This window comes from Lactuca serriola, chromosome 9 (assembly GCF_051521515.1).
Source record: "Lactuca serriola cultivar US96UC23 chromosome 9, Lser_US96UC23_V15, whole genome shotgun sequence".
In the NCBI taxonomy this organism is placed as follows: Eukaryota; Viridiplantae; Streptophyta; class Magnoliopsida; order Asterales; family Asteraceae; genus Lactuca; species Lactuca serriola.
In genome coordinates, this window is record NC_136416.1 from 215,721,998 (window position 1) to 215,794,086 (window position 72,089).

The 72,089-nt window shown below is 35.1% G+C and overlaps 4 protein-coding genes across 4 annotated transcripts; 2 read left to right on the forward strand and 2 right to left on the reverse strand.

The window, feature by feature from the left end:
- Positions 1–31,225: 31,225 nt before the first annotated feature.
- On the reverse strand, positions 31,226–32,451 carry LOC145076554 (protein FAR-RED ELONGATED HYPOCOTYL 3-like). The gene is made up of 2 exons (XM_079022385.1): positions 31,945–32,451; positions 31,226–31,840 (listed from the first exon to the last, which is right to left on the reverse strand). The coding sequence occupies exons 1-2, from the start codon at positions 32,449–32,451 to the stop codon at positions 31,226–31,228; spliced, it is 1,122 nt and encodes a 373-aa protein (XP_078878511.1).
- Positions 32,452–33,834: 1,383 nt separating this feature from the next.
- Positions 33,835–34,670, reverse strand: LOC145076555 (protein FAR1-RELATED SEQUENCE 5-like). The gene is made up of 2 exons (XM_079022386.1): positions 33,997–34,670; positions 33,835–33,922 (listed from the first exon to the last, which is right to left on the reverse strand). The coding sequence occupies exons 1-2, from the start codon at positions 34,668–34,670 to the stop codon at positions 33,835–33,837; spliced, it is 762 nt and encodes a 253-aa protein (XP_078878512.1).
- Positions 34,671–48,970: 14,300 nt separating this feature from the next.
- LOC145075160 (uncharacterized) lies at positions 48,971–50,690 on the forward strand. Its single transcript, XM_079021455.1, has 2 exons — positions 48,971–49,179; positions 49,572–50,690. The coding sequence occupies exons 1-2, from the start codon at positions 48,975–48,977 to the stop codon at positions 50,579–50,581; spliced, it is 1,215 nt and encodes a 404-aa protein (XP_078877581.1). The 5' UTR covers positions 48,971–48,974; the 3' UTR covers positions 50,582–50,690.
- Positions 50,691–53,360: 2,670 nt separating this feature from the next.
- COBL6 (COBRA-like protein 6 precursor) lies at positions 53,361–55,983 on the forward strand. Its single transcript, XM_079021454.1, has 6 exons — positions 53,361–53,623; positions 53,743–53,822; positions 54,188–54,626; positions 54,860–55,013; positions 55,227–55,498; positions 55,586–55,983. The coding sequence occupies exons 1-6, from the start codon at positions 53,554–53,556 to the stop codon at positions 55,864–55,866; spliced, it is 1,296 nt and encodes a 431-aa protein (XP_078877580.1). The 5' UTR covers positions 53,361–53,553; the 3' UTR covers positions 55,867–55,983.
- Positions 55,984–72,089: the final 16,106 nt, after the last annotated feature.

Below are 72,089 nucleotides of genomic sequence, written 5' to 3' on the forward strand. Positions count from 1 at the left end.
ATAGTACCCCCACCTACATGTGCATCATATGCAAGTGAAGATTTCTTTGGTTGGTCCAAAAACAAAAGAGGAAAACGAAATGCACCCACAGAATCACTTGATGATGACATAAGAGAGGTTGGAAAGGAAATTATGAAGGCGGATCAGGCGTTCCTGCAAACTAATAATCTTGACAAGGAGATGGATGAATGTATTGAAAAATTGAAAGGCTTGGAGTGGGGAAATTCTAATCCAAAATACATCACTGCACTTATGTTGTTTGCTGAAAATGCTGGTAACAGGAAAATTTGGTTACGCCTCGAGTCTTCGACTTGTGAGTTGTGGGTGAAAAGTGCGGGAAAGAATTTTGGATTACTTGGTTGACTTTAGTATGACTTTAGGATGTTTTGGCTTTATGCTTTATGGATTTATATTATGGTACATGTTATGCATTTTTATGTGTAGGGTTGTTATGTCTTATGTTTAGGATTTTTAAGTTTAGGTTGTTTATGTGTTATGCTTAGAATTGTTATTTGGTATTGACTTTTATGTTATGGAATTTTTATGTGATGGATTTTTATGTTATAGAGTTATATGGCATCCATTTTAATGTTATTGATTAATTTTATGGTTTATGTTATAAAATTTATTTGATTTGTATTTAACATGTAACAGGTTACTTATGGATAAGGAGGGTGAGTTTTTAGGTTTCCTTATACTCTCATGCTATTGGTTGATGTTGGTTCGAAAAAGGAAAAAAATAAATTGGAAGAATAAAAGCTAACGAATCGGAAGAAACCGCGCATGCATATACACAAGATTTGATATACGGATGTCCTATACAATGTTTTGATATGATACGTCTTTCACAAGATGCATTTGTATTATTATCATTTTACTCAAAGAAATTGGTTGCAACATAGTAGGACAATAAGCGTTGAAGAGAATATGGCTATATTTTTACATGTTATAGGACATAATGAACGTTTTCGAGTTGTTAAAGAAATGTTTCACCACTCCATACAAACGATTCATCAATGTTTTCATGAAGTGCTTAAAGCAATAATGTGTTTTGCAAGAGAAATTGTTGTACCAACATCTTCTAATACAACAAGAAATGCCTCAGAACGACATAGACGGCTAAAAAAACATATTTCCTGGAGCATTAAGTGCACTAGATGTAACACTTGTACATGCAGTTGTGCCCGTTGATGAGCAAACTCACTATAGAGGAAGAGGAAAAGGTGAATGTTATCAAAATGTAATAGGAATTTGTGATTTTGATATGATATTCACCTTTGTATGGGTGGATGGGAGGGCATATCACACGATTCTAAAGTTTTGAAAGAAGTTGCATTTAATCCGACTTCTGGATTTCCATTCCCTCCACCAGGTTTGTCATTTTTCTATAAGTTTTATCATCTATATTATTTATATGATTAATTGGTCACCCATCTACAGATGAATATTACCTTTGTGATGCCGCATACACCAACACCCGTGGATTTATGGCTCCTTACCGCAATACTAGGTATTGGTTAGCCGATTTTCGAAGAAACAAAGCTTTAACTAAGGAAGAAAAGTTCAATCATGCTCATGCACAACTTAGAAATATAATTGAATGTGCTTATGGTGTATTGAAGGCGAGATTTCCAATTTTAAAACGTATGGCTCCTTATCCTTTTCCAGTGCAAAGAGACATAGTCATTGCCTATGTCGCGGTCCATAATTTTATAAAGAAATATGTTATTCAAGATGACCTATTTACAAAATTTGAACAAAACACTATGGTTACTCCTAATGTGGGAGGTGGAGGAAGTGAGGGCCAAAACATACAAGGCATAGAATGGGGTTCAAAAGTCGTTGAGTATATTACTACTTTACGTGACCAGATTGCTACTCAGTTACTTTCAAATGGTTCACGTTAAATGAAATAGTTTTTTATTAATATATGACATTGTGTATTTGGGTTTTGTATTACACTTTGTATTTGGATTTTAAATTGTATATGTTTAATTTGGATTTTATGTGATAATTTTTATTTTTATAATTATTTTATACGGCACAAAAGGACAACATAAGGATAATATGGTCATTTTTATCATTCAGCACAATCAGTCAGATAAATAATCAAACAACATAAATTCAGTCAGATATGGACTCAGTCAGCATTTCTAACCCAGTTAGCTTCTAACTCAGTCAACTCTAACCCAATCAGCAACTATCAAACGACCCCTAAACAAAACACTTCCAACCTTGATTATCTTGATGCTTCCATAGTAACAAATTTACTAACCATAAATAGCTACAAAACACTTATACTTGACAGAAGGATCAGATAATCCTTCGAATAGAAGATCCATCCCTGCGACGGTTAAACTCAAACGAGAGTTGCGCAAAAAGGTCAAATAAGTTACTCTGAGATTATTTAATCCAAAATGCAAGTGACTTAGCATTTTTCGAACAACAAGCTGCTCCACCTACACAAATCGCAAATCACTAATATTGCCCGAAACATCGTGCTGCCTCCCAGCCGCTTTCCAAAAGCAGCCGAGACCTCCCTGGTCCCAACTTGTCTACCAACTATCTGAACTACCGGATTCCTGCCCATGCTGAGCCAAAAGGCATGACAATTATCCATCAAAATATTTATTCAACTCTTGACTATAATGATTTTATGAACACAATGAGATACAAAATGCTGACTTCCTCAACTGTCGGACTGCTACACTACTGCTATGAGCCTGAAACCTCATCACTTTCCTGAATTTCACAAAGGTAGAACCATCCTGGAGCACAAACACATAAGCTAAGTCATGAAGCCTCCCGATGATGCCTTTGACATACAGATTTCTTAACCCACATCATTCTGGATACAGACCTTGCACGGATACACTCGCGATTCCTATAGCGAGTTCCCACCAAAAGCCCACTCGAAAATGGCCACTCATAAAACCTTCTCAAAGAACCTTCTCTAAAATTGATGAGTATCCATTTGAATCTACCCCCAGTCTCTAACTGGGGCACTGCTAGAAACATGCAGAATGACCCTCGAAACACACTGACCGCAAACTTTAACCAAAAACCAACCATATGATAAACCAAAACCTTAACAACCCTTGACTCTTTGCTATGAATTACCAACCACTGCTTCGATGAGCAAAGATGATCAAACCATGAATTTTCGTGATACATCCAACCCCTATCGGCTCAGGTGTACCCCCACCTGGGCATCCACTCAAGACAATCACTAAGAACTTTATGAATTACGACCGCATAAGCAATTTCCATCTTGAAAATCACAATCTGAACAACAGATTGCAAACAACTGGAAATATAATTCATACAACCCATAGAGACTTTCTGATGCCTGACTGATACTCCCACAACCCTTACTGCTCCCTTTAGCTTACCAATAAATTTGTGGCTCGTCTGATTCCCATCAGCACGTCAACACCGATAGCACTACAAGCAGAAGAAATGAACCACCATGATCACTAGGCCCACATCCTATGACTGGAACACCCCTACCAGGTCCTCAGAATAGGTTTGGATTGCCTCTGAGCCCACAACATGAGTCTAGAATGCCCTCCCTGGCCCTTAGGCCATGTCTGGAATGCTCCCGATGTAACGACGCAGAAATCAAGGGGTAAAAATTTCATTTTTAATATAATCAAACATTGTTACCATTTATTTCAAACATTTCAAATCATCATTGAATATAACATTTATCAAAGTTCATTCCAAAATCATTTATTGCAGAAATCGTAGGTGTGTGCGCTGCAATCCTTCCGAGCCCTTCCCTTCCAAAATGCTAATACCTAAAACCATAAACAAACCTGTAAGCACGAAGCTTAGTGAGTTCCCTAGAGCATACCCCACACACAGTCCACATAACACATATCATATCAGTTATAAAAGCTATTTCTACTGCATACCACATATTAATTAGCTATAAAATCTACCTCTACCACATAAGACAGATCAATTAGCTATAACAGCTACCTCTACCACATAATACAGATTGATTAGCTAAAAAAGCTACCTCTACCACATATCACACATCCATTAGCTATAAAAGCTATCTCTACCATTAGCCACAAAGGCTATCTCTACCCTTAGCCATAAAGGCTATCTCTACCATTAGCCATAAAGGCTTGCTCCACCACTAGCCCCAAAAGCTATCTTTATCATTATCCATAGAGGCTATCTTTACCATTAGCCACAAATGTTATCTCTACCCTTAGCCATAAAGGCTATCTCTACTACATATCACTTCATAAATATGCCACACACCTCTACACATCAAGTATACCAACTAACATAAAATGGGCCGGCCTTGGTGCCTTAGACCCATTGGTGTGGCGAGAAGACTCAACACGAATGCAAAAGCTTCCTGAAGTAATCCTTAGCGGCTGCCCTGTCCACTTTCTGAATCATCAATACCGATCCATATACCCAATTAGCAATTAGGTCCCATACCATAATCCTTAATACATGCCGCAATTAGGTCCCATACCATAATCCTTAATCCATGCCTGGGGTAAAATGACTATTTTATCCCTGGCCCAGTATGTTCCAAAACTAAGGCCCAAATCTCAAAACAAGACCCAACATTAGGTAGGCTTTCCAAGCCCACTAGTGGTCCACTAATGGCCCATTTGCTCAATTTGGCCGAATCCCTCTAATGGGCCTTACCCTAAGCCCAAACATATTATTGGCCCAAATTATGCGTATGTTGGGTGTACCTACATGTACGCTTAGTGTACTCCCTTGTTAAGCCACTTTCCCATTAAGTGCTTAATACTCTACTCTAGAAGCTACAATCACAGATCCATGTCCTTTTCAACGTCTTAAACCATAAAGTTGCTTACTTGATGGCTTTGCATGACCCGCATAAGCTCAAACGCCAAAAATGATAATCTACTTCAAAGGAAACGGTCTTAAATCATGCATGAATCCATTAAAACATCCAAGATGGCAACTTTCTACCTTAGGGACTCATTTAACACTGAGAGTGGCAACTTAAAGCCTAAGAATCAGATTTCAACCATAAAGTTCCATCCTTGGGACCAAAATGAACTTAAAATCACAATGGTAGATCTAAGAGATGAATGATCAAGATCAAAGCTTTATACCTTCATCAAGCTAAGAATGAGTCCCAAATGCCAGATTTACAAGCTCCTCCTTGATTCCTACCATTGCAACAAGTTCCATGTAACACCCATAAAATTCAAGCCAAATTTAAACTTTTTAATACATTTTAAAACCATTAAGTTATTACGGTTTGTTTTCAAAATAGTTCATACATCAGAGTATCCCTAGAATCAATCATGAAAATATAGGTGCACGATCACGCCTTCGCCTTCTCGCGATCATCGGAAATACCTGAAATAAAATCAACAACTATAAGGCCAAAGCTTAGTGAGTTTCCCCAAAATACCAACACCATACAAACATAACCATATCATATAACCAATACAGAACAACATGCATAATGAGCCTTCAGCCTGGCTGGACCACCTCGCAGGGCCTACAACCTATCTGGACCGCTCCCGAGCCTTTGGCCCGACTGGATCGCTTCGCAGGGCCTACAACCTATCCGGACCGCTCACCGGGTATGTTGGCCTACAATACAAAGCAGGACCGCCTCAAGCCAACCCCCAATCGAAAAAACATGTGCACATAAATATCATACGCTAACACATATCATATAACAGTCAAACCGATCTAACAGATCACTAATCATTGCAACATCCCAATAATGGGGATACAGACCTAACCAGTCACTAACATAGCATTATCTTATAACTAGGACAATCATGTGCACATAGATATCATATAACACTAGCATGTATATGATGGGTTTGAGCCATAAGAACATTCCTATGTGCACATACAAACCCTAATGCTTGGATCTAGGTTTCTCTAATTGAACATGCAATGTATCCAAGATTTTGATTGATAGATCTAATGAAAACATTCAAATCATAACATATGAAATCAGATATGAAGGAATACCTTGAATTGCTTGCTTGAATCTTCTTGCCTTTGGAGCTTAGAGTCACAATTGTCACTCCTCTAATAGCTTACAAACACCAACTAGCAAGAGGATGATAAGAGAGAGAGAGAGGAGGGTGAGAAATCGGCCAGGGTTACTCCAATAACAAGGGTGCCGATTTCCTCAACCCTATGGCTCTATTTATACTAGTGAGCTTCCTAGGGTTTCACCCTTAAAACCCTAATTGGATAACTTAGGCCCTAAGCAATCCAATATCCCTTATTGATAAGCTTTTGGACGATTTCTAGGTGATCTATATCCCTAAAATCGTCCAACCCCTTATCCATAAGGATTCATAGCCCAAAAATACAACTATCACACATTTGACAGTTTATGCCCCTTTATTTAATTAATCTCTTTAAGTCACCAAATTAATTCTCAATTAATATATGACTTATATTAATCAAATAACAATATTATTATATTATTCTCATAATATATTAATCATATTTCTTCTCTCATTATAAATCATCCTGTCAAGTTGTTATGGTGAAGGCAACCCAAAAGGACCATGCACAACCGGGTCAAATACTTGCCAAATATAGTTGCAGTCTTAGACACTATTCTAACAGTCTCCCACTTGGATAAGTCTAGTAACTATATATATACAAGCATAATCCGATTAGCAATCGTAGCTCTTCAAAGACGCTATCAAACTCTGATCTTATCAGTCCTGTCCTTTAGATAAGGGATCGTATAGTCCTCTGTTCAGACATCACGCAGACACAATCATAGTCCAGCGTTTTGTTTCTCGATCTCAGATTTATTCGACATAGAACTTAATCGAACACATCAATTCAGTTCTGACCGGTCCCGGCACATAAGTCAAATCAAATCATCGAGCGGACGAGATATCGCTTTTACCTTCTTAGGATAAAAGTAACAGATAAACTTCGACTTATATGCATTTACTTATTCACTAATCAATTATACACAACAATGCGTTTTATAACATCAATTTACTGATGCGGTTTCGCATCATCAATGTACAACCAATTAACAAATAACAAACCATATATCTAGGTTTTAAGACCATATGATATTATCATCTTGCGATCACTTACAATATATATATATATATATATATATATATATATATATATATATATATATCTTAAAGTGATTCCAGCAAGTGCGGGTTTGTTCCAATGCTCAAAACTAGTTCATAAGCACTCATGAACATTGTAGCAAACTTTTGCTATGTCTAACACCATTTAGACAATCTACACACCAATTCATGACAATCTTCTTTCATATCTACTTCCAACATATGAACGATTGTGGACTGTTCGAATAATTCGATTATTCTTAATAACTCAATTATTCAGGAAGTCAAAACATGCAAAGTGAAACAATAGTTAAACAATTAACATATGACAGTAACTTTACTCATAAATAATACTCCTTTATTTAATCATTAAATGTCAATTACATTTATCTATTACAATTTTCTAAAACTATCTAATCTAAACTAATATCATCCTTCAGTCCAATACTCCTAGCATGCTGCAAATGCTTAACCCTACTCAGTCCCTTCGTAAGCGGATCTATTGGGTTATCTTCTGATGATATCCTCTTAACCACAAGGTGTCCTTCTTCTACTCGATGTCTAATAAAGTGATATTTTTTGTCGATATGATGAGATCTACCATGATCTCTCGGTTCCTTGGTCAAGGCAACCGCTCCTTCATTATCACAGAAAATTTCCATAGGCTCCTTTATGGCAGGTACAACTCCAAGATCACAAATGAAGTTCTTCAACCATATTGCCTCCTTCGACGCTTCGCTCACTGCAATGTACTCTGATTCGCATGTTGAATCAGCTATGGTTTCCTGATGAAACAGAAATATCCGCATCTCTTTCCAAATCCAGGATTTGTATTCCATGTTCGAATTTCGGGACGAAATTCCCTCTAACGAGGGGATGATGTGACAACCCAAAACTTTTTCCGTTAAAATTTGAGTTTTACTGAATTTCGTCAAATTCCTTGGTTTGGGAAAATTTTTACGTTTTATACGAATCGGAAATAAACCGGAAATCATGTGAAAACCTCAAACTTTACTCGAAATCAACATGTTCTCAGCCAGGACGAGTTTACGGTTGTAAACTCGTGTACGGTCGTAAACCCGTTTGCGGTCGGTGCCAGGTGGACCCACCACCGACCATACCCTCCAGCCAATAAATATAGGACCCCCACTCTCATTTAAACCTTCTTGGCCGAAAACACCCTCCTTCTCTCTCTAACTTTCTTGACCGTAAACACCTAAAACCCCTCATTTCTTCCTAAAAACGCCAAAAATCGCCATTTGGGACCGATTGGGAGCATCTGGAACACGTTTTTGTCGAAATCAAGCACCCTTGTTCTTGAGTTTACGGCCACAAACCCCTCGGTTCTTCAAAGGCCATAAACCCTTCAAAGGACAGTTCACGACCATAAACCCTATTCACAACTGCAAACCCAGTTCTCAGTCGTAAACCCTATTCACGGCCACAAACCAAGTTCATGATTGTAAACCCCCATTCACGGCTATAAACACCTCTTCAATGCTTAGAATCCTATTCCCTCGATTCAACCAAGTCCAGATAACATTCCTTAACCGAAAACAAGTGTTTTTCTAACACTTTATAACGAAATCGCTAATTTAGATACATATATGTATTTATTGATCTTAGGATTCCGCTAAATGCCATGTGTGTCGACTTAAGGATCTTCCAGTTCAATCATTTGCATCCAACAAACTGTGAGTTCATACCCTTACGCTTTTATGATTTTTAAACGTTTTTAGGGGGAGTACAAGCCAAACACAACAGTTTTCATCAAGTCAAACTTATGCAATTGTACCAACCAACGAGTTCCATCAATTATTTAGATATTTTATCCCTTTTGTATTATGCGGAGCATAAGGGGCATTTTCTAAACATAATTGCATAGTCTTCGGAACCATTCACGAACATAACATTTCAGTCAAACTATAATAGGTATAGTTTGGGGAAAATTCATTACCAGTTTTACCAATACACACTACCTACTTAGTCAAACATATAAACTATGACAGATTTAGTTTATGATATTCATTTCTACGTTCAGAAAACAAGAGTATAATACTAAATAATTATTTTATGTATAATTATTTATACTCTACCAACTATACAAACAATTTCAATTATGGGAACACGATATAGAACTACCCGTAAACTAGTTAATACAGGATTGTGAGACATCTCTTCATTTGTACCCTTTGATGTACTGGTAAAATCCTCTACATTTAGTATAACCAGGGTCTCCTGGAGGGAGAGCGTGAGATTTGTGAATAGATCTATTCAGGACTGACAATCCCACACCAAAAATGCTAGCTACAATTAGGCAGGCATGCCTGGGGTGACAAATATCATACCATACGATGCTTGAAGAAACGTCCCTGAGGTCATGAGTCATATCAAGCATGGTTATACGAACTCACAATAGTATAAACTAACCTTTGTTTATGGGATTTCATTCTTCGTTAGTTTTATTTTATTTTATAAAACCACTATAAATACTGGTTGTAGCCAGGGTTTTCAACAGAACAGACACTTCATACTGGTGGTAGCCAGGGTTTTCAAAACAGAACATACACTACATACTGGTGGTAGCCAGGGTTTTCAAAACAGATCGTACACTACATCCTGGTGGTAGACAGGGTTTTTCTAGCGGAATACATTTTACATACTGGTGGTAACCAGGGTTTCGATACAAACGATATTTACCTATAATGAAAATGAATTAATTATACAAATTCAGTGACTAGTTTTCATTATAAAATGCTTATGAACTCACCAGCTTTATGTTGATCCGTTTTCAAAAATCGCTTGTATTCTCAGGACAACAATAGACAGGTACCCTTGCCAGATTTTGGAGAAGACAGAGCATTTTGGAGTCTCGTCTTTTACTTTTGTTTCGTTTTGATGTATACAAACTATGTTTTCAAACGGATGTAAATATTCATATTGCAATGTAATGGTTGAGTTTACTTTGATTACTATGATACAATTGTTGTGATACTACGTATGACGTCATCCACCCCCGGACGTTTCCGTCATTTGTACTACGATTCGGGGGTGCGACATGAATCATTTATGTGTGAATGTGTGTATTAATTTTCTTGTAACTATATTTATTTTTTATGTTATATAAATATATAAGAATTCATAATGGTTTATAAACTGTGAATATAACATTTAAGCTGTGAATCCATTATTTTATATGCATATATGATTTGGAAAGAAATATGGTTGTGGCGGTGGCAGGAAATGCTTTGTGTGCTGGTATATGATAGTTGATGATGGTGGCGCCGATGGTTGAATTCGCGTTTGACTTCTCGGAATATGTGAATTATTGTATAAAGGATTGTATTAAGTTATAAGTTTTATGTATTAAACTGATAATTGACTGTATTAAATTTAGTATTTTATATAAAATTTGTATCAAAATATGAATGAAGATATGCATCAAAATATTAAACTGTGTATTAGTGAATTACTATGTTTATTAAACTGTGAATATTGTTTTTAAAACTATTAATATTTCTTATACACGATACATTTTTTTAAAAAAATCTATAATTTAGAAAAAAAAACTCGATTTTTCAAGATATAATTCTATTTTTATACTAAAATTTTGTATATTTTTGCTGGAAAAATAAAAAGTATTGCCAAAGAAATAGGAGTTATAATGTTTATTCTATTAAGTTGTGAATACGACTGAAAAATGTCATTGAATTTAATGTTAGTACGATGACGGTCTGACGGTGGCCCGAAGACAAGTGGCTAGTAGTTTGTAAACAAGGGAAATAAAATGTTTGCTTAATCAATATAAATGTTAGATTTGTTAAAAATATTTTTAATGAAAACATTTAAAAAATAGTTTCTAGAATACTTAACCTTTTTTTGTTCTCATTTGAACCAATATATATATATATATATATATATATATATATATATATATATATATGTATATATGTATATATATATATATATATATATATATATATATATATATAGATGTTGGTTCCCTTGAGAATAAAAAAATTTAGAGATTGTGAGATATGTGTATAACTGTTTGATTTGCCTATGTTTGTTTTTGAAGCTATGCGGTGGCATATTTGTAATTATGTTGGTAACTTATTAAACTAATGCCGTTAATTTACGATTGTGGGGTTATTGTTGTGATTTTACAAAGATTGATATGAATTTTGCATGCTACGATACTGTAACCGCCTATGGTTTTCTTTTCTTTCTCGATCGAAGTCTTAATTTGAACTCTCAGGAAACCCTGTTTTTCTTTCTTTATCTCATTTTGCCCTAGTTTTCGTTTCTTACCTGTTATTGAGAAATCAGTAAATGTCTTCAGGAGAAAATATAAATGAAGTTGCATCTTCCTTAATCGAAATGAAAGGTTAGAATGCGAGTTATTTTTCATTTTATTGATACTGCATGTTTTTATTAATTAGTTAACTGTCGTTTTATGTTGATAATGGTATTTTTTTGTTTTGATTCAGTAGGTTTTTGTCATTTTAACTTGATTTTGATGATTGTCTCATTTAGAGTTGATATGTTTTTTATTATGTTTGTTTGTGGTGGTTTTTGATGTAAGTTTTTGTTTATATTTTCACAGATAAGGATTTCAAAAGAAACGATGTTCGAAAAAAATCAAAAATCAGAAAATTTTCGAATGCGGTAGAAGTGTTATTATTTCTGAAGGTACAGTTCAAAAAAATCAACTATGATTAGAAGTAGAAATAAACATATAACTTAATGTTTGAAGTTATTTGTTGTAATCATAACTGATTTTTTATTTTTTCAGTGTATTGAACATAACATTTAGTTATATGTTTATTTTTACTTCTAATCATAGATGATTTTATATGTTTGTTTATAATTAATCATTGGTAACTAGTAATGAAAATGTATTTTTATGTATCAAACATGAATATAAAGTTAGTTTTGTAATCATAACTGATTTTGTGCTTCTTTTAAGTGGATTGTATATATAACATTTAGTTTGTATTTTTATTTGTTGTTCTGTTTATAATCATTAGTGAATAGTAATGATAAATGCATGTTTTATTCTTTACTAACACTATTTTTGTAATGAAAATTGTAGTTAGAAAAGGGAACGTAGATAGCTCAAGGAAGACACGGTCATCTTCCAAAAGAGAGAAAGCGAATAAGGTGTCGCAAACGCGTTCAAAGACATCCAAAAAAAAATAGTTATTGAACAATCAAAAGTGAAGCTGAGGGTTAAGGTCAAAACTGTAAGTAAGAAATGTAAACTATCTGATGAAGATGATTCAGATTTTCAGAGTCGTCCTGGATCTTCAAAGAAACCAAAGAGAGAAACTAAAGTTTTGAAGAAATATAAAAAAGCTGTTGTTCTAAAAGAATTTCCTTCATTGAAGAATAGATGTTCACCCGAGTCATTGTTGGGTGTTATTCAAGGTTTAAGTAGAGAACAAAAGGATTTTGTTAGGGCTATGGGATTTGGGAGTTTGTTAGGGATGAAGATGATTGACATACCGTTGAAGATTGTTTATTATGTTCTTGATCATTTTAATTTTGAATCTTTGAAGGTGGAGTTTGATAATTGTGAAGTTAGTGTTGATAGTAAGTATGTTCAAGAGATGTTAGGATTACCATCTGGTGGCTCATTACTTTCAAACATGGATTACATTTTGGAGAATAATGAACAGAGTTGTATGTTTGAGTGGAAGAAACAGTATGAAAGTATTGATAAATTGAGATTGAAACAGCTGAAGAATGAACGTGTTCAAACTAGTGCTGTGGATGATAACTTCAGAATCAATTTTTTGGTTCTTTTTATTAATACTTTCTATGAGTCTACAAGCATGGGTAAATGTAATCTAAATCCATTGTATTTAATCAGAAGAGATACTGATTTAAGTAGCATCGACTGGTGCGATTACATTGTTGACTGATTGGTAAGGACGAAGAAGGTTTACAATCCAGAGAAAGAATATTCTTTCTTTTATGGACCAGCAGCATACCTTATGGTACGTGAGTTATTTTTTTATATTTATTATTCTTGTTAGTTGTAAAAATATGTTTGTTTTTATAATAAATCATATATGATTTTATTGCATATAATCATATATGATTATGTAGTATAATTTTTTTTAATTATATGTTACACATCAAAATCATATATGATGTTATATATGTTATGATTTTATATATATTTTTTGTAGTTGCTTTTGATCATTTGCAAGTCACACGTAAACGTCCAACTATTTTTTATTGGATGTCAGAGAAGATAAGGTTTAAAGAGAATTGTTATCGAGATTTCAAAAGCAATTATGATTGAATGAATGAAAAGTAAGAACATAGAGAGTAAATATTAATCAGGTCTTATATTGATGAAGAACTGATTACAGAGTTTAAGCAGAATGAATACTTTCGTTACGAAAAGTTACTTCTACTTCTAACCTCAGTCCCTATTTATAGGAAACCTGAGTGTACAAAAAATATACTAAGTCTATAACAATACGCTTCGCACAAAATGAAGACTTAGTAAAATAACTAACATGCGAAAACAAAGAAACAAACACTTCGACTTTTACAACACTTAGACTCTACATTCTCCCCCTTTGTAAAAAGTCGAAACTATTCAGTTTGTGAGTCTCTGAACAGCTGAGTGTATTGTCTTGCGTATTTCAGCATACCAGGTGATAATCTTTTTAAGCTCCTTCTTGTCTCCTTCGTTATTCTTCTTGCAGTTGTTCATACGAACAATGAAATTCGTATATTGCGAAGAAGTATATCTTTCAATCTCTGAGACTTTAAACAAAAACTTATTGGGCTTTCCCTTCATATCTTTCCCTGAAAACACCATGCCGAAGGGTTTAAGGCATATCTCTCCATCAGCATACTTCGACAATGCTGATTGGGTCAAAGTAGTCTCCCAAGGAACACTCACTTTCCTTCCTAAGCCTGTTGCAAGTTCTTCATCGGTTAACGCCAAGCAATCATAGTAGTTATCTATGAATATCTTGATATGTGCGAAACCAAGTCTGAACACTTCAGTCTCAGATCCTTTCAGCTTGTTGTCTTGCATGTGTTTCAAAATCAGAGAAACTTGAATGAGATCATTGCAATTCATCAAAGGAAAGTCGGCTATAGTGAAGTCATAGTGCTTGTCATCAGCTCGAATCACAAAATATCGAAAATTTTGAAGCATGTTTTCGAACATCATATCCTTCTTGATTGTTAACACCTTCTTAATCTTCATTAAGGACCAGACTTCATCTTGATTCTTTGCCAATACAGCATGAAATCTGATTTTCATGTGTATATAATCATCAACATTTTCAAATTTCTCACTGATCTTGTACTGAGCCGTAATGAACAACATTTCGTTGATCGGAAAATCCAATTGGCATTTATCCGAATTGGCAATATCATAGCTCCTCTTCGGCTTCTTCTCAAACTCATACATTTCACTCCCCACCACCTTTGATTCAATTGTTTCATAAGAGTATAGCTTCGCAGGATCACCCTTGTTCATTGTTGGTGGATCGCTTGCCCTTTGTCTCATGATACTCTGCACTTGCCTCAACCTTTCAATTTCAGCTTCTGCTTCTGCTTTCTTTTCCTCCTTTGATTTTTCATATGCAATCCCTTTCCGTTTACCAACATCGTCTGTTAGAGGTTTCGCACTTGAGCTTCCTCCTTCTTTTGAACCAATTGAAATCCCTTTGGCAATTGGTCTTGTTGTCATTACAGTTAAGGAAATTGGCATTGTGAACACAGGCAGAGTGGTTTTAAGTTGAGTAGAAATCACCTTTCCCACTGTTTTCGCATCATCATCTTTACTTCCTTTTCTTTCTCCCCCTTGCACCCCTGTGAAAGCAGGTGGGGCATTCTTTGGTAACAGGGAAGTAAAGTTTGCAATCGGGGCCAATGCTTTCTAAATAGCTTGCTCCAAGGCATTGACTTTGAGAGACAAGAATTCAGGAGTCAAAATTGACTGATGAGAAGTTTGCGAAACCAATGTTTTTAATTCAGTCACCAATTGAATGAGTTTATCAAACTGCTCCTTATTCCCCTTTTGTTTGGCTTCGATAAGTGGAGCAGGAGATTGAAAATCAGCGAGAATTTTGTTAAGATCAGTGGCAAACACATCAACCTTCTTTCGGACCTCCAAATGTTGAGAATTAATATCTTGAAGCTCTTTCGCAATTTCCTTCTTTAACTCTTCCACCTTAAGATTAACATCGTCCCGAACCTTCTTGACATCCTGTACAGAAAGAACATGACGTTCTTTTGTAACAGTTTTCAATTCAGAAACAACTCCATTAAATGACTTTCCTTGAGCTTGAATGCGAAGCTCATTGTTTTTGTCAGATTGATCAACTTTTTCAAGTATTCTCTTCTCAGCTTCTTTAATCATATATTCCACCTCCAATCCCGACACGGATGACTTTGTACCAGAATCAGCTTGCGACTGAATAATGGCATTCTATTTTCGATTCAGGATTTTAAACTGCTTACCTGACATAAGCATATGATCAGGTATCTCCTCCTCCTCTGAATCAAAATGTAGGGCCTCAAAAGTCCCTCCAAAACCTCCTCCTTTAGTTTCATCATCAGACATTGGTTGCGAAGGTTGAGGAGTTACGGGTGATTGTGATGGAAATAAGGTGGTAAATGGATGTTGTAAAGGATGGTCAAAAATTGAGAAAGTAGTGATAGTAGTGGTTGGAAGAGAAAATGGTGGTAATGAAGTAGAGACATTCGTAAAAGAGATGGGTAATGAAGCAGATAGGATGATAGGCAGGGTAGTTTCGACACTTGTGATAGGTGCCCCCGTATCAGATACGTTGACAACCATATCGGAAGTAGGTACCTCCTCAGAAACTGATTTGGTAGTGACTACTTCAAGTGGAATAGATGTTGTGGTGGAAATTTGCGAAGTAAGAGGAAGAGAAACAGTTACCACAGTGGAGAAGGAAACAGGTGGAGTCTCCGTAATAACTTCTTCATCGGAGGATTCGTTGTGAATGATCATCTTGCGTTTCTTGGAAAGCGTTTGTTTTATATGCTTCGCAACCTCTTGAGCTCTTTTGCGCTTTGAGCTAGGAGAAACCGGATCTGGAACATCTCGAAACGCTGCCCCCTTACTACTCACCTCTGTCTTGCGAATATTAGGAGAAGAAGTTGTTGTCTGCAAAGATTTGCGAAGTTTCTTTAATACCCCATATTTTGAGGGTATAATCTCCTTCTTCGTTTTTGTAGAAATCTCTTCTTTCTCAACCTCTTCAGCTTGTGAGACTTTAGAAGACTGAAGTTTTTCTTCCTTTTGTGTTTTCTTCTTCTTCTTCGATGATTCAGCACTAACTTCCAGTAACACTCCAGTTTGCACAGCTGGATCAAAAGTTTTCATATATCGAACCAAAACTTTGTGAGTTGAGTGCACTTTGCGAAGCATCGCATCCAGAATGCGAGCTACACTGGTGAAGATATTTTCATCATCTTCAACCACTTTTGGGAATTGATACAATGAAAATTCTGCAACTTCTCCACCTTCTGGAACTTGAATACCTTCTTTTGTGTACACCTTTTCCAGAATTAGACTCCAGTACCTTGCACACGAAATACCCTTCTCAGCATTCGTGTTTTCAAAACTTTTGACGAACTCCTTCCACAATTGAGTTCCATAATCAACACTAATGTCATAGTATAGACCCATGACCATTGCATACACTTCCATCCGACCCCTATCTAGATCAACGGTTCTTCCTGTTAAACACCTTAGAAAAATACCAAAGAGAAAGTTCCACATGCAGGGTAAACCAGATTTCCTGAAATCACTGATCGTTTCAAGAGATGGCTGGTGTGCCATCTCATTGAACATGAAAATAATTTGGGAATTGATGGGTTTAAAGAACGGAGGGTTATTGGGAATGTTCAAGAAGTCAATGAACATTTTCTTGTTAAGACGAACCCTCTTGTTGTTCATCATGTTGAAGGTGATAACATCAGTGGCATAGTTGTATGATGTTGTTGATGCCGCCATGGACAACCAAGTCATCAGAACTGGAAAAGAACTGAACATTGCGGTTGATAATGGTGACCTTTTGAGTGTAACGATCAACATTTTCAATGCTTCAGGCTAGGATGAAACATTCAGATCAACTTGGTAGTTTGTGCTTTGGATCTTCATAAGAGCCTGTGAGAGAACTTCTTCGGTGTTGAATTGAGTAGCAGCCATTGTTAGGGTTTGAAGAAGATGAAGAATCAGAGAATTTAGGAGTATTTGAGTTTGTTTGCGTAACCGTATACAACACTATTGAATCCCCTTTTATAGGTAACCCGAATCGATCTGAATTTGAAGCGGGATGCATTTAATGAGATCCGACGTGGCACCTTGAAAATCGGACCATTACTGTGAAAAGGTAGCCATGCGTCAAAAAGCAACAGTCGCTTCACCTACAAAATCGGGCAGAATTCCATACGTCACGTATACACAGCCTGTCAATATCCCCTTTATGGAATTGTAACCGTTATGACCCTTTGCATGGAGGCTGGGCTCTTCACTTTTGGGATGAAAAGCGAAGTCATATGCCGGATGTTTGAAATCATCAGCCTGAGTTGGTATTACTCAGAACCTCAAGGATTTCGTGAGTGCAAGTGAATCAAATAAATAAGATAAGAAGCAAGTTAAAAAAAATTGGGAATTCTGTGATGTCAAAAATGTATTTTGACACGAAGGCAGTTAAACCCCGGGCAAAGGTTGCTTCGTTAATCATCAAGAGAGATGATCAACTGCTTGTGAATGTTCCTGTGAATTACAATTGAATACTTTTTGATAAGTATCAAAGGAATTCCTTTGAAAAGTGAGTGTTAGGTTGGTTTAAAATTTCATTACATATCAACCTTAACATAAGGTGAGAAATTGTAACTAAAATTACTTGTATGACCAGTGTAGTCAGTGACAAGTAGGTTTTTGAAAATGTTTATCATGACTAGGATATGCGAATGAAACTCACACAGAAATCATATTCATAAAAAAAATTGTTGTACTGGATCTTGTAGGGTAACAAACATCGTGGGTTTCGAATGTTTGATCAAGACCACTCATGCGAATTGAATATGATTTGGAGTTTCGAACTTTGATATTGAAACAAAAGTTTCGTTAATTTCTGGAACAACGTTCCCCGTCAATTCCTTAATGTGTAAGATGTTTGGGTTCACGTTCATCACAGACTCATGATGTCAGATCATAAACACAGAATTTTTGTATATCTAAGTCTCAATAGGTTTGATTAGAGACCTCTTGGACATACGTCTTTGTGTGTGATTTGTGTGAAGAATTTTGTGATGAAAAAGATTGGTTATAAGATCGAATGTACCTCTGTTATTTGTGGACTAAACAGAAAACTCTTAACTCATATGAGAAGAGTAAGGTAGCTCTTTTGACTAATGCGAATACAAACGTTATTGGGAAGAAATTTCCATGTGATAATTTCATTAAGGCTTTCGTTTCTCACACATGGAGTCATACGAGGCTTGAGTCAACATGCTGCAACATGCTTCTAGGGACATCCTAACTAGTACAAAGTTGAAAGAAATGATACCTTCCCATTGAAACATACAAGCATGACCTCTTCGCATTAAGCTCTGGACTAAAATAAAAACACACAATACTTAAAGAACAAAGTTAACAAGAAAAAAATATTTTTGTGATTTTTGAATTTTTCGAAAATAAAAACATAACAAAATAAAATCTTTTTGGATTTTTGTATTTTTGAAAATGAAAACAACACAAAAAAATATTTTGGATTTTTCAAGTTTTTCAAAAAAAAAAATTGAACCTTAGTTACCAGTTGTATGGATGCGAAGCCATGTGAAGCCTCTAAATGCACAGTAACTTCTGAACGATTCCGACTCAGAGCTGCTGAATGGACCTTTCATTCTTGAATTATTGATTTTGAAACTGAATTCACATCGATCATCCCCAAAGCTGCTAAAATTCTTACAAGTGACTTTTCATCAAGAGGTTTAGTAAAAATATCAGCAAGTTGTTCAGTGGTTTTAACAAAATGAATTTCAATATTCCCATCTTCCACATGATCTTTGATAAAATGATATCGAAGGCCTATGTGTTTTGTCTTTGAGTGTTGTACTGGATTATGACAAATGTGAATTGCACTTTGAGAATCACAATACAAGGGAATCTTTTTCATATTGATAGCATAATCACGAAGTTGACTCTGAATCCAAATGATTTGCGAAGTGCAAGCAGCAGCTGAAATGTATTCAGCCTCAGCAGTTGATATAGCAACACAAGTTTGCTTCTTCGATTGCCAACTCACCAACTTCCCATCCAATAGTTGACATCCACCACTTGTACTTTTCCTATCCAAAGTACATCCTCCTAGATCAGAATCTGAAAAAGCTTGAATGAAGAATCCCGATTTTGAAGGATACCAAAGTCCTAACGAAACTGTCCCCTTAAGATAGCGGAAAATATTTTTCACTGCAATTAAACGAGGTTCTCTGGGATTAGCTTGATACACAATTACATACCGAAAACATAATATCATGTCTGCTTGCAGTTAAGTACAATAAAGACCCTATCATGCTTCGATAAACAGTTAAATCAACAGCAGGAGTATCTAATGAAGGAGTTAGTCTTGTTCCCACTGCCATCGGTACTCTTAGCTTCATGCTGTTGGTCATTCCAAACTTTTCAAACAAGTTCTTGTGTATTTTTCTTGGTTGATTAAAATTCCATCCCTGTTCTGTCTTATATTCAAACCAAGAAAATTATTGATTTTTCCCATCATACTTATTTTAAATGGACTCTTCATTAGATTTTCAATTCAATTGATAATGTTGGGTCAGTTAAGCCAAAAATAATATCATCAACATAAATTTGAACAAGCATGAGATGATTCCCAACTTTCTTGCGAAACAAAGTGGGGTCAATTGATCCTTGTTTAAATTTAGATTGTTTCAAGAAATTTGTAAGTGTTGCGTACCAGGCTCTTGGTGCTTGTTTTAACCCATAAACTGCTTTGTCTAGAATGTAGACATGATCAGGATGTTCCTCATTTATAAATCCTGGTGGTGGTTCAACATAAACTGTTTCTTCAAGTTCTCCATTTAAGAATGCACACTTAACATCCATTTGAAAAACATCAAAGTCATTGTGAGCTGCATAAGCTAAAAATATGTGAACTGCTTCGAGTCTTGCAACAGAAGCAAATGTTTCCTCATAGTCTATTCTTTCTTGTTGCGAATAACCTTTAACAACTAGCCTAGCTTTATTTCGAATAATATTGCCATCTTTGTCGGTTTTATTTTTAAAGATCCATTTTAATCCGACAATTGAAACATCAGAAGGTTTAGGAATTAATCTCTAAACCTTGTTTCGTTCAAATTCAGCCAGTTCAGATTGCATTGCAACAACCCAATCTGAGTGTTCCATAGCATTCTTTACTGTCTTTGGCTCTATTTTCGAAATAAAGACATTAAACATACACAATTCTTGGTTCGCATTCAGTACCTCATTTTTCGCACGAATTTGAGCTCTTGTCAACAAACCATCTTGTGGATTCCCAATTACCTGTTCTTTGGGATGATTCCTTGTCCATTTCTCAAGTGGTGGAAAATCAGGATCAAATTCTAATGGTGCATCTTCGTACATATCTTCATTTTCAGATCCTGCAACAGAAAAATTATCATTTAATTCATGAAATTCATCATTTTCATCAAGATTAATTTGTTCTGTTGCATCATGCTGCTCCTCAACATGATGTTCATCTTGATGCTCCCCCTCAAAATGATGTTCCTGTTGAATTTGCGAATGCTCCCGCTCAACTTGATGATTTTGTTGAGATTGCAAATGCTCCCCCTCAACTTGATGATTTTGTTGAGATTGCGAATGCTCCCCCTCAACTTGATGATTCATATTTTCATTCTCCCCCTCGAAAGTTTGTTGTCTTTGTTCATTGATGATCGTATGCTCCCCTTCCATACGAACTTCAGGCACACTTTCGCAAGATATTGACCTTGTAGTGATTGTTGAATCATCAGTATGTTTTGAGGATTCTGATGTTTGATTATAAAGAGCATTAACTTCCGTATCAATTGCCCTGTCAGGAATTCCGAGAATTAAATCATAATCAAAATCATGTATTTCAGAATTATCAGTTTGAGTATTTGAATCAACAAGAATTGATATATTTTCAAATTTACTATCTGTTTGTTTAAGATAGTAATCATCAAAGGTTAAGTTGAAAGTTTCTTCAACTTTTCTTGTTTGCTTGTTTAACACCCTATAGGCAACTGAATTGTGCGAATATCCTAAGAATATGCCTTCATCAGCTTTAGCTTAGAACTTGGTCAAGTTATCTTTTAGATTCATTATAAAACACCTGCAACCAAAAACATGGAAAAATTTGACATTAGGTTTTCGATTGTTGAGTATTTCATATGGAGTGACATTGAATCTTCGATGAATGAATGATCGATTCTGAGTAAAACATGCAGTCGAGACAGCTTCAGCACAAAGATATTGAGGTAAGTTCGCATATGCTAACATGGTTCTGGCTGCTTCGCATAGAGACCTATTTCTTCTTTCAACAACTCCATTTTGTTGTGGAGTATATGGTGATGAGAAATTATGCGAAATGCCTTTGCCTGTGAGAAAGGAGTCCAGTGTTTGATTTTTAAACTCTGAACCATTATCACTTTTAATTTTGCGAACACTCTTTTTAAGACTAATCTCAATCTTTTTGATAAAATCAATCATCGTCTGAGCAACTTTAGATTTTAACCTGAGAAAAAATACCCATGTGAATCGAGAAAAATCATCAACAATAACTAAAATGTACCACTTTTTATTGATTGTAGCAACAGTTGACGGTCCACATAAGTCAATGTGAAGAAGTTCCAATGGTTCCACGATTTTTGAATCTATCACAATTGGATGACCTTTTCTATGTTGTTTTCCTTGTTCGCAAGCTGCACATAAAGTATCATTGTCAAATTTTAGTATAGGTAAACCTCGAAATAAATCTTCAGTGACAAGTTTGTTAATATTGCGAAAGTTCAAATGCGACAATCTTCGATGCCAAAGCCAGCTAACATCATTAGAGGCCTTTGATAGTAAACACACAGCAGGTTTGCCCACGATTGGTTTGATGTCTAGTGTAAACATGTCACCATATCTTTTGGATTTGAGAAGTACTTCATTTGTCTTCGCATTTGAAATGATACTTCCTTCTTCATTAAACACAACCTGATTTCCAGTACCCATAACAAGTTGCAAAACACTAATCAAGTTATGTTGAAGACCTTCAACATAAGCAACCCTGTTAACAGTGAATTGTCCATTTGTGACTTTCCCATAGCCTTTCACCTGACACTTGTGATTATTTCCAAATTTGACTACTCCTGCATTTTCCAAGCTTCGATAATCTCGCAAGTTTTCCTTTCTTCCAGTCATGTGACGAGAGCAACCACTATCAATATACCATTTCGCATCATATTTCTCGTCACACATCACCTGCATTTATTGAAAAAATTTAGGAACCCAAGACTTATTGGGTCCTTCATTAGTAGTTTTGAACAAATGCTTTGAATTTAAAAACCATGTTTTCACTTTGTCTGTGACACTATCTATTATATCAATATCATTAGATCTAGATATTTAAATATAGTTGTTCAACAGTTTTGGATTTCCATTGACTTTCATCTCATCCTTCACAACATTCGCAACTTTAATAACTGGTTTCCATTTTTGTACCGGAACTTGCGAATCATGAGATGATGAACTACTAGTAGAAGAGTTATTCACGAACTTGTCAAATGCAGTCTTTATCTGTTGTTCTGAAAACTTCCCATTTTGATATTGTCTTCCTTTCCCTTCAAGCCAACGGTTGATCGTACATACATCAGATTTTCCTTTTGTATACGAAACTTTGGTCGGTTTTGAGACTGAAGGATTTGGAAAATTTGGTTGTTTTGATGAAAATTTCATTCTTGCTTGAGTTTTGACATCCAAAGGTGATGAATTATTCGTGAATTTGCCAACATTTTGAAACTTATGATCATTCACAAATTTTTGCGAAGTCTCATATTTTCTAATGTTGTCATATTTCCGAACAAATTTACCATTATTGTTCATTGGAATTTTGCAAAACATAATGTTTTGGTTTGTGAAAACTTGTATCCTTTTAATTATTTATTCTCTGAAATTTTGATAATTTTGTCTTTGAATTTTGTGCTTTGTCAACTTTTGGTTTATCATTAGACACAACTTGCCAAAAGATTGCTTTTCTTTTTGAAACATTGTTTTCTGTTGAATAATTTCCAACCATCAATTTAAATTCATGAGAATTTAATTTCACTTCAATCTTTGGTTTTTCAACTCTTTCAAAAACTTTGTTTTCTTTTTCACCTTTAACCACCCATTTTTGTGATGATTTTTGTCTTTGAAAAACATAAGAATTTTGAGTTAAATTGTTTTCTACTGTATTTTGATTTGCGAAGAAACCTTCAGTAGTCGACCTGTTATTATCATTTTCAACCATTTTGTTGAATTCAGGTTTAATTTTCTCAGCATTCCCAGTTGTGATGAAAACTTGATTTGGAAAAATGGTGTTATCTGTGCTTGTAAAATTTGGATAAACCACAGTGTTAGTTTCCAAATAATGTGCACCTTTATCATTAAGAATTTTGTTGAATTCTTTTGTATCACCAAACACTTGATCAACAACAACCCGTTGAGGTGTTTCATGTGAATCCTTCACATCTTCTTTGTCTCCATCAGTGTCATCAGTCTTCCAGCTTTCAACTTCCACATTATCAAAATTACTATGTTGCGAAGTAGAGGATTTATCATTTTCATCCTTTACTATCGAATCAACTATAATTTCTTTACCTTTGATCTTAGATGTGATATTAATGATTGACAATTGAGAACAATCAACCTCTTCTTCCTCTTCGATCTCACTGATATCACTCACATTATCTGAATTGTCATTGACATCAGCATAATTGAGTTGAGAATCAAGAGTTGAAGTTTTGGTTTTCTTTAAGATTTTCACTTGTTCATTCTTTGTCAAACTTTCATTGACAATACTAACCAACTCATCAGCATTCAAGAATTCATCAATTTTGACAATACCATAAGCGAATCTATCATCAGGTATTTTGTCAAATTGAGCAATTGTGTTTTCGCAGTCATAAGAAACAACATCAACTTTTTCATGTTCATATTCAAGAAAAGGTAAAAGTTTCCTATGTTGTTCTTTGCTAATTTCAGATGAATGATGTAAAGCTGTTAATTTTGCATACAAATGCTTAGCAGAGTTACAGTAGATATTTCTTTGTGCAAGTAACAACCTAACTTCTTTTTCAAGATTGTTCCTATCACAATTTACATTTTGCATCTGTAATTCTAGTTTATCTACTCTGCTTCGTTTATTTTCTAATTCTCTCCGTGTCTCAACTAGTTGCATATTTAGATTTTGAGCTTCAGTACTAGCAGACACAATAACAGAATCAAAATAAGCCAAAATATCATCAAATGAAGTAATTTCAGCATCATAACCAGATAAAGGAATATTAAAAGATTCAAGAATAGCACGTACCTTGGTGGTCATTGGAGATTTGTCTATGGATTTGGACACAAAGCATCGTCCTGATACATCTTCTTCGCAAATGTCTTCAAAAATTGCGAACATTGCACCATGAGTTGGATGCCTCATTTCTTCATCATCAGATCCTGAAGACCAAATCTGATATGTTCCACTCTCTTCTTCATCAGACTCTCCTTTCGCAACTAATGACATTCCTTTCGCCTTCGCACGCACTTCTTCAAGCTTTTCTACATAGTAGGCCTCATCTTTAATTTTGCTCTTCTTCTCCTCTTTCTTTCTCAGCATGCAATCAGCTGCGAAGTGATTTGCACCATTGCATTAGTGACAATAGATTCCAGAATCACTTTTTAGTTTCTTCACATCCTTCGCATCTTTTTGCTTTTCATCAATCTTTTCCAATTTCTTCTTCTCCTCACCTCCATCTTTTGCGACGCCACTCTTTGCATCATTTGCCTTTCCTTTTGGATTGAAAGGCTTTTTGAAAAATTTCTTAACTCTGTTGTTTGAGTAGAATGCCACAGCTTCATCATCAGAATTCATTAAGAAACCTTCATTGTCTGAACCATCTGTTTCATTAGTATCAACTTCTGAAATCTTTGAAACCAAAGCCAAAGGACCTCCTAGACTTTGTTTTGATTCTTCAAACATTTCTGAAATTTCACTTTCGTGTGTTTTCAGCTGGTTGTAGAGATCATTCAAGGTGGTTGTATCAAAACTTTGTTGATTCTTTATCATCATACTCACACTTCGCCATTCCTTGCGAAGGCCCATGATGAATGTTAGATTGAATTCCATGAGAGACCTTGTGATTCCATACCTATTGCAGCGATAAACAAGCTCATTCAGACGATCATAGTAATTTTCGAGAGTTTCAACATCCTTTTGTCTGAATTTCTTAAGTTCAACAAGACATTGCTTAACAGAGTTGATCTTCGTCTTTTCGCTACCTTGATACTTCTCTTTCAGAGTGATCCAAATTTCCTTGGCTTTTTTACAACTACGAATGTAATTGTAAACCACAGGAGGTAGAGCACCTCTTAGTTCCCTCATGCATCTCTTTTCGTTCTTCTTCAAGCGGTTTTGTTGTTAGACAACTTCAGCTGAAGTAGCAGATGGTCCAATTGGTTGAACATTTGCAGGAGCTAGAACTGTTCCATTGATACAATTCCAAAGTTCTTCATCAATTCCATTTAATTAATCCTCCATTCTATCATCCCACTGATCATAGTATTCAGGAATTAACATCGGAATTTTGGTTGAAGAACCAAGTAAGTGAGAGAAAGAAGTCATGGTATTCATGTTGAAGTTTGCCATTGATGAACACGAGAATTTTAGATAGCTTGAAAAACTTGATGAATTTATGAATTGAACAAATGAAATGATCATAAATGCTAATCGATCACTCGACTAAACAATTCAAAGGCAGAATCGATTCAAATCTGAAGATCAAGAGTGATTTTAAAAACTAAATTGCGCAGAAAATTTTGAGTAAAGTTACTACTCAAAAAGCAAATGATTCTAAAACAAAAATCAGATCAGTGCAGTTTGAATCCTGCTCTGATACCAATTAAAGAGAATTGTTATTGAGATTTAAAAAGCAATTATGATTGAATGAATGAAAAGTAAGAACACAGAGAGTAAATATTAATCAGATCTTATATTGATGAAGAACTGATTACTGAGTTTAAGCAGAATGAATACTTTCGATACAAAAAGTTACTTCTACTTCTAACCTCAGTCCCTATTTATAGGAAACCTGAGTGTACAAAAAATATACTAAGTCTATAACAATACGCTTCGCACAAAATGAAGACTTAGTAAAATAACTAACATGTGAAAACAAAGAAACAAACACTTCGACTTTTACAACACTTAGACTCTACAAGGTTTCTTGAGGATATTTTACAAGAGAGTGGAGGATTTGGGTGTGGACATGTTAATGAAGCATATGTTGAAGAAGAATTTCAAGAATCTGAGTATAATAAGGAGGAATCTGGTGGTGATGAGGTTGAATCTGATGGTGAAGAGGATTTAGGTGATGAGGATGAAGAAGATTTTGATGTTAATAAAGTTAGTGATGTAGAGGTAATTCTATAGTTTTATTCATTTATGATTTAATTAGTTTATTCATTTATGACTTTTTTTTGTTTAAGTATTTTAGTTGTGAGTATCTTTTTTCTTATGTAGGTGTATGAAAGTAAAATTTCATGAATGTATCAGAAGATGGAGGATTTGAAAAAGGATCTTGTTGTAAAGATAGATGAGGGAGTGTTGAAGTTTCCTCAAAGTCAAAATTTGAAAATTTGGAAATTATTATTTCCTGTTGGAGATTTAAGCACAGAAAGTTTTGATTCCCGTTATGTTTCACAAAAATATAAAAAACCGATATTAACACCTAGTTTTGTTCAAGTTAATGATGAAGATTATGGGAATGATTTTCTTAATGATGATGAAAATGTTGAAGATTATGATCAAGGGAAATGTTCTGGTAGTCAGGGGGATGGAAGTGGTCCACATGAGGGAAATATTGGTAAAAATCGCGTTGAAGGTAAAGGTGATTATGATGAAGATGATGAACAAGGAAGTGGAAGTGGATGTAATAAAGAAGAGGACATGAATTCAAATTATGTTGTCGAAAATGTTACTAAGAGTGTGGGTCTAATTGATAGCCAGGAAGGTGTATCTTTTAGTCAATTTATTTGCAATCCAGTTGTTGAAAGTTTTCTTAAAACTTTGGATCAAGGTAGGCATATTTTATTATTTTATATAGTTTAATCATATATGATTTTAATTTTTTATATTTGAATTTTATAGGTACTAATGGTTGTTTAAATCATAAACTAGTTGAAGATGATGTGAATTTGAATTTAACTGGTATTGATGATGGTAAGTATTTATTTATGTATTTTTAATACATAATATATATATATATATATATATATATATATATATATATATATATATATATATGATATAGATGATTCATTTATGATTTTAATAATTTAGGGACTGTAAATTTGGGTGAGGATGATCATAAGAATAAAGTAATTTCAAATCCTACTGTTGATAAAATTATTGTAGCAAAGAAGGACGGAGAAGGTGAAGATGTTGAAGATTGTTCAAATAAAAATAAAGATGGAGGTAATTTGTTTATAATTATTGCTTATTCATATATGATTTTTATAATTTTATTGGGTAGAAAATGCTGAAGATTGTTCAAATAAAAACAATGATTCAAATGAGACTCGATCAGTGAAAAATGATATTGTTCCAAGTTTTAGTATTGGATTCAGTCAAGATTCTGAAGGTTCCAAGAAGTCATCTCAAAGTCAAATTTCTTCTGAACGGATGACAAAGAAAAAGATTAAGGATAGAGTTATTTTTGGAAACCCACGTGTTGGTCCAGAGTGTGTTATTCCAAATGTTGATGTTATTGATGCTAGTCCAGTTTCTTTTGCACCCCCTTTGGGTACATTAGAAGGTCTATCAAAACCTGTTTCTGGCAAACATAAAGATATAAATGAAGAAGCAACCTCAGTACTGGATATAAAAGGAAAGAGACAAATAAAGTTTTCTTATGTTTATAAGTCACCATTTAAGGAAAGATTGATTGATTGAAACCTAGTTTGACACAAGTAGAAAATGTTTTTTGTGAATGGCTTTTCAGTCTTCAAGGAAATCCAGGGTAATTTTTTTTAATATAATTTTTTATTTTTATAATTATAATTTTTTTTCTTTTAAATAACATTTAAATAAATATATACAGGGATATTGTATTGCTTATGGAAACAGATGTTATTGGGTTTAGAGCTAATTATGAAAGTCTTTATAAAAAAACCCATTTGCATGTTAGTGTTCTTGACTCATGGTCTCGTATACTAAATCATGAAGAGAAATTCAGAGATGTTGTTAATTCTCCACTCAGATTGTTCATGAATTCTGACGTTGTAAGTTTTTATTTTATTATTAATAATTCCTTTATTAAATATTTACACGTTATTATATACTCATTTATGATTTTCTTATATTACAGACTTTGTTATTTGAATATACTCATTTGAATGAAACTGGAAAATATAATGTTTTCAAGGAGAGCTTTTCTCGCAGTGTTTGTGGTGATAGAGACTTGAAGGTTTTGAAAGATGTTGATACGGTATATTTATTTTTTTATACATATATATATATATATATATATATATATATATATATATATATATATATATATATATATATATTAATATTTTATTTCTAATATTATACATGTTGATGTTAGGTATTTTTCCTGGTTTTGAGGCATGAGCACATATATCTTATTGTTATGAATCTAAAGAAACGTGCTTTTGAGGTTATTGATAATGGTGTAGATGATGTTGATTTCGATGATAAGTATGGTGCAGTTTTTAAACCTCTTGTAAGTTTCAAATGATATTTATTCTTTAAATTTGAAATCATATATGATATATTTTATAATTATTATACTTATATTTTTCTGACTTGAAATCATATATGATTTTCAGAAAAAGTCTTTTTTGAAGTATCTAAAAGAGATTGGTCGTGTTAAAGCAAATGAAATGGTTGATAAAAGTATTACTCCAGTAAGATTGACAATGCCATGGAGGACAGTTTATAACAAAGTGGATTGTGGAGATTTTGCTATGAGACATATGGAGAGTTGTTTTGGAGAAAAATGTTCTAAATGGAAATGTGGTCTTCCAAAAGAAGGTGCTTCTCAAGAAAAAATTCTGGAAAAGTTGAGAATGAAATATGCAACAGTAATCTTAACTTCTGAGATTAATACAAAGCGTGATGATGCGTTGAAAGCTACATATGAGTATCAAAAAGTTGATCAAAAGATTTGTGGTAAGCATGCATATGATGCTCAATGGAATATAGAAAGAAGGTTGTCAAAAAAAATTTGATTGAATATTTTCTTATTGATGATGTTATAAGAACAAGGTTGTTTATGTTGTGTATGTTATGGATATTGTGAAGAATGTTTGTTTTTATGATGATGGAAAACATGGTGATGGAAAACAAGTTAATATGTATTTTGGTAGATTTTATTATCTAAGTTTGTTTGTATGAATTATGTTATTGAATGTTAATCATAAGTGATTATGTTATATTTTTATATGTAATTTATGATTTTACTATTGATTATATGTTGCTTATATGTAATCATTAGTGATTGTATCGATTATTTTTTTTATTTTTTTTGTAATCATAAATGATTATATTTGTTGTATAACACATTATAATTTATTATATCTTTTTCTTGATAAGTGAGCTTATCTTTACTACATGGAATACATCACCATGAAGAATCTTATCTTTGTAAGATTTTATTTTTATATTTTAGTGTTTGTATTGAAGAATCTTTTCTTTATAAATGAAAACTGATTGGTACAGCCATATATTGTATTTTTTATAAGTGATTATGTTTGTATAAAGGTGGTAGCCTCATGTTATGCCTTATATTTGTTCAAAGATGAGTCCTTATACTTCCAAATGGTTAGTTTTGTTTATTAATTTCTTTAATTTTTATATATCACCATTATTTATTTATGATCTAAACAACTTCCATTTTGTTTCAGGTAAAATATGGAGTCTATAAGTCTAAAAGAACTAATTTTGCTGTATCTAATAACATGTTCCCCATTTTTTCAAGATTCTTGTTCTTTTATTTGTAGCTAGATTTTCATACAGATTGTAGCTGACTCCAAGAACGCCTCTTCCACCATTACTTAAAAAAATTTATCTACATTGAACATATCAGATCTTTACTAGATGTCTTTGAAGTAGAGCAATGTTGTTCATTTAAAGAATATTTCTTTTTAATGAACAACATTTCTCTACATCATATATGTAGTAAAGATTTGTTAGGTTCAATGGAGATAATCTTTCTAAGTAATGGTGGAAGACTTTTTGGAGTCAACTACAATCTGTATGAAAATCTAGCTAGGAATATAAAGAACAAGAATCTTGAAAAATGGGGAACTTGATATTTGAGACTTGTGAAATTGTTTGTTATTGAAGATTTTATCATGTTTGATGTTATTCTATGATGAAGGATATTGTTATATTTAGATTTTTTATTAGCAGTGTTGTATATTTGTTAGGAACAATGTTGTTGTATATGGTTATATGTAATGGTTAGATTTTTTTATGTGTAATCATATTTTTAATCACTTATGATTAAACAAAACATATGAAGTAATATTACATAATATTTTATGATTATACAGATGAATATTGTATATGGTTATGTGTAATGATTACATGTATTGAATAATAGTTATATGTAATTTTAAATGCTTGTAGTAACATTTAATAAAATTTTAATCATGAATGAATATATTATCAAATCAAAGAAAGAGTTATCAAAGTAGATTAAATCCAGAAGACAAAATCATAGTAAATTCTGTTTTATAAAAAGAGTAAAGTGTACTAAACAAAAAGTATATTATGTTGAAAAAAAATTATGACTTATTCATTACTGATTAAAGCAGTAAATATCTATGTAGCTTTTGATGATTGTTCTGCTGCAAGTTTGATTGGGCATGTCTGCAAGTTATGAGGAGCCCTTTCTCCACATCCTGAGCATCTTCTTGTTTTCTTGTTTGAATTTTTATACACTATTTTTGCTGCACTTTGAATTCTACTTTTCTTTCCGCATCCTTTATTGCTTTGAACATTTGGAACATTGATGTTAATGTATTTTGGAATGGTTATGCCCATAAGCTTTCCTACATCTTCAACATCTGTTCTATTTTTCTGCAATTCATTTGTAGGATCGTTTTCATATTCCTTCAGCATGCTTTCTGTTTTCTTAACAAACAAATCCATTTTTTCTTTATTTTTTCTTATGTATTCCAAACATGCTTCAAAGTTGTAGTACGCTTGATTGACAGATCTGTTAATTTCAATGTCTCTTGTATTATATACATGTCTACCAAAATTATAATGCCTTGATATCACATCCTTTCTCCAACGATTCTCAATGTACTGTTTAGGTATCTCCTTAATTCCATGTTTCATGAGTATGTTGAATGCATGTCTGCACAAAGTCCCAAAGCGGTTGAAGTGTTCACATGTACATTTTACATTATTTGTTGGAAGTTTTATTTCTACCTGTTCAAAATAAAATTAAAGCATTAAGTGTTTTATAATCATAAATGAATATTTTTTTTATATTATGTGTTGATTCAACAAAAATTAAAATAAGAATATATTACCTCAAATTTTGTTTTTAGATCACTATTCTTGTTCAGTTGTTCCACTTTGTATAACTCCCATTCATTTTTTGTTGCAAGATGTTCGTATTGGCAGTACCAGGAACCTTTATATATTTCTTTATGTACTTCATAAAACAATGTACTTGTATAAACTTTTGCAGCATGTTTTTCTATTGGTCGTGGTGAAATAAATTTATATACCGCCTTCTTTGTTTGATGATCAAGCTCTTGTTGTGTATTTCTTTGTTTTTGAATTGTTGTGTCATAGTTCATCATGAAATGTAAAAGTAAATTTCCTGATTGAGAGTAAGTGTTGAAGAAGGAATTCATGCTTTCTGATCTTGAAGTGGTTTTCATCAATCCAGACATTCTTGTGTCACTGAAGTATGCAGGTATCCATTTGTCACGTAATTCAAACATATCACTGAACCATCTTTTATCTTCCAGATTGAATTCATTAATAATCAAATCCCACTTCTTTTCAAATTCATCTGGTTTGATATGCATGTTCCAAACAAGCTTGTTAAATCTTTTCTTGAAGTCTTTGTTTTTAAATAAATCGCCAGTAACTTATGAATGTGCAATTTTGCTTATATAAGTATAAATTATATACCTATTTTGATATATCATATATGATTAATCATATATGCTTACTGTAATATAGGATATACCATCTATGATTAATCATATATCATATATGTACTGTAATCATATATGTTTAATCATATATGATTATTTAATCATATATGATTAATCATATATCATATATGTACTGTAATCATATATGTTTAATCATATATGATTATATAATCATATATGATTAATCATATAATATATGTACTGTAATCATATATGATTATTTAATCATATATGATTATTTAATCATATATGATTATTGTAATGTAGGATATATCATGTATGATTAATCATATATAATTAATCATATATCATATATGTACTGTAATCATATATGTTTAATCATATATGATTAATCATATATCATATATGTACTATAATCATATATGTTTAATCATATATGATTATATAATCATATATGATTAATCATATATCATATATGATTGATATAATGATATATAATTAATTATGTTAATAATATGATTATATAATCATATATGATTATATAATCATATATGATTAATCATATATCATATATGATTACTGTAATGTAAGATATATCATCTATGGTTAATCATATATCATATATGTACTGTAATCATATATGTTTAATCTTATATGATTAATCATATATGATTAATTAATCGTATTATATAATCATATATGATTATATATTGTATCATCATAATCATAGTATGATATATGATAACTTATATTATTATAATCATATATGGTTAATCATATATAATCATATATGATTACATAATCATATTATTAACATAATTAATTATATATCATTATATCAATCATATATGATTAATCATATATGATTAAGTATTTTAATAATATGATTATATAATCATATATGATTATATACTATATTATCATATTACATACTATGTAATCATATATGTTTATACAGTATGGTATCTGATAATTCATATTATTAGAATAGTTAATCATATATGATTAATCATATATGGTTATATAGTATGATATCTAATAATTCATATATGAATCATCTGTCATAATACTATATAATCATATATGATTATATAATGTATTTTATTATACCTTTGCTTGCATTTTTTCATTATGTGCCACATGCATAATCTGTGTCTTGAATTTGGTAAGACAGATTCCACTCCTTGTTTTATTGTTGCATCTTGGCCAGTTAGGACAATTTTTGGTGCTTTCCCTTCATGAGCTCTAAGAAAAGCTTTAAGCAGCTATTCATACGACTCAATTATCTCTCTACTCAACAACCAGCACCAACAGTAACTGATTAACTGATTTCTTGTGGTGGTCAACTGCTGTGAATGGAACAAATACCATTTTATACCTATATAAACAGAATATGTTTAGTACAATCATATTTGATTAATAGTATGTTCGAATTTATATACATTAACTTACTTGTTTGTTCTAAAAGTTGCATCAAAAGATATAACTTCTCCAAACTCTGCATAAAAAGCCTTTTCTCTTTCATCTGCCCAAAACATAGCAGCCAACAGATCTCCATCGCGTAGGAACTCAAATGAATAATTTGGGTAATGATCTCTATGATCATTCATTTTGTTTATCATTATTTGAGCATCATTGTAACATAAGATTCTATTTACTCCTCTCCTCGAGTTTTTGTAGTCTGTTACTTTTGCCCCTACATATTCATATCCTCCTTTCAAAACTGCTCGTATTTTGTGAGCCATTATGGGACCAATTTTAGTTTTTGATGCACGTACTACAAACTCTTTTTCAGAATATGACATCTTTCTTGCCTTTTTCGTATAAGATCTTTCCTCAATACTTTCTAGTGGGTGGTTGTGCATTTCAAAGAATTTCTTAACTTTGTAATCTGTTGTTCCATAAACATTTTTAAATATAATCTTTGGTGTACACCCAGTAATTATCTCGTTTGAATTTGGTTTCCTCTTGACATAACTTGTAGCCAACGTATCACAAGGTTTTGGTTTATCCTTGCCACCCCTATTGCATATAACATATTTTTCTTTTATTATTTGGCTATTGTATTTTGAATGGCTAATCAGTCTTGTATGAAAACCTGCCATTTCTACATAATCAGTATACATTTTTACTGCCAAATTTAATGATTTGAAAACACTGTTTACAACTGGTACAAATTATGTAGGGACATCTGGTTTATATTCAGATTCTTCAATTATGTTACTGCAATATGATTCATTTGTTGAATTGAAACTTTCACCTGATAAAAGAAGGGAATGACAAATATGTTATTATACAATTTTATGTTGTAATAATCATATGTGATTAACGATATGTATTTATATTTTAGTATAAAAAATCATATATGATTTTAGATATTAATATATTATTAGATGTTAAATCATATTTATTTGTACATTGTATTATATGATTGATCATATAATATATTGTGTAATCATAAATGATTATACGTATCAATTTATAAATACTCATACTTGATATTGTTTAATCATGTATGATTAATGATATGTATTTGTAGTTTGTAATATATGATTAATCCTATTTTATGATGTATAATCATATATGATTATTCATCCAAATGTAATATTAATATAGATTTCAATTTGAAAACATTTATGATAAATCATAATTACAAACTATAAATACATATGATTAATCATAGATATGTACAGTCATATATGATTATTCATCCTTATATGATTAAATCACATATTGTATTGTATAATCATATATGATTATTCATAATTTATATTGTATAATCAAAGAATCAAAATGAAATGTAGAAACTGTCATGTAATATGTAGTATTAAAACGAATTAGTTGTACCTTCAATATGAATCGTATTTTGAAGTTCTTCAGAAGTGAAAGAAATTGAATCGATTTGTTCATCGTTAGGAGATGAATTGATTTCAGCTATAATAGTATCATTTGCGATCGACTTGTCAATTTCTTTTGGATACGACATCATTTATGAAAATTGATTTTGATTCGATTTTCAAATGCTTTGTGTACGATTGCGAGGTGCTTGTTTCTTCGATTTGAGTTTTGTATCTCGTATTTATGAGGATATGAACTGATGCTCTGTTTCGATCGTTTTTTTCAATTTGAAGATTGTGAATAATTTGATAACAGATTCAGTAAAAATAGGATTTTTTTATTATATTGAATGAGTTGTTGAAGATTGGATGATATGATTACGTGACTGATATTGAAAATCGATGATTTAGCGATATGATGATTTTTAGAGAAGGAAGGTGTCTGCTTTCTCAACATTAATTTGAGGTTTACTATTATACCCCTTAATCATTTAACAGTTGACGTTAGTTGATGTTAAGTTCCATTGGCTGATATTTAATCTCACAATCTCTAATTTTTTATTAATCTCAAGGGAACCATCCTATATATATATATATATATATATATATATATATATATATATATATATATATATATATAGGGTTAGGTTCATGTGAGACGGCCTAATTTTGTGAGACCGTGAGACGCATTTTTTTATTTTTTTTAGTTAATTCAAGTTCCGAAAATAATATTTAAAAAAAGAATTTTTTGATTTTTCCATTTATTTTGCATTTTAAAATTATTTTTAGAATATGTACAGTGTAATATTCTATTTAGAATATTTCACGTATTTTTCAAAAAAAATGGATTTTTTTTAATTTTTTTTAGTTAATTCAAGTTCCGAAAATAATATTTAAAAAAAAATTTAATTTTTTCCATTTATTTTGCATTTTAAAATTATTTTTTAGAATATGTCAGTGTAATATTCTATTTAGAATATTTCACGTATTTTTTTTAAAAAAAAACGGGATTTTTTTTTTTATTTTTTTTATTTTTGTTTTGTTAATTCAAGTTCCGAAAATAATATTTAATAAAAGAATTCTTGGATTTTTCCATTTATTTTGCATTTAAAAATTATTTTTAGATTTGGTCTCACGGTCTCACAAAATTAGAATGGTCTCAAATAAACCTGAACCTTTTATATATATATATATATATATATATATATATATATATATATATATATATATATATATATATATATATATATATATATCATTACTATATATAAAAACCCTTTTATTCTCCTTCCGCCAAAATCCAGTTTATGCATTTTAATGAACGCCACATCAAGTACCTCTGAACGACGCCTTGACATCAACGTCGATTCATTATATCATCATCACCGCTTATTCTTATCATCCGTGTTCACACCAATGCTTCGCTCATAGACACCTATTTCCGACCATCATGTCCCTCTTTTCCCTCTCACTCTTGTATTGGGTCACGGGATGAGGCGACGGACGGTGGAACGGTCCCAACTAAAAATTCCATGAACGGATTGAGCAAGGCAACGTCTTCAATGGATAAGAGGTTGGGACTTGTGTAACACCCGCAAATCCGGGCTAGTCAAATTAGAGGCAATAGGGGTCGAAAACGTCTTTTCGAGAAAAGATTATTTAGAATAAATAATCTTAACCAAGTTGTAGATTATGTCACAAGGTTTCGAGAAAAGATTATTTAGAATAAATAATCTTAGATCGAGTGATTTTTAGCCGACACGGCCTAAACAAGAATCGAAGATCTCATTAAGAGTAGCGTAACGAGAAAAAGATGAGCGAAAACGGACGTCGGATGAAGAAGTTATGAGGATTTAACGGACCAATCCTGTCCCGGCCTGTTAATAATATAAAATTTAAAATAGAGTTAAAATTAGCCGACGGAGTCTAAATGAAAGTTGTAGAGTACGTTCCCACCTTCGCGTGGATATAAAGAACATTAAAAACAGAGATCGTATGTGAAAGATACGTATTTTTAAAGTTTGTAGTGAAACTTGCGAAGCTGATGCATGAAATGATGATGTGGCCGAACTCCCAGCTGTCGGATGACATCGCTTTGGATGGTGACACCTGGTGCGAGGGTTACGCCCAGCGTAGCGAAGAGACGCCTAGCGTCCGGAGTACGCCCCACGTCCGAGGCCAAGTACGCCCCGCGTACTTCGGTTCTTATCCGTCCGATGGAGTGCAAGACAGCTGGTCCGAGGCTGGCAATCTTATCCGAGGAGTACGCCCAGCGTAATAACCGAGGCCTGACCCTATAAATTGATGTGCGAGGCTGCCATTATTCTTCACTCTAAATCCACTTCTTTCTCTCACTAGTTTCTCTCTCTAGCTCATCTAAACCCCCCCCCCCCCCCTAAACCCTAGAAAAACCCCCTAGCACCCTAGGGAAACCCCGAGGCTCCCGGAGTCCCGAGAAAAAGGAGTTTTTCAGTTTCGAACCGCTGCTCCAATTAAGTTCCGGTTTTCGATAAAATTTGTTGTAAGTGTGCTACGCTTACGTAATTTTTTATATAGCTTTCAAATAATTATAGGAATGTTATTAGGTCCTTAAAATAATTATTTGGGCTATTATTGAGTGTTATTAACGCTTAATAATAGTCAGACTAATTAATTTATCGCGGTTATCGTTAAACTAAACCCTAGTGGTATCGATACTAGGTTTTATCGAAGGAATATCGTTTTGAGAGTATCGAAGCGTTGTCCGAGTGCTGAGTCACCACCTAATCAGGTGAGTGCATAGTTACTTTCAGCTTACACATAGATATGAAGTATTTTATATAAATTACGTGCTATGTGTGCATATTATCTGAATACTTGCTATCTATGCTGGATGAACGTTTTATACATGTTTGCAATGATTTAAACTGTATATGTATTTTATATCTACAAAATGTGTTGGGTAAAACATGGGTAGATGTAATAGTTGCTGTGTGACAAAATAAAATAATGAGAGGCCTCGTTATAGCTGTTCTTGATGATCTAGTCATCTAGCGGAGTATAGATGACGACCACGGACTATTCTAGACAGTCCAGTGGAACACTAGCAGGCTCGCAACCTGTAGGTGTTTATTCGAACTGTGTGTTTATTTGAACTGTGTGTTTACTCGAACTGTGTGTTCATTCGAACTGTGTGAACTGTGTGCTCACCAGGTACACTCCATCCCAATGATAGTCCTTTGACTAAGTCCCTTGTGTTAGATGTTTTAGAGACGTAATGTGAGGATAACGGGAATAGGTAATTGGGTTGATTGTTTCATGTTTAAAAATAATAATTATATTATTGTGGGTTGAAAACCCTATGTGCTCACCAGGTTTCCTAACCTGACCCACTCAGTTTATTTATATCACAGGTGTTGATATGAAGTGACATTACACTGAGAGATTTAAAGAGATGTAGATCACTAGTGTAAATAATTGTAAGTTCTGTTTATGCTTATGTTTCTGTATTAACGATGACATCCCAAACGTTTTAAAATGAAATAAATACGTTTCTTCGAAAATGTTTTAATAACGTATTTACCATGTTTTTCTGGGAACAAATTCCGCAACATTTTTATAAAATGAAGTACTCTGATTTTTATAAAGCATAAACAAAATCGGTCTTTTCTGGCCGTGATTTTGGGGATGTCACAGTTGGTATCAGAGCATTAGTTTAAGTGAACTAGGAATATGGATTTATTTTTAGACTTAAAGTTAGAATGCTAAGCGATGATTGTGAGGTGTGAGCACAAACTTATTTTAGGAATTATGCCTAAAATGCTTTATGTGCTAAACGCTTTGTGCCTGATATGCTATTATTTGTTCGGATCTATGGTCTGTTGCCGACCGGATCTGGAAACCTTATGTGTTTAGGATTCTAAACGTATGACTACGATATTAGAACTAGCATGTAAACGTTTCGGAGTGATAAGGATAATTTAACCGTCAATCCTAAGTAAAGATCTAGATTCACCTTATTCGGTGTATAGATCAAGATGGCAAGAACCCATAGCGGAAACGTGAATGCAAATGGGAACAGAAACCAACCCCCAGTGATTGAGCAAATACCGGTGATGGAAGCCGCTGCTGAGCCAGTCACAATGGCCGGAGTGCAAGCGATGATCCAAGCGATGTTGGATCGTCAAATGGAGGAAACTAGATGTTTGCTCCAGCAAAATCGAGAGGAAGCCACTATTCAGATCGAACAGCCCGAGTTGAATGAAGGGTAGACTGAGGAAGGAGACTACAGTGGAACTGTTGGTCAAGTCAACCCACCAATAGTTCAACAAAACAACCAAGATGATGGATTCGAGAGAAATGGATGCAAGTACAAGGATTTTCTGACTTGGAAGCCATCGACTTTCACTGGAAAGGAGGATCCGATTGGGGTTATGGATTGGATCTCAGAGATGGAATTAGCTTTCATGATGTGTGGTTGTAAGGGAAAACAACAGACCACATTTGCAGTGCGTCAGTTTCGAGGACGCGTTGTACGTTGGTGGAATACCTTAGGGAAGACTCTGAGCCCCAATAAGCCCCTACAACTGACATGGGCAGAATTTCTGGTGCAATTCAAACGAAAGTACTGCTCAGCTCAAAACCTGCTCGAGCTAGAGAACCAGTTTCTAACCCTGAAGAAGGGAAGCATGTCAATTGATGAAAACACGAACAACTTCACAGAAAAGATGGAATTTGCCTTGCGTCTTGTTCCAGATGAGCTGACGAAAATTGATAAGTACGCAAAGGGACTTCCATGGGAGTACGCGGTGCCAATGCGTCAGGCACCTACTCTTGAGGCAGCTATCTGGGCTGCCAAATCTGTGGAATATATGATTAAGGGAAGAGCTGCCAATAAGATTGAGGTTGGTGAAAAGAGGAAGTTTGAGGGGTCTGCAAAGCCCGATGAGAGAAGCAAGGCCAGTACCAGGAAGTTTAGAGGAGGGAGCGAAGAAAGATGGTGCGAGAAGTGCAAAAAGAAACACTCTGGAAAATGTGGTGAGGACTTGACTTGTTTCAAGTGTGGCATGGGCATTATGCCAACGAGTGTAAATTCAACAAAAGGGTGTGTTACGAATGTAACAAAGAAGGGCATTTCAAGCAAGATTGCCCAAAGAGAGAAGGGGCTACAAAGCCAAATGTGCCGCCAAAACCAAAGGCAAGAGCATTTCAAATGATCCTTGACGAAACAGTTGAAGATGCAAGGAATCAGGAGTAAGGATGGATATATAGAGATCGAGTTATGAAGAAGCCATATAGATAATGTCATATGATATAGCCTATTAGAGGCATATACTAGGGTGAACTTGAACACCCATGTAATCGTTTCAAGTAATAAAATAAAACCTTCGTTTTGTTATCTGATGTGTTGAATGATTGTATGATTTGTTGCATGGTGACTTGGGAAACTGTGGGACAATACTTGGGACGAGTATGAGTAGGTGTGAATGGTAGTAGAGGCCTATACTACCGGAAGCACAGGACTCACACTTGGATCAGGGAAAGTCACAAGGTTACCAAGAAGCTAGTAAATGATTTCGTTTTATTCAAGTATGTCGTTACCATTGTTTCGGTAATGACTAAGAAGATTGTTGTTATCTCGACCCTAGTGGTCATATCCCATTGAGTCCGACTACGATGAGTAGGTTACGTGGTTCAGAGAACCAAGTTTGATGTAGCTTCCGACTTAAACCAAACGATTGAAATCAAAGCGATCAAAAGAAATATCGTGATCGTTGTTAAAGAGGTTGATAGCTAGAAATGCCTAATGTTAAAGTGTGATTATATCACATTAGAACATGAAGGAAGGCATAGTCTATTTTATAATTTAACTTTGGGAGACCTAAGTCTAAGTGTTGCAACGTATGATGATAGATCATTAGAATATGACACATCGATCTATAGTAGTAACAAAAGAACTCATCTTAAGTTTGTACCCAGTAAGGATCGAGATTGTAACTTGAAGGTCATAATTTGGAGTCTAACCTAAGGAAGAGAGCAGGTGCACGATCGAGTACTGCTTACAGTCAATGGGTCTAAGAGATAGACTTGAAGGAATATAGAAGTTATAATTATTACCTAGGATGAATAGATGATGTAAGGAGTCATTATACGAGCCCTGTTTCGTTGATGATTCCGGGACGTAATCATCCTAAGGGGGAGATAATTGTAACGCCCGCAAATCCGGGCTAGTCAAATTAGAGGCAATAGGGGTCGAAAACGACTTTTCGAGAAAAGATTATTTAGAATAAATAATCTTAACCAAGTTGTAGATTATGTCACAAGGTTTCCGTACATATAAGGAACGCCAAAATCCGAGTTATAACGAAGAAGTTATGACCCGTCGAAGTTTCGCGACAGAACCGGCACGATACCGGGAAGCGTAAATAGTGAATTTACGATATAGCGAGATTTAGCCTTAGCGATCTAAACGAAAGTCGTAGAATATATTAAACTAAGAACACCGATAAAAAGAACGCCCAAATCTGACTTCGTATGAAGAAGTTATGATTTTTCGAAGTTTCGGAAAAGCAGTGTACAGCCCGAAATTCGAATATTAGATCGAGTGATTTTTAGCCGACATGGCCTAAACAAGAATCGAAGATCTCATTAAGAGTAGCATAACGAGAAAAAGATGAGCAAAAACGGACGTCGGATGAAGAAGTTATGAGGATCTAACGCACCAATCCTGTCCCGCCCTGTTAATAATATAAAATTTAAAATAGAGTCAAAATTAGCCGATGGAGTCTAAATGAAAGTTGTAGAGTACATTCCCACCTTCGCGTGGATATAAAGAACGTCAAAAACGGAGATCGTATGCGAAAGATACAAAATTTTAAAGTTTGTAGTGTAACTTGCGAAGCTGATGCATGAAATGATGACGTGGCCGAACTCCCAGCCGTCGGATGAAATCGCTTCGGATGGTGACACCTGGTGTGAGGGTTACGCCCAGCGTAGCGAAGAGACGCCTAGCGTCCGGAGTACGCCCCGCGTCTGAGGCCAAGTATGCCCCGCGTACTTCGGTTCTTATCCGTCTGATGGAGTGCAAGACAGCTGGTCCGAGGCCGGCAATCTTATCCGAGGAGTACGCCCAGCGTACCCTCGGTACGCCCAGCGTAATGACCGAGGCCTGACCCTATAAATTGATGTGCGAGGCTGCCATTGTTCTTCACTCCAAATCCACTTCTTTCTCTCACTAGTTTCTCTCTCTAGCTCATCTAAACCCCCCCTAAACCTTAGAAAACCCCCTAGCACCCTACGGAAACCCCGAGGCTCCTGGAGTCCCGAGAAAAAGGAGTTTTTTGGTTTCGAACCGCTGCTCCAATTAAGTTCCGGTTTTCGATAAAATTTGCTGTAAGTGTGCTACGCTTACGCAATTTTTTATATAGCTTTCAAATAATTATAGGAATGTTATTAGGTCCTTAAAATAATTATTTGGGCTATTATTGAGTGTTATTAATGCTTAATAATAGTCAGACTAATTAATTTGTCGCGGTTATCGTTAAACTAAACCCTAGTGGTATCGATACTAGGTTTTATCGAAGGAATATCGTTTTGAGAGTATCGAAGCGTTGTCCGAGTGCTGAGTCACCACCTAATCAGGTGAGTGCATAGTTACTTTCAGCTTACACATAGATATGAAGTATTTTATATAAATTAGGTGCTATGTGTGCATATTATCTGAATATTTGCTATCTATGCTGGATGAACGTTTTATACATGTTTTCAATGATTTAAACTGTATATGTATTTTATATCTACAAAATGTGTTGGGTAAAACATGGGTAGATGTAATAGTTGTTGTGTGACAAAATAAAATAATGAGAGGCCTCGTTATAGCTGTTCTTGATGATCTAGTCATCTAGCGGAGTATAGATGACGACCACAGACTATTCTAGATAGTCCAGTGGAACACTAGCAGGCTCGCAACCTGTAGGTGTTTATTCGAATTGTGTGTTTATTTGAACTGTGTGTTTATTCGAACTGTGTGTTCATTCGAACTGTGTGAACTGTGTGCTCACCAGGTACACTCCATCCCAATGATAGTCCTTTGACTAAGTCCCTTGTGTTAGATGTTTTAGAGACGTAATGTGAGGATAACGGGAATAGGTAATTGGGTTGATTGTTTCATGTTTAAAAATAATAATTATATTATTGTGTGTTGAAAACCCTATGTGCTCACCAGGTTTCCTAACCTGACCCACTCAGTTTATTTATATCACAGGTGTTGATATGAAGTGACATTACACTGAGAGATTTAAAGAGATGTAGATCACTAGTGTAAATAATTGTAAGTTCTGTTTATGCTTATGTTTCTGTATTAACGATGACATCCCAAACGTTTTAAAATGAAATAAATACGTTTCTTCGAAAATGTTTTAATAACGTATTTACCATGTTTTTCTGGGAACAAATTCCGCAACATTTTTATAAAATGAAGTACTCTGATTTTTATAAAGCATAAACAAAATCGGTCTTTTCTGGCCGTGATTTTGGGGATGTCACAACTTGAAAGTCGGCCATATTTCTACACTTTGCTAAGCGCCTACACATGTTTGTATGCACGTTTATCCACTATCTCCCTTTGCCCCGTCGATGCCCTAAATCAATTTATGATTTTTATTTCATTTTTTTTCAGTTCTTAAACATTGTAATGTTTAAATCGGAACATTCTCTTATTCTCTTTTTTCATGCTTTGGTTGAATCGCATCAGTTGTTTCTTCATGGTCAAAAGTTTCAATTTATGAATCTCTCTCTTGCTCTCCCTCCCTCTCCTATGAGTTGTTTTAAACCATAAACCCTAGAAATCAATTCCTCCGTTCAGCCAACCAAAGTTCTTCATCTTTGTTCCTCTTGATTACTAACCTTAATCTTCTGCTGCGTTTTACTTCAATTAGATACTTAAATGAGTAATTATAACTGCCATGAAGGGCACTCTAGAGGTGGAAACAAAGACGGAGGGGCAAGGAGGAGGAATCTGCTGTTTTCACTCTGGATGAAAGTTTAATGAAGAAAATGACCAAATTTTGGCTTTTGTGTTTGAAGGGCCATGGGTTGATGAAGGTTTAAAAGTGAAGTTCCCATGTTTTTTTTGTTTTCGATTTCTTGCTTTTACCAGTGAAGCGTCATTATTTTTATTCAGATTTGTGATCCTTTTACTTTGTTTGTGATTTTGTTTGCTTAGAAAAATTTGTCAAACTTCTATAATATTGATGGGTTTTTTAATACATAAGAAAAATGAGTTTTTAGTTTCAGAAAATTTGATGGTCTTATGTTTGTAATTTTTGCAGTTATGCTATTAAGAAGAGAGAAGGGATTGTGAGGGTTGCCAAGGCCAACATTTGAGGAACCTAAGGTGCGTATAAATTTGGTAATATTTGTCGCATGCTCTGTGTTTGACATATGTATAAGTTATTCATTCACCATTGGTATGCTACTGGATATATTAACTATGTGTAATTCAAAAATAAGAATGATGAATATCAAAATTGATTTTCTTTGACTAATGTTTACAGGTATAAAGCAATTGGTTCAATCTATTTAGCAACTTTGACAACCCGCATAACATGAATGAATTTGCCCCTATATAGATGGTTTGACTTTGACTGGTAAACCTCAACAAAAGAAAACCACGGTTTATATATTTTAATTTTATGAACTTTTTAGATTTTTTATTCTTATGAAATCTTAGATGTTAAGAATATAAACAATTCCCTGATTTCCCTTCGTCATCAAGTGTTGCTGAATCCTATCTTTAACGGTTGTCCCCTGAGACACATTATAATGAATATGTTATTAGTAGAGAAAAAGGTGAAATATTTTTATATAAATTTCGAGCTCTCTCCTCATTTTATGGCAGCCATCTTCAAATATTTCAAGAAAACCAGCAACCAAATCATGAGCATTCTGAACCCCCAGGTTATGATTCATACCTGCAGCTTTTGCCACTAATGGATCTGTATGAAAAAGTTTTTATGTAAACTCAATGGGTAAACTCATGCACGATGGAGCTGGAAAGCTATTAACTATGGAGTTTATCTGGAAAATCATTTTTGATAGAGCAAACTTGATATAATTATGAATTTGATTTTTTAAGAAAGTTCTAGATAATTTCTATTTTGAATATATTTGAAGAGTATATTAGCATGGAAATGAAGTTCCAAATTGTTTCACATATTTTGATTAGGTTTTCTTTTCCTTATGTGCATCACTTCAATTTGTGTGTACAAATTGGGTTGATAAATGCACTTATGCAGATGGTATTTGACTTTACATATATAATGCTCATGATGCACTCCGTCATCCACTATTTAAGGTCTACTAACTCTACTGATCCAACCCAATTTATTCAATTGTCTTGTTTGTTATCATCAATTGATATTATGGGTTTGTGTATGTTTTCAGGTCACAAAGATGGCAAAGTTTATGAAGGTGGTGACAGTTCTAATTCTTATATGTCCTAATAAAAAAAATGAAAGTATAGTGTTATAATTTGGAAGAATTCACAACGTACATTGTCTTAATAACAAAACCGATGAAATACAGTTCTCTAATTACAAAGAATATAAGGGTAGAGTGTTGTGATACACAAATAAATTGAAGTACATTGCTATTTTGGCATTTAACCTCATATTTTTTTGGGCATCAGGGGATTAAAACACTGATGGATTATATTTGAGGTGTGGGGACAAAAATACAATCCAACTTTTGTGCAAAAGCTCGGCGAAACATATTTATGTTTCAAGTTTTTTTTGTTTTCTGTCAATTGATTTGTGTTATTTATACATTTCAAAATGTATATTTTTGTGAACTGACATGTACAAAATTTATTTTAAAGGTATAAACATAAAAATGGAGATGAACAGATTAAAACTTTAAGGGTATGAAAGCTAGCAGACAATTTTTAAATGTGGACAAAATTAATAGATATTTTTTCTCCAACAATACATTTGTTTTTGTCAATATTTGTAAATGATTGGAAGACTTTCTTTTTATGTAAGACATCATGAATTATATACAAAATCCTTTAAAAAAACAATATGTTAATTTGTTGCATGTTTGATCCAATTTTGAAAACAGACACTGCATACTTTGTATAACAAAATAAAATCTGGAACAAATTGACTTCATTGTATATTGTCATCCATCACTTTTTTTTGCCTATTCTGCCTATTCTGCTAAACAGTCAGTTATGTAGCTATTCTCTGCTTTTTGTACGATACTTTAATGCAACCGTCTTGCCATATTTTTACAATTTACTTAGGAAACGCACGTGGGTCGTGCTAAGAACAATCTATTTTAAAAACCGTAGCATTGCTACATTTCTGGGAAATTAAAAAAAACAATTATAACTTTGTCATTCTTATTTTTCATGCATGACTATATTTTAGATTCTGATGGAACTATGCTACTTGAATTGTTTATAAGCTTCCGAACTTCACCAAGCATTTGCTTCAAGTTCCTTTTTTTGTGGTGATTGAAAAATTAGTGGGACATATCAAAATCATGTGCATCAAAAAGTTTAACCCCATGTTTTTCTACTATTTTTTCTATTGTTGAAGATGTATATCCTTACGTTTATCTAAATATGATATCCATATTATCATATAATATGAATGAATAACGTCCACGCATAAAAAAGATAAATACCATCTTTTGCCATCATTAGAAGATAAAACTATCAAATACCAAAATGAAATCATGTAATAGTAGTAGAAATAGAGTATAAGGTTATTTTTTTGTTAATTTAACTATGGTCTAGCCATAAAACTTTTATGATTGCATATTGGGTATGTGGGATAAAAGTGTTTGAATGAATGTCATTTCATACGGGCAAAAGTTCAAGTTTTACTTCTACTTATATAGAAACTCAGTAAATATAGTGATTTTTTTTTTGTAATTTACCATAAATAAAAATAAAAATACCAACTTTTTGTAATTTTCTTTAAATATAAATAAGAAAGTCAAATTATCATAGGAAAGGGTATTCTTTCATGTCAAAACCATCTAAAAGGGGGTGAAACACACACACACACACAATTACATACACATTGTGTGTGTTGTATATGTGGCTATGTGTGCTGTTGTGTGTGTGTGAATGAGTGGGATGTGTGTGTTACTGTTAAAATTTTCAAAGACAAAATTTCTGTCTAAAATAGCAATGTACTTACTCATATGGATATTTTTATTGCAAAACTATCAAAGTGGGGGTGAAACAAACACACAACTACATAATCCATGCACATTGTGCATGTTGATGTGTATGTGTATGGGGAAATGTGTGATATTGTTTAAAGATGAAGGGTAAACTACGCCATTAGGCAATGGAATTTACAATTTTTATCAAAATTAACAATGTGCTTTTAGAAAGGACCCTTAATAGCAGCACACTTAAATTTCTATAACCATAATAACAACACACTTATACTTTCATTGAGATTTCAGCAGTTTAAAGCTAATACCTGATATACATGCTTATTTATGAAAATATCAATTATTTAGGGAATATGGGAAGTCAATGTCTTAACCAAGCAATAAGGGAAAATTTGGAATTACAGGAGATAGCAATAATTTTTACGCCTTTTACCAATATTAGCAATGTGCTTTAGTTTTTACCCATACTAACAATGTTATTTCACTTCCTTACCCATAAGAAACAATGCATTTTCATTTCCTTGTCAATAGTAGCCACATACTCAGTTATTTACTACTAAAAACAACAAACTTTGAATTCCATACACATAACAACAATGTACTTACGTTTTTTTTTTTTTTGAGAATCAGATAATGGAAGGAAATACCCAAATTACATTCGTGGGTTTCCATGGTCACACTTTCTAGTATATATATATATATATATATATATATATATATATATATATATATATATATATATAGGGTTAGGTTATTTTGTTTTCACTATCTATTGTGTGCATGTATGAAGACCAATTATTTTAGTTATTTTAAGAAAGTAATTAATGTATATTACATGTTGAAGATATAATGAATATTAATTACATCTTCAGCATTTAATATGAATTAATTACTTTGTTAAAATAACTAAAATGATTGGTCCAGAATCAGTCATACATGCACACAATAAATAGTGAAAACATTTAAACGTAACTCTCTCTCTCTCTGTGTATATATATATATATATATATATATATATATATATATATATATATATATAATTTTAATTTCTTTCTTTTGGTGTCTTTATTAAAAAAAAAAAAAAAGTAGTACTAAAAATATAAAATAATGTAACTCCGTTTATATTGTGTGATCTAAGCAATTTGGTTTTGGACGAGAATCACATAATACTTTTAAATTGATTAAAATTTGTAAGTTTTTTTTTTTTTTTCTGTTATTTAAGCACCTCTTTTGAGTACATCATAGTTGGTGAAAAAAACATTAAAGTAAAATAAATATGCATGGGTAGTTGTTTGCAATTCTGAATCTTCCAAATTTCTGTGGATTTCATAAACAATTTTTTATTTAATTTTCTAATACGCGTAAATTCCTGTATATATATACATCGTATTATACATATTCGATACGTTGACGCTCTATAACATGTCGACGTCCGGTGACGTTGAATCGATCTCCAGTTCCTTGCCGAATTCGGCACCGGGATCGGCTCCTGGGTCACCAAGAAACAAGGTCAAGTTTCTCTGCAGCCATGGCGGCAGGATCCTTCCTCGCCCTTCCGACGGCCACCTCAAGTACGTCGGAGGCGAGACTCGCGTCATCTCCGTTCCTCGCAATATTATCTTCACCGGTATTCATTATTCTCTAACCCTAATTTAACCACGAACCAAAATTCGGTAATGTTATGATGATTTTTATATCACAGATTATTCATTCCGATCGTTTGTATCTTCGTGATCTATCGAAAACAAACAATCATTGAAGAAATGACGAAGAAATTTGTGAAATTAGGCTCCCATTTCCTTACGTTATCATTGTGTCGTAAAAAAACTTACGTAAATCGGACCTGATATGCGTAATTGGGGATATATGGAAGTGGATTACAACAATGTCAATCGCTAGGAATTACGATAGCGTATGCCGATAGAATGAATAGAATGATTAGAATCATCATATTGTTAGAACCTATGAAGAACACCTGAAATTAATTCTGAGATTTTTTTTCTTATTTCTAAATCTCAGAACTTATGAGGAAGCTTAGCAGTTTACTCGAAGGTGATGTGATCCTAAAGTACCAGTTGATTCCCGAGGACCTTGACGCCTTAGTCACCGTAAAATCCGATGAAGATCTCCGCCACATGTTCGAAGAATACGATCGCCAGGATCTCGTCGGAACATCAAGGCTCCGGACATTTCTTTTTCCGGCAAGCCCGATCATCATCGAGAACCAGATCGGAGCAATGGATCGTCATTCTCTTGAGCAACGATACATCAACTCCATCAACGGCATCATCGTTAGTTCAACCCCAATATACAGTAACTTCCGACCACCTGCAATTAACACCAGTCAAACGACCTTCACCATTTCCTCCGCTTGCTCTTCCCCTAGAACACCACCGGAGTCGGCCATGCCCACCATGGCTCCTGACGCTATAAACCCTGATCAAGTCACCGGTTTCCGTAAACTTGGTGGCTCAATGACAAGAGCACATAGCTCCCCTAGCTTGTGTAATCTCGCCGGCAATCTTCCGACCAGCCATAAGAACCAAAGCCCAAGATCAAATATGAACCTGAACCTCACCAACCAGCAATACCCTAATTATCACCACCAACTCCAAAGTTACCGCCAACCACCACCGCCTCCTCCACCGCAACCACAACCACCACCATCACCGTACCACCCCCACTCCCACCCACACCATGGCCACCTTCCTCACCCATCTCCCAAACCACCACTAAATCCTGGCCCTGAGCAATATCTCCGGCAAAGAGCTTCCGGTGTACCGGATTATTACAGGTATTCAAATGAACACAGTCCACATTCATCAAATCCGTACGCTCGATCAAGTAGAGGTTCGGGGCATATGGCTTACCAAAGAGGTTCGCATTACGATGACTATAACAACTTAGGGAATAGCAACAACAGGTATGATCGGGAAAGTCCTCCGGGAAGTCCGTTAGCAAGAAGCCCTCAGTACCAAAACAGCTATAATGTTAATCCAAAATGGGATTCCGTTGGTGGACGTTCATGAATCGAGAATAATTAATTAACAGGTTGGTTTTGTAACGATATGATCGATGTCAGATTAAACATCTTCTTCTTCCCCATGCATTGTTCTTCGTTTTATGAATGGTATATATATATATATATATATATATATATATATATATATATATATATATATATTTTTTTTTATGTAGATATGATTTCTCGAGATAAATGACCAGCGCATGAAATCATCTACAAATGTAAATAGCTTTCAAGTGTAAATGATCTCTCTATATATGAATGAGTATACTTGTTTTGAAGCTACATGCTAAGCTATGGTTCCTTTTTCATTTAATATTGGATCTAATTAGTGATTAGTGTAACTAAGGATCTCGTTGGCGCACACAAGTTGGGTTATTATTATTATTATTATTTTAAAGATTATTATAGTTTGGTATTTAGTGATACCATAAAAATATCTTATCATAGGTTATAAACTATCTATTTGATAAATTATTTGATAAACTAACTTATAAATTAAAAACTAACTTTTCAATAGCGCCAAACACAACCTAACCCCTCCCAAGCAAACCGTATAGGCGAATTAGAATGTCATGCATCTCAACATGGTAAATAAGAAACTAAGACAATGTAAAGGTCACACAAATATATAAACTCATCAAAACACGAGCATTTAACATGGTTTCACAATTAATTGGGATGATTGTACACATTAGTCGGGAAAAAAGATATAACTTGAATTATTAATCAACAACCCAAGGGTCAATGGCCTAGCGGTATGGAGTGACCATCTCATTTGAGAGGTCAGGGGTTCAAGTCTCGGTGGAGACATATGTGGTTATTTAGGAGTACATTAGTTAGTTTGACATTTAAAAAAAAAAAAAGTTACATATCAGTTAGTTCTGGATGACCAAAATAAAGAAACTAAATTCTCATTGACAACATATTTGGATAAGATGCAAATCAAAACCATTTGAAACTAATTAATCCCTATGAAATAATGAAAGTGAATTTTTTGGCATGTAGAACTAAATTAATAAGGCCCGCTACTCGGACGAATCTCCTTCACAAAGGGGTAAATATCCGATCTAATCTTTGTCCGCTACGCAACATGCAACAAGAAACTGAAGAACATCTATTTCTAGAATGTCCAAAGACAAAGTATGTTGCATATTCTTTCCTTAGACGGTGTCAAGTTAGTTACGATATTGTCCATCCATAACATAATCGAGAGCCTGTTCTATAACCCTAGGTATCGTTGTTGATTCGAACAGATGCAAAATCATAGACATTATTAGTCTTGCCATAATATGAGTGATTTGGAGCTACCAAAAATGACATAGTTGTTAATAAAAAGGTGACAAACATTCAAGGTCTGAGTATAGATTTTAGCTTTCTTTTGGTTGAAAATAGGGGGAGGAGAGGTGAGACTATGTTGGTCTATTTGGTGTAATGGTCCTACCTAAGCTACTTGTAATTCTAGCTTCTCACTAGCTTTTCTTTTTATAGAATTTCCTTGCTTGTTTGTTAAAAAAAAAAAAACACACTCAAATATCTAATGAAATACGGAGAAAGAATGCCAAGAACCAGGTGAAAAAACCCAACGTTACCAAGTAGCCATAAGGGGAAAAGTGAAAACAAGTCCACAAACAATTTGACGCTTTTTTTTCCCTTACATAACAAAACATTTAACATTTTAGAAGACAAAAAAATAAAATAAAATAAAAATAAAAAAATAAAAAAAGAAGGATATAATGACTGTAAAAGGTATAAATGAAAAATGATATTATAATAATACATGGTTATCTATTATATTTAGCGATATTTGTAAATATCGATACTTCCTTTTCATATCGTAATCTATCATTATTTATTTAATCGGTCACATATTTATGAAAAAACATAAATCAAAACTTGTACTTTTCTTATTTTAATTTCTTACCAAAAAGAAATCAGTTGTCATACCAAAAATTTGATTTAATGTATAACCTTATATTTAGTAGACAATTGAATAATTTATGTTGAATCTTTTGTTTACAAAATAAAACTTAAACATATTAACAGATCACAAAAAAAAAAAAAAAAAAAAATGCTATTATAACAAAACTATATCCTTTTAGTTATTTTTGAAATAAAAAACAATTAATAGAATTTTGGAAATTTAAACACAATACTGTCATCGATGAATAAAAACTACACGCATCTATAGAAATATGTATCAAACGTTATTTAACTGGCCTATTGAAAATTGTGAGACCAAATTAAGTGTCACATCGAATTAAATACGGGTGAAGTATGTCTCTACGGTTGTTATACTGACCTATTGAAATATATATGAAATGTGTTAATAGTTGAAAACTAGAAAATAATAGTTAGTAGCTGAAAAATTAAACTATTGTAGTATAAATAATCATTTTATTCTGTCATGTTTTAAGATGACTGTTTTCAAAAGTGTATTTTTTTTTGCAATAAATATAATTGTTTTTGTTTTACTTTTATAAAATAAAGTCATTTTGGTGTTGTCATTCTTTGATGAGGTTGAGGGTTCAGGTCCAATCATATATATATATATATGAATTTAAAAAATAGTTTAGTAGTAAATTAAATTTTTCATTTTAAAAAGATAAAAATCATTATATTTTTATTCTTTTTTAAAAATGGAAGGAAGGAAAACATAAAATAAAGCATTTATATCTCTTATATTATTAATTTGGGGTGTATCAAATATGGTAACTATAAAAAACGAAGAGAATAACCAAAACGGAAGCCAAGCGAATGGAGCTAAACGCGTGACATTGAATATCTCCAATTCTCCATTCTCTCCAAATTCCTATTCCCAATTTACACATTCAATGCAGTACCCAAAATAAGGGTAAGGGAGTCTCTATCTCTCATGGAAGACTAAACCCACACTCAAACCCCATCAATTTTTCACAATTTCATTCTTCAACCCCTCTTTCCATATCAAGTTCATTCATCGATGATTATTGATTAATGGGTTTCTCTTTGATTTTGATCTTCATTCTTGTTTCATGCATCTTCTTCGATCTTCTATCTCCGACATGTAAGCACCACCCTTTAGTTATCTGTTTCATCGTCACTTATATATGTTCAAATCGATTCATTCGATTTTTTAAAAATTTGTTTGAGATTTATGTTTGTTTTAACGAGTATTCAATGCAGATGGATACGATTCACTGGATCCCAATGGCAACATCACCATCAAATGGGATCTCCGGCAGCAGAATGACGGAACACAGGATGTAAGTCTAAGTTTCTTCAATCTTTCCAGTAATGTGTGTTTTTCGAGAGTGAAATCAGTGTGTGTGTTTATGCTATGATGTACAAATGCATGTGCATGTGATGGATTGATGCATTAATGGGTAGTACTTTTTTGCATGGATTGGCCAATTCCTACCATGTGTCGGAAAATTTCGAAGTCAAAGATTACAAAGAATATAATACATAGATACATATAAAATATAGCTCCAATATACATTTTACACCATAAATTTTCCTATTTTTACTCATGTACAGAAAACCCCATAACGGAATTGATATATTACTCTTAAAAATCGGATCTTTTGTGTAAATTCTTGACCTTTATGATTTTTTTATTGAATTTTAGATACTAGTTTCAATCTACAATTACCAATTATATCGTCACATAGAGCCTCCCGGATGGAAGCTTAGTTGGAAATGGAGTGGCAAAGAAGTAATTTGGGACATGAGGGGAGCCGAGGCAACCGAGCAAGGAAACTGTTCCCAATATTTGGGTAAACCGCAACTCCCACATAGTTGCGAAAGGGAGCCGGTGATTGTTGACCTTTTGCCTGGGACTCCTTACAATATGCAAGTTCAAAATTGTTGCAAGGGAGGGGTATTATCGTCATTTACTCAAGATCCCGCAAATTCTATGGCCGCGTTTCAAATGAATGTTGGTTCAATCGAAACGATGCCGTATGACTTTAAGATCGGCCTCCCGGGTTACACTTGTGGGAACGCTACAAAGGTGCCACCAACAAAGTTTGTTATCGATCATGGGCGTAGACAAACACAAGCTCTTGGTGAGTCAATTTTTAGGACTCGTTTTCGTTTACCATAGTTGGTTTCGGGGTGGTACATTTACAAAAAAAAGATTAGGAGTTTTAGTTCATCGGTTGCAATGTAGGAGTTTTAATTCTAATATAGATTAAGTGAGCTCACTAGTTGATAAAAGAATGACACTTTATAAGGTTTCACTTATCTTTTTATTTTCTTCCAAAAAAGTTTATGATAAATCTTGTAATGTTTGTGACAGGGACATGGAATATAACGTGTACATATTCGCCCTTTCTTGCATCATCGGCCCCGAAATGTTGTGTTTCTCTATCTTCTTTCTATAGCAAGACGATGGTGCCTTGTCCGATATGCAGTTGTGCATGTCAAGGCGAACCTGGATCGAATTGTGTGAGGTACGTTATCAGTATGTGTATTATTTCATGACATGACATGACATATTGTATTGTGTTTGTTGTGTATTGTACCGTGAAAAAGCAAGAACATAGATCCACTCTGAATCTTGTCCTTGTTATCGGAAACAACCCTAAAAAATTTATATAGTACAGTCTAGTTTTAAAACGTGTAAAGCGTTATTATTATTACTATTATTATTAATTTAATTTTAGGCATGGTCAACTACATACGGTGTCACGGCTACCTCAGAATGAACAAGCGCCACCAATGGTACAATGTTCGACACATATGTGTCCGATAAGGGTGCATTGGCATGTAAAGTTAAGTTACAAAGAATATTGGCGAGTAAAGATCACGATAAACAACCTTAATGTCGTCAAAAACTACAGTCAATGGAATTTGGTCGTGCTACATCCGAATCTACAAAGTTTAGCACAAGTTTTCAGTTTCTACTACAAACCACTCAATCAATACGGTAGTATAAGTAAGTTGATCGAATGACGATTCTTATCAAATACATAAATAAACATTATGCTTTTGAACTTATTGGCTTTTGATTTGTTTTCTTTAGACGATTCAGGGGTATTTTATGGAATTGAGCATTACAATGACATGTTACTTCAATCGGGTGATGGAGGAAACGTTCAAACAGAGATGTTGTTACACAAAGATCCTGGGATCTTTACCTTTAAAGGAGGATGGGTGTTCCCTAGAAAGGTTATCTTTAATGGCGATGAATGTGTGATGCCTTCACCATTTGAGTACCCGATGCTTCCAAACAGTAGTCGATTTTTTGGACCTTCAAAGTTATGCTTTGTAATTTTATTTGTTTTATTTAGTTTGATATTATGAATATTTGGAAGATAGTTTATATTTATTTAGGTCTTGGTTAGGGTCATTGGGGTCAAGGATGCTTCAGTGCGATTTTAGGACTTTTAAAAATGTTAGGGCTGATTTTGAGGTTATTTGAGCAAGTTAATTTTATTTAAAAGAGATAGAAGTGGATAGTTATCCGTTCATCATGGAAATTTGAAGTCTTAACATAATTTAGTATAAATAGTATGATGTTGGTTTTGTTTATATAGGCTGAATTTGGTATTTGGGAAACAACAATCATAAGTGTACCTAGCAAAATTTGAGAGATGAAAGAGGTGAAATTTTTTCTTATTGAATCTTTGAGAATACGAAGAATACATACATCAGTTAAAATATGCCTAGCTCACTAACATACACCTAACTTCGAACAATCACTAGCCATACTATTAGAAATTACTAACGAAAGATAACAACAAAAAAACTTTCATTAATAAATAATCCATTATCCCCCCTCAAGATGGATTTGTAATGGATTGAAGAACCATCTTGGATATAAGTGGTAAGAGTTTCGATCGAGGTAATGATTTAGTCAACAAGTCAGCGAGCTGTGAATTTGTATAAATAGGCATGAGACGAATTGTTTTATGTAGCACCTTATCATGAATGAAATGGCAATCGATCTCGATGTGCTTTGTATGTCCGTGAAAAGTTGGATTGTTGGCCAGTTGGATGGCTGAATCATTATCACAGAAAATCAATGAAGATGATGTAATAAAACCAAAATCATTGAGTAAATGTCGAAGCTAAACGAGTTCACAAGTGGTAGCAACAATGGCACGGTATTCTGCTTCATTTGAAGAACGGGACACAATAGTTTGTTTCTTTGATTTCCACGATATTAAAGAATTACCAAGGAAAACACATAAACCAATCACATATCGTCTTGTATCAATAAAACCAACCCAATCTGAATCACTAAAAGCTCGTAATCACATTGAAGATTTTGTGGAAAAGATAAGACCTTGACCAGGATTTTGTTTGATGAACCTTAACAAGTGATGAGCAGCTTGTAAATGAGTTTTTGTTTAGGATTTGTAACAAATTGACTTAATCGATTGATAAGATAAGCAACGTCGAGTCGAGTTATAGTCAAATATAAAAGCCTCCCAATATATTGTGATGGATCAGAAACAGGAGGACGTTGAAAGTCCCAAAAATAGCTTTAGATTACCCAAATCTTTTAACTTGAATTGTTGACTTAAACTTTGCTTAAGAGCATGATTCATGAATTCCTTCAACAGAAGCCCCTGTAATCACTATATCATCAACATATACAAGAAGGCAACATAGCCCCTGTAATCACTATATCATCAACATATATAAGAAGGCAACATAGCCCCTGTAATCACTATATCATCAACATATACAAGAAGGCAACATAGGAAGAACCACTTCCTTTGAAGAATAATGAATAGTCAACTTTTGATTGAGTAAAACCTTGACTTAGAAGAAAAGTTGAAAATTTTGAATACCATTGACGAGACGTCTGTCGAAGGCCATATAATGATTTTTGTAGCTTACAAACCAAAGGGGTAGAATGGTCATTTTTAGAAGAAACAAAGTAACCTTTAGGAATCTCTATGTAAACATCCTCTTCCAAATCTCCATTTAAAAATGTGTTATTGACATCAACTTGGATTAAAGGCCAACATTGTTGAGCAGCTATGGCCAACATCATTTTCACAGTAACCAACTTTGTTACAGGGGAGTATGCATCCAAAAAATTAATTCCTTATGATTGATTAAAACCCTTGGCCACTAAGCGTGCTTTATATCTTCGATGGTGCCATCCGTCTTCCTTTTGATTTTGAAGACCCACTTACATCCCAAAGGTTTTCTATTATGAGGAAGAGGAACAATTTGTAACGTCTCATTTTCACAACCAAAATTTTTCATTTTATTAAGGTGAAAACTTTCCAATTTATAATTTCATTATTAAGAATACCGTTTATTCCAAAATACATTTTGTTCAAAATCAGAGTTTTATAGAAAATGTGGAATCCTCAATATTGTTGATGCGTATGAACAATCTCGCATTCGCCTTCCCATAGACACCAATGATAACTGAAACAATAAACAACTGAATAAGCACAAAACTTAGTGAGTTTCCCCCAAAATATCACCATATAAACAGATCACATATACAATCAAACATGTCGGATCCAATCAACCATTGGGTTGGAATACCCCAGGCCCAGTCAACCTCTGGGTCCAATCATCATTGAGATAGAATACCCCAGTTTGGAATGCCAATATACAACAGGTCCAATCGGCCATCGGGCATAAATACCCAGGGTGTGTTGGCCTATCGCCTCAATCCCACCGCTCTTCCCAAGCCTTCGTGCCTACGAATTACAGCCGGCCTGCACTGGGTATCTTGGCCTACCACACAAAGCAGGATCGCCTCAACCCAAACCAAACGCAATATGTCTACATATAAACAATCAGGATCAAGTAGGCACATAATACATGCAAACAACAATCATACAGCTCACTACTGCCTACTAATTCTCTCACACCATATAGCCACGCTGCCAACTAACCTTCATGGAATGCATACATCTTCGCGGAGTTGGACGGAAACTAAACATCAATAATAATATATTTCCCAATGAACATTCAAAACGTTATGAAGCTCGGTGTTGTAAAACTTGTCGAGTTGGCCAAGTACTCCTTACTCGGCCCCTTACCGAGACGAGTTAAAGAATCTGAGTACTTTCTAATCAACCCTTTACTGAAGCAAGCAATGTTGTAAAACTCATCCAACTGGGTGATTAATATGTACAATATACTTAATATTATTTATCACACACACATGTGATTACTCACGAAGTGAGACCACTGTGCGTTTTTTCAGTATTTGTGTGTTCACATGTATCTAATTTTGTTAATATGTTTCAATCAACTTATGATTTTGACATATATAATTTTTCTAAAAATATTACTACATGAATTACTGAATTTGAGTACTCCCCGAGTACTCATGAGTACTCGATACTCGGTAGTTGGCCGAACAGGTACCGAGTAGCGAGTTCTACAACCTTGCCAATGTTTCCACATCCCAGTCTTCATATAATACGGATAATTCTCAAGTTGTTGCATTAACCCAACAAATGCAATACATGCAACAATAAATGCTACAAATGAAACAAATGTATAATAACACATTCGCATCCGTCATTCCTAACTTCCAACCACAACCAATGCCACAATTTCCATTCAATCCCAATATGTTTTCACATAATACCACAGAACCAACCAACGAGCTCGAGGAGAACCAGAATAATGAAGATTTTGATTGATCTTTTATGTTATTTTGTATAATGTTTGTTGAAAACTTTTTTTTTTCTTTTTGTTATTTTGCTATGTAGTAGATTTTGAATTTGAATTTTAGTGGCTTGTTATGGTTATTAAGTATTTGATATTATTCTGCTTATATACTGTTTGCATTTGTCTTAAATAATAGGTTTGGTATATATAACAAAATATGTGAAAAATATTAAAATAAATAAAATAAAACGTCATACTGACGACAGGTGGTCGGTATAGCTTTATAACTATAAAAACAATTTTACGTTTACCGACGACATGTCATCTCTATAACTAAAACAAAAGTTGTCTGTCACCCCCTTTTACCGACCACAAGTTGCCAGGATTGCTTACACCTGTCGCGACGACATGTCGGCGGTAAAGGTGACATTTATACCGACAATAAGTCGTCAGAATAAGTACATAATAAAACTTCTTTTTCCTCGAAAATCACTCTTGATGACCCTTTGCAGACGACATATCATCGGCATTGGTGACTCTGTACCGACGACATCAATCCCGACGATATTTCCCAATTTTATTGGGGAGGCTATGCCAACAACTTTGTACAGACAACAAGTTGTCGGTATAGGCTTTCCCAAAAACATTTCATTGATATTGTGGCTAAATATGTCGTCGGCATAGGCATCATTCATTGTAGTGTTAGTGGTAACAAATTTACTTAATAATATTTTACAAGAAAACTTTTATCGGGTCTCATTTTAATTTCCGCACAAGGCCTCAGATCAAGCATATATGTGTGTGCCATATAAACTATAGTTTGGTGGTTAAGCGATTATTTTGTCGTCGTGTGGAGAAAAATACACTTTTAGAAGTGTACATAATCATATAATGGTTAATGAGTAACGTTTCAAATCTTGAACTTATTTATACTCAGATGTGTATGTACCAAAGGGTTTGCGGTCTATCGGTATCAAGATTTGATGGAAATGTGTCCATCAATCAAATTAAGATGTAGATTTAAGAATAAAGTTGTAAATGAAGGTGTCCACCAAGTGCCACCCATGCCCTTACTCAGTCACCGAGCTACTTGTACGCCAGTTGTATGACAACTGTCTGAGTTGCATCACAAAAACTACAAGTTTTGTGAAACAATACTAAAACTTTGAATTTGTTGGTTCAATTCAAACTATGTTTTTTTTTATTCAGCGAACAAGAGAAAGTCAACAAACATCTTTAAATGATTAAAGGGAAAAGAAGCTCAACTTGAATAATCGGGAGAGTTTAATATGCCCTTGATGCTACAAGAAAAGGTCACCCAAGCAGCTTATAAAAATTAGTGCATGTGTGGTCAATGCATGAATGAGCATAAACGATTTGAAAAATATTTGCAACGATTACATAAGGCTGTCCACAATACATACGAGAGACATCGTGGTTGGCATGGCCACGAGCGTGGTTCGTACACACCAACCTTGTACACCATGGTCCTTCGTGGTCGTTGTCGGTTGTGGTGGGAGGACGAAGGAGAACACCCAATCATTCTCCTCTTCTCTCTCAGGCTTCTTCTTCTTCTCTGTCTCTTTTCTTTCTCTTTGTGGTTGTGGAGAATACTCTGGTTGTTTGGGTGGTTCATGGTTGCTCACGGTGGAGGACTTGGAAGCTCTCTACGATCTTGGTCGTGGAGAGCATTATGGATGGCCTAATATCTTTCGTGACTGCGATTGTCCTCCCTCCAATGAGATCATCTACAATTTTCCTCTACAATAGGATCCTTCATAGGTTTATAGTAGCGCTCAGGTGCACAATAATGATTATTTTAAATTACATTTTGGATATACCATGTCGTTTTGCATGTACATACATAAAAATATCATGTGCTTTCTAATCACAACAACCTGCGAGGAGTTTTTTTTTTTTTGAAGTAGAACTTCTTTCTTTAGCATGTTGTATGATGTAATTGTGTTAAGTAATTGTTGATTATTGATTTAACCACAATAAATGTGGCTTAGTGGTAATCATTTTGGATTTAAGCCCTCTAAAGAAGTTGGTATATTTGCCAAAGGGAAAATGACATTTGAGGGTAATAAAGTATTTGTCATGTATTCATTAGGTCCCTTATCTTTTTTTTGTCTTTATTATACCATTGAACTTATAATTCCTGCTCACCAAAGCCACTACGACCGGTTGTTGTAGGTTACTACTTATGTGGATATTACGTGGCATTATGTGGCATACACTTGGTTTATTAAATACAGGTCATCCCTATTAAGCTGCTTCATTCTCATCAATTGTGCCCTAGATCGACATGGATGCTTCTTCTTCTTCTTCTATCTCTTCCAAATGAAATGTTGAATTCCAACCTGAAAATCCTTGTTATTGTGGGTTACCATCTCGCGTACGAACTTCACGAACTAAAGACAATCCAGGAAAAAAATTCAGATTGTGCCCTAACTCCATGGTAAATCAAATGTTTTTATTTTTTTGGTTTAATGTTCTTTCTTTGTTCTTTCTTTAACCAATTTGTTACTTTTTTTCAAGAATGAAGGACCAATATGCAAGTTCTGGGAATGGTTCGAGCCTGAAACCCCTGATAATGAAGTCAGTTCTGGGAAGGACAAAAAAGAACTGTGCAATTTAACCCTCAAAATTTGTACATTGGAAAACCAGATCAGCATATGTAAAATGAAGATGGAACAAGAAAATTTGGTTGTTACACAAGAGTTTGAAAAAATCAAATGGAAGCTATTTACTCATAAAGTTCTGATGATTGCGTTATTTCTGTTGTTTCTGTTTAAGAAGTAGTTATTGATGTATTAAGACTAAATGTTTTTTACTAATTAAGTTGTATTCAAAGACAATGTTGTATTTTGTTTGATGTATTAAGAGTAAATCTTTTTGAGTAATAACAGTTTGATGTTTTGAGTGGTTTCAAAGAAATATTAATGTGTTAATGTGATCCAAGTTATTGAATTGTACATGATGCAGGGGTAAAACGGTCCAGATTAAGTATAACAGCAATCAATTGTTAATGTCTTAATGTGATCCAAGGGATGAGCCTTATTTGTGGAAACATTGTCCCTATCAAATCATTAGGCGATGTGTACCCCAACAAGAGCACCAATCCATTTTGCAATTCTGCCATGAATTCGCGTGTGGGGGACACTTTGGACCTAACCGGACTTTGAGAAAAGTCCTTGAGTGTGGATTATTTTGGCCAACCATGTCACGCGATTGTTATATGTTTTGCAAAAGTTGTGAGCGATGCCAAAGGACGGGAAACATTTCGCATAAAAACCAAATGCCCCAAAATCCAATCCTTGTTTGTGAGATTTTTGACGTATGGGGGATCGATTTCATGGGCCCATTTCCCGTCTCATTTGGCAACGTTTACATTTTACTCGCGGTTGACTATGTTTCTAAATGGGTTGAAGCAAAAGCCACAAGATCGGACGATGCCAAAACAGTTATCGAGTTTTTAAAGTCTAATGTTTTTGCAAGGTTTGGTGTGCCTAGGGCTTTGATTAGTGATAGAGGGACACACTTTTGCAACAAAATGATGGAGGCTCTATTGAAGAAGTACCACGTGACCCATCATGTTTCCACAGCCTATCACCCTCAAACGAATGGTCAAGCGGAGGTTTCAAATCGTGAAGTGAAGTCCATTCTAGAGAAAACAGTGAATCCAACAAGGAAGGATTGGAGTTTGAGACTTGACGATGCCTTATGGGCCTATCGGACTGCGTACAAGACCCCGATAGGAATGTCCCCGTTTAGGTTGGTCTTTGGAAAGCCATGTCATCTTCTCGTCGAGTTAGAGCACCGTGCATTTTGGGCGGTCAAGCAATGCAATTTCAACATTGACGAGGCGGGAAGGCATAGGAAACTTCAACTCCAAGAGCTAGAAGAATTGAGAAATGACTCCTATGAAAACTCAAGGATTTACAAGGAGAAAACGAAGCTCTTCCACGACAAGTCCATCACCCGGAAGCATTTTGAACCGGGGCATAGGGTCTTACTATACCATTCACGGTTGAAATTATTTCTAGGCAAGCTAAGGTCAAGATGGATTGGACCTTTTGTTGTGATTAAGACCTTTAACCATGGGGCGGTGGAAATTCAAAGCGAAAAGACGGGACAAATTTTCAAAGTCAATGGGCACCGGTTGAAGCCATTCTATGAAGGTTTCAGTGCTAATGCCCTTGAAATCATCCATTTGGGTGTCCCGGTGTGTTGAAGAAAGCTAGGAGGACGTCTCGCCAAAGACGTTAAAGAAGGGCATTTTTGGAAAGCAATGTGCTTTCACCATTTTTTTTCAAATTCTAATAAATCATTTTACTCCAAATTTTGAAAGGTTTCATCAATCGATCCCCATTTTACTCCAAATTTTGTCAAATTTTTTTACCGGGCCTTAAGGGGATCGTTTTGGCTTAAAAATCAAGTGTTTTGGAAAACTCTCATTTTTGATGTGCAGAAGTACCCGCGGCCAGCCCGCGGCCCGAGCTTTACCCGCGTTTGTGATCAGAAAGTTTTCTAGCAAGTAGACGCGGCCGGCCCGCGGCCCGAGCCCAGCCCGCGTGGGGTTAAGCTCAAATTCAGTCCAGTACACGCGGCCAGCACGCGGCCCGCGCCTCACCCGCGTGGGTTTTCAAAAGACTTGGTGATTTTTTTTGAGTAACCAGTACCCGCGGCCCGAGCTCCACCCGCGCGTAAGTCAGAATAATCCGAGCAGGCTAGACGCGGCCAGCACGCGGCCCGCGCCCAGCCCGCGTGTTGGTCGTTTGACTGGGATTTTGAGCTGTTGACTGCCTTGACTTTCTTTGACCAAGAGATTTAATGAGTTGACCAAACATTGACCGGGCTTGACCTTCCTTGACCAAAGATTAAACACCTCCAGCACCCTTCTTCTTCATTCTAACCTAACACATTCCTCCATTTTCTCTCTAGAAGCTCAAGAACACTAAACCCACTTCTCACTAAAATCCATTTTCCCGGAGTTCTACCGGTCGGAATCTCACGAAACCACCGCCATTCTTCTCCATTTTTCATCCTCTACAAACCCCACCCAAATTCCGGTCCGATCTGTGGCCGGAATTCCGGGCGCCACCACCACCCACCACCACCTTTTTTCGCGTTTTCCGGCCAATGCCAGCCACCATTGGAGAATCCGAGCACGGGGTTTTGTTTCTCTCATCAAGAGCTTTCTAGTCATACCAATCTTCCCACAAAAACTCACGAAAAATTTCCGTCTAATTCCGGGTGCCGCCACTCCGTTCGCCGGAATGTCATTTTGAAGCTAATTTGTGGGGTCGTTTTAGCGATTAAAGTGTGAAATACGGAGCAAAATCGCAAGCTTGGGGTATGTCTTGACGAAATCTTTTTGGTGACACTAATTCTCCCGAGTCTTATAAATTGGGTAATTTCATTCCTTTAACTTATTGTTTACATCCCAATTTCTCATTTGTTGTTGGTATTGTGTGCTTTTGTGTGGCTTGAAAGTTATTGTTGGTAAAATTTTGTCCCGACAAAATGTCTAAACGTGCAAAAACGGGGACGAGAGCAACTTCCTCTAAAGGAGGTTCGAAGGGAAAATCCACGGATCCCCCGTTTCGTTTGTTGAATCGTGAGGACCGTAAAACCTATGATTTTCTCGTTTCAAATAAGCGTCAAGTCAAGTCAACGAAATTCCTCCATAGGGAATCTTTTGCTAGTCTTGGGGTGCTCGATGGAGTCCAAGCATTGTTTAACAACATCGGGTGGGGTCAATTCCTCTATAACCGTGCCGCCACCTATGTTGAACCCACCTTGGAATTTCTTGCCACATTCAATCCAGAGGAGGAAGCCCAAACTGTCACCTTCCAAATGCTCGGTGAGAAACGATCCCTGCCACATCGGGTCGTGAACGCCCTAATGGGCGCACCAGTGGACAACTTGTATTACCAACAAGACCCATGGCCAGGAAACTTCAATGAGCACCACTTTTGGCAGCAAATTACCAACGAGCCACAATATTCATCGTCTTCGTCAAAGGCCTCCTCCATAATTCACCCATGTTTGCGCCTAGCGCATCGAGTTCTCACATGTACCATTTTCGCCCGCTCCGAAGTGGGACAAATTTCAAAGGCGGAATTATTTTTTCTTTGGTGCATGACTCGTGAGAACGGTTCGCGGCCGGATTTTGCCTCCTTTTTCTTCACCAAATGTTACAACCTCACAACTATGGACAAAGGAGACATTTTCATTGGGGGATTGATCACCCTCATTGCATCCCGGCCACCGCTTCAACTTCATCTCTCTACTCTTCCATTCGAGAAGGCTTCCGGCCCCTCTAGCCTTGACGGCAACGCACTTCGCCGAATGCAACTCATCCGGGATTCGGTCGTCGGTCCCATGTGGATCCTTGACAACCAACCATACCTCATTCTCCCCCATGAGTATATAGGGAGTTTTGAGCCGACCGATCCCGAGAATTGGATCATTCCATCAGACTACCCTCCACCTGTAGATGATGAGTATGACCAGTTTCAGCCTGCACAGCAATTCGTCGAGCCTCAATTCCATCCGCATCAGCAGGGGGGACACGAAGTTCCACCATATTTCCCCCCTACGTTCTTTGATCAATTTGCCACAATGTTCCCCACGGTGCAGCGCATCGACATCATCTACTTGAACATCATCATTTGGTTGTGCATGAGCTTCCACTTGAATTGGATCTACTTGAACTGGTTCCACAGTACCTGCTATACAAAGGTGTAGTTAATGAGTTGGATATTGTAGTATAATTACATTGTTTTAATAGCATACCTTTCTCTGTTTTACATTTATTAGCTTTCTTCTTTTTTAGCAGTGAAGTGGATGCTGCATCTTTTGGTCTTGCAGGACATGTTGATCTATTATGGCCCGTTTCTCCACAAATGGTGCATCTCATAACTGCACCTGCTTTTGAGATAGTATGCCTTGTTTTCCCCTGGCTTTCCCTCTCAGATTGATCCATTTTCCTTTTAATGGTTGGCCTTCCTGGTAACCTTCTTTTTTGGGGAGGCAATGGCTTCATGTAGGTAACTTCAGGCCACATGGAACTACCATTAAGTGGATTAACGGTATGGTTGTAACAAGTCAAGAACATGGTTGTATGGAACCATGGTGCAACATAATCCTCTGCATTCCTGTTGAGGTATGAAATGGCTGCCACTGTATGCACACATGGGATACCTGATACTTGCCAAGATCTACATCAACATGTGTTGTTGTTAAGGTCCATAACATATCCATCATTTCCAATCCTAACCTCATATTGTTGTATCCCAGAAGGTATAACCCCCCAAAATTTGCCCACAAAAATAAGAAGTTCTATTAATCTTATAGATGAGACATATAATATTTATAAAATAGAAGTTATATCATATCTTTGTTGTTTCTTTAGCTTTGATATCTTCAACCTTATAGATGGATGATAGCTTCATTTTATTTACTTCTTTTTATAGTTTATTTTAGCACATTTCATTCGCATTTTAGTTAACTTCCATGCATATTTTCCCTTTTATTATTTTTATGACCATTTCAGGGTACTTTCTAGTTTCTTGAGCATTATTACAGATTTTCTTGGAAACTAGCGGGGCGGCACTCTTGGGAGGCGATTGGGCTTGAAAGGAATTGGGGATTTCGTGCTTGATGTCTATGGAGGTGATTCATGGAGTAGATTTGTCGATTGCTCGAAGGCGCAGAAGTGTTGAACTTTAAATTTGAAAGGGCGCGAAAGAATTCTTGAGTGTGCAAGATTGATGTTTAAGAGTTTGCGGAATTTTAGAATGATGTGGATAGACAAATTGGGCTTTAATTGAAGAAATACTGAAGAAAAATGGGCTAGGAGTTGATTGGATTCGAACTGGGCCAATGGATTAGCTGTGGGGGCCCAAAACTTGAAGAAGCCCAAAATTACCCGTCAGAGCCCGCGGCCCGCATAAGATTCCCCGCGGCCCGCGTGGGTTCCTGACTAGGGCAATTTCGGGATTTTGCTAAGAGCTCTATTTTGGGAAGTTTGGTGTGCCTCTTTAGCCTTATCTTGAAGGTCCGATTTTCATACTTTCTCTCTGGAGTTTGGAGCATTTTTGGAGGCCAAGAACACTTGAAGAATATCTTCTTTTCATCTCTTGAATCTTGTCAAATGTTTGGTACAATCTTATCTAACTTTGTTCATTTGAATTTAGCCATGCTTGGCTAAGCAAATCTTGGTTGACTTTTTGTTGAATCCTTTGAATTTTTGTTGAATGTTGAAGAATCCATGAACTTGTTCTTAAATCTTTATGGAAATGTTTTGTGTTTTATCATATTATCACTACTAGTATGTTTTTATTCATGAGTTTAAATGTGTTTGTGGTGATTAGTTGGCTAATTTCTTGATTAAGTAAATGATCCTCAAATTAGCAAGCAACAAATGATTTTTGTGTTGTTTTTGCTTCACACAATCATAAAAACATTTCCTCCAACATGGTAGTGAAAGAAATTGACTCCTCTTGGATTTGGTGACTTTTTGGTTCTTAATGCTAGTTGACTTTCACTAATTACATGCTATTTGGAATTAGTGACTTTGACTAAGGAAATTGTTATGAGCTTCTCTAGCCATTTCAAAAATTAAGAAAAGTCTAGGTAATCTCAAGCTTCTTGGATTACTATAACCAAATTAAGGATTTAAATCAAAGTATTTCACCATTGGATTCTAATGATATGTTCATCAAAAGTCAAAGTGAGGAAACTTTAAGTCAACCATCTCTCCTTTATTGATTTTACATCAAACTCTTATTTTTGTTGCATTTGTCTATTTAAATCATAGTTAACTCTAGTTTGTTTCAAGTATTTCAAAACACCAAAACCCCCCATTTTATTTTTATTGTCATTTTACAAGTATTTTTACAAAGAGATTTTTCATAGAGTTATAAATTGAACCAATCTCCGTGGATTCGATCCCTTTACCACTATACACTATTTTAGTGTGTAATATTTAGGGTTATTATTTGTGTTGGCCTTGACAACCACCAATGGACATATTTTCAAATTCCCCCAACTTTGTCCCTCTAGCAACATTTTATACATCCACTTCATTGCATAAATCCTTATCTCTTCCAACATGGTGATGAGTGGCCTCTTCCTAGCAAGATCAATAACAGAGTTGAAACTTTCTGATATGCCATTCTCATAAGCATCACAAGCCCTATCCACTTCAAAGAATGCCATGCACCAACTTTTAGGATCCCTTTCCATGAGGTGTTCATAAGCCAAATGGTCAATTTTTTTTATGGAATTCATTTCTGCCTCAAATTGAGGTTGAGTAGTACTAGCAGTTGCTGCCCAAAACAACTTCCTATATTGTTCACCTTTGAATCTTTTCTTGAAGTTAGCATAGATGTGCCTAGCACATTGTCTATGCTCTGCTGTTGTAACTCTTTCTTTGACAGCCTCTATTAATCCTTGAAATAAATGACATAACAAAAACATTCTACTTAAACAAAACAAAACAGAAATATACCTTGTGTTGGTCTGATATGAGGGTCAATCCATGACCAATTCCCATTTCAATGTCATCCAGAAGGAGGTCAAGAAACCACTTCCATGTTTCCTTATTTTCAACTTCCACCACAGCCCATGCAATAGGGAAGATGTGGTTGTTTGCATCCCTACCCATAGCTGCTAACAGTTAGCCTCTACATATACCCTTTAAAAAACAACCATCTACCCCTCTTACCCTCCTACATGCTGCAATCCAACCATCCTTCACACCCTTAAAACAAACATACATTTTAGAAAAGTAAGTGGTGGAATCAGGCATGACATTCACATCTATCTTTACTGTTGAACCAAGATTTGTCCTCATTATTTCTTCTCCATAACTCCATACTTTACCATAATGTTCTATCAAACTGCCCTCTATCTCATCCAAAGCATATCTCCTAGCATTTCTACATTGAGTGACACTAACAATCAAGTTAAACTTTGTACTCACGTTGGCTTTCATTTTCCTTATGCTCATTTTGGGGTTCTCACAAGTTGATTCTTAAAATGCTTTCCAATCCATTTATATGTTACAATGGAACCAAGTTTGAAGACTCTTGAACAGTTATGGTGTAACACCCAAAGTTTTGGAGGCCAAGAAAGGAAAGAAAACCCTAATTTTTAGGGGCGACTCGGCGAGTCCAAGCAGGATCCGGGTCGAGGTGTAAGTGACCAACTCGGCGAGTCAGCCAAGTGGACTCGGCGAGTCTGGTCTGTGCAAGGAAAACCCTAAATCCGGGACTTTGGGCGCTATTTAAGCTCCTTATTCTCTCCATTAGGGTTCCTTAGAGCCTCCCTCATTCAGAAAGCGAACCTTAAGCCTCCATTGTTGTGCATTCAAGCTTCCAAGCCATTTTTGGGTGATTTGAAGGAAGAAGAAAGAGGGGAATCAGTTAAGCTTCAAGGATTGGCTTCAAATCTGGAGTTTGTGGAGCCTTTCTGAGATATTGAAGGTAATAAGTCGTTCTCTCCTTTAGATCTTCCATGGTTGTGAGATTTGGGGCTTTTAAGCTATGGTTTGTCACCCATTTGAGTTAGAAGTCGGATCTGGAGTTGCTACTTCAGATCCAAGTGTCTTATGGACTAGAGAAGCATAAAGTATCAGCCCTTGAGTCAATTTTGAAGCCCCTTGGCCTTAAACCCTAGTTTATGGTGTATTTTGCCTAGATCTCCATCTCTACATGTAAAGTTTGCAACTTTACGTGAGGAATAGGCATGGGAATGGTGGATTTGCAGTTTGGAGTCCATGCATGACTCAAAAGTCCTCTGCATGTATGTAGATCGGAATGGACTCGGCGAGTCCTTTGAGTGGACTCGGCGAGTAGCATGAAGACGAGGAGGAACTCGACGAGTGGGATGAACAGCTCGTCGAATCAGATGATGTTGGGTAGGAACTCGGCGAGTTGGATGAACAACTCGGCGAGTTGGATGAACAACTCGGCGAGTCTGTTGAAGGTTGCCCTGGACTAGGCGAGTCTGTTCTTGGACTTGGCGAGTCAGTTCGTGAAACCCCAAACCCTTCGAGTTGAGACTCGAATCAGTGAGTCGAATGGAGACTCGGTGAGTTGGACGGGTCAGGACTCGGTAATCGGTAGACTCGGCGAGTCATGGACTGACTCGGCGAGTCGAGTCGCTAAGAGAAGGACTCTGAACATATGAACTCGGCGAGTCAATAGGGTGACTCGGCGAGTAGGGTTGACTTGGAAGGTTGACTTTGACCAGGACTTTGTCTTTGACCAGAGTTGACTTGGTTGTCTTTCGGGGGTCAGATAGACTCAGTGTTGCCTTGACATTGGTAGCTCGGGGAGCGAGTGGAGCAGGGGTTCAGAGAGTTGTCGGTCAACAGCCAGAGGATTATCAGCAGAGTTCAGCAGTGCGAGGTGAGTCTCATCACTGTTTGTATGGGTCTAAGGCATCAATGCCGACCCATTTAGAATATGCATGAAAGACCAGGGGGTGGCTCCTGGCACACAGTATGTTATTATGGATGATAGGAAGACCCGGGGGTTAGCCCTAGGCAATATGCATGAAAGACCAGGGGGTGGCTCCTGGCACACAATATGTTATTATGGATGACAGAAAGACCCGGGGGTTATCCCTAGGCAATATGTATGAAAGACCAGGAGGTGGCTCCTGGCGCATTGTATGCTATTATATATGAAAGACCAGGAGGTGGCTTCTGCCACACTGTATGTTGTTTAGCTAAGTAGAGTAGTATGTACGGTTGTCTTTGTGATACTTGCATAAAAGACCAAGGGGTGGCCCTTGGCACATGTTTGTAAGACCAGGGGTGGCCCTTAGCACTTGTCTGTAAGACCTAGGGAGCGGCCCAGGCTTGACCAGGAAGACCACGCGCGGCCCGTGGCATAATGGCAAGACTATGTTTGGCACATAGCACCTTACTTGATTATGGATAAGTCGGTTATGTATGGTTCTTGGCTATGAATGGTTTGTATGGTATGTGGTATCTGGGGAACTCACTAAGCTTCGTGCTTACGGTTTTCAGTTTTGGTTTCAGGTACTTCCGGTAGCGGATGATGGAGCTCGGGATGATCGCATGGCACACACCATAGATTAGTCAGCCTGAGAATGTTTTACTCTGATAATGAACATATGTTTTGAAAACTAATACTCTATTTATGTTTTGAAATGATGATTTTACGTTAATTAATATTTTATTAAAAGAGATTTTTAGTCTTGAATTTTGGGACGTTACATATGGTCATCAACTAAGGACTTAATCCGGAAAGACCTTTCACTACTCATCCAGGAAGCCCACAGTCTAAAAGGACAAGAGGGGTTCTTGTTATCTTTACAACATCTCACTAATAACCTCTGACTATCATTTTTCTCAAAATAAAGGTTGTACCCATTCTTCAGTGCATAGTTAGTCAAACAATTTTTCAGTTCCATGGGGTTAAAGAATCTCATACCTAGAATTGGCACCAGTTTGTCCCATTTCTGGTTCTCATTATGGATAGGGTACACTGTTTTGTCATCTCCATTCTAAGTTTCAACCTCATCAGTTTCAGCCTCATCATTTATATCCTTACACATACCTGACACCCGATGTAAGAATTCATCACCAATAGTTTTGTCAAGAGAAGGAATGTAATCATCTGCTTCATGCTCTTATGGAATATCATCAGAAAGTTGTGAATCTTTATCATCATCCAGGTCTTCCTCAGAATAATGCCCTTCATCATCTTCCACTACTTCCATATCAGCCCAATCAAGTACAGGTTCATTTTCTTGGTCTATATACACATTCATTCTTAGACCAACTTTATCACTATAACCCGTTTCAATAAACTCAAAGTAGTCAGCATCATTCCTAATTCTCCTAATACCCTCTGCCAATGGTTCATTTCTAGTGCAATAAT

Coding starts and splice junctions, on each gene's coding strand:
- COBL6 (XM_079021454.1), top strand. CDS start 53,554: ATGGGTTTCTCTTTGATTTTGATCTTCATTCTTGTTTCATGCATCTTC. Junction 54,627..54,859: donor TAGACAAACACAAGCTCTTG/GTGAGTCAATTT, acceptor TGTTTGTGACAG/GGACATGGAATATAACGTGT. Junction 55,014..55,226: donor CCTGGATCGAATTGTGTGAG/GTACGTTATCAG, acceptor ATTTAATTTTAG/GCATGGTCAACTACATACGG.
- LOC145076555 (XM_079022386.1), bottom strand. CDS start 34,670: ATGTATACTGATTATGTAGAAATGGCAGGTTTTCATACAAGACTGATT. Junction 33,923..33,996: donor GCAACTTTTAGAACAAACAA/GTAAGTTAATGT, acceptor CTGTTTATATAG/GTATAAAATGGTATTTGTTC.
- LOC145075160 (XM_079021455.1), top strand. CDS start 48,975: ATGTCGACGTCCGGTGACGTTGAATCGATCTCCAGTTCCTTGCCGAAT. Junction 49,180..49,571: donor TCGCAATATTATCTTCACCG/GTATTCATTATT, acceptor TCTAAATCTCAG/AACTTATGAGGAAGCTTAGC.
- LOC145076554 (XM_079022385.1), bottom strand. CDS start 32,451: ATGCATATCAAACCAGATGAATTTGAAAAGAAGTGGGATTTGATTATT. Junction 31,841..31,944: donor ATCTAAAAACAAAATTTGAG/GTAATATATTCT, acceptor TATTTTGAACAG/GTAGAAATAAAACTTCCAAC.